General features: G+C 36.7%; 1 pseudogene; it reads left to right on the top strand.

Annotated features, from left to right (window-relative positions):
* Positions 1-14506: 14506 nt before the first annotated feature.
* On the top strand, positions 14507-55980 carry LOC143647698 (protein DBF4 homolog A-like; annotated as a pseudogene).
* The last annotated feature ends 16109 nt before the right edge of the window (positions 55981-72089 follow it).

Here is a 72089-nt window from a genome sequence, read left to right as displayed (position 1 = left end):
TCCAATAAACAATAATTTTCCACATAATCACCTCCAAAATTGCAGCTAGGTTTTAGTACTCCCACTTTTGGTATTTATATCTTAAGACTATTTTAATACTAATAACATCTTATGATGGTAGTGATTATTTTTCTTCAAACATGAGTAGAAATGACACCTCAACTAGAACAAAAGTTATTTATTCAGAGCTTGCTAGAGCGAAGGAGTTGGCCAACATCAACTGCATTTGGCAGACTCAAAAGCAGACAGAGCAGTGGGAAGCTTTTTGGTGTAAAAAGGGAAGATTTCAGGTATGTCCTGATTGGAGCCTATTGGCATGGGAAAGCTAGAGAAGGGCTAACTAGAAGTGCGACATCCTATGTGATTGGGTAAGGGAGCATATTTGGCTTTCTCCAGTTGATCCTAAATTGGAAAGGGGTGGGTAGAATTAGAGAAGCTGTTAGTTATCAATCAAGGCTTGGCTATCTGGGGTTGATTGTTACAGGGATTGTGGTTTGACTTCCTGGAATGTTGGCTATAGATAATAGCTAGCTTCCTGGACTGATTGCTGTAAGCAGAAGGCCAGACTTTTCTGGTCTGGTTACTGCTAATAGGAGGTCGGAGTTTTCCTGATCGTTGCCTATTTGTATAATCAGACTCTCACATGCTTTATGAGAGTTTGATCAATTGTGTATTTGGGGACTGAAACATTTCAAATAAAATTGCTTCTCCAAATTTCGTTGGGAATTAACTTAAAAAATTTGTTTCAAGATAGGAGTTTGCTGTAGGATACTTTTTAAGGAACCCATCAAATCGATATGTACTGAACAATGTGTTTACTGTAACAATTGGATTATCTGTTTCTCATTGACTTGTCCAACAGTAGAACACGCTGTTGTCTATGTATGGAAAAGGTAGAAATAATAGGGACACGGTGCCTCATCCCAGAGAGGTTTGGGTACCTAAATATCCACTTCTCTTAGAGTATGGATATGACTCTGAAAACCAGAGAATTTGCAATGTAGTGTTTGTTATAAAGGATTTTACATGGATATAGCAGACTATTTGAGGGAGAGGCTGGTGATGAGTAAATGTTTATGCATCTGTATATGTCCTTTGTCACCTTAGAAGTAATAAATTAAGCAGCAAGGCAATAAAGACATTTGTTTGGGGTCTTAGAATTGCAATTTAGGAAGCACAGATTCAGGTATCAATTCAAATCATGTCCAGTCTTGACATTTGCTGGCAAGGGTTTTTGAAGGAAAAGAAGATTATACAATTTGTTTGTGGTTGGTGTGTATTTGGGGGATTCTAATTCTCCTTCAAGTTAAACAGTTAACTGAGTTCTTTATCTTGTGGTTTCTCTGTGGTGCTGGTTTTGAAGATCACTGCTGCTTGAGGTTTTGCATACTTTGGCAGTTTGTGATATCTGGTTGAAACCTACCTAAGAATAACTTCCAGAATGACCTCCCGACTGCATTTTAAATCTCTTAACCATAGAAACTCTACTTTGTTTTATTTCTTTTAATACTGAGCAACAGTAGCTTTTTCTATTCCAAAACCACAGTCTCTAGAAAAACCTAGAGATCACTGGCATGAAATATGGTTTTGAGGATGCTTGTAGCACAGAACTAAAATAAATGCATGCACTTTTAACTGTGAAGTTGAATAATGTTTGGGCCAGTCTTAGTAAGTGCTGTCCTTACATGCAACTATCGATTTAATCATAGAGCTCATTCAAAAATATTTATCAAGCTGTTAGGTATATGATATAATGCTAGAGATATATTGGGGAAAAAAAGGGAAACAAGACCTGGTCCCTGACTGAATATAGCTTATAAACTAATTGGGGAGAAAGAGACAAATGGAGGAGAACTAAACTATGAAACTTCAGAAGAGAAAGATCACATCCCATGTGGGGAGCAGGAAAGGTGTCAGGGGTTTACTGCTTTTTTTTCTTCCCCTCTTATATTTATTTTTATTGAGATGTATTTTAGATAACAGTGAACATGCATATCTTAAGTGCTGCAGCTCAATGAGTTTTGACCAATGTATGACCCACTCTGTGTTACCCACACCTTAATCAAGATACAGAGCCCCGCCATCGCCCAGAAATTTCCCTTGTGTCATTTCCCAAATAGTCTATTAAAATAACGCATTAGACAAGATATCATTAAAGTGAGTTTATTTGAGCAGTTAACAATGAATCAGTGCAGAATCCGAACCATAGGTGGAAAGGAGCTCATGCAAAACAAGGAAGAGAGGAAGTTTAAATGGGGTGAATGCAGAAACTTAAAGCAAAAATATTTGATTGGTATTATAAAATTCCTTTTAGGGATTCGGTGACCATAGGGTTGGGTATGGCATCCAGTGGTCACAAGGCTCCCCTACATTCTATTTGTTCTTATATGATCTGGTGGTCTCCATTTGTTGTATTTATATACTCCAGGGATAACCACTATTTGGATTTCTTGCACCATTGATGAATTTTGCATAGTCTTGAGAGTCATCTAAGTGGAGTAATATCGGAAATGTTTTTTTGTGTCTCTTTTCTTTTGCTCAACATTCTGCTGAGATTCATCCATGTTGTTGTATATATCAATAATTCACTCCTGTTTTTATTCCTGAAGAGTATTCCATTCTATGAATATATCACAATTTGCTTTTATATTGTTTATGTGCATGCTTCCAGTTTTTGGCCGTAAGGAATAAAGATGATATAAGCATTCTCACACATTTTTGGGGGGTCCATATACATTTTTTTGCATGCTGTATGATAGAAGTCACATTTCATTTTCTTTCCATGTGACTATTCCATTATTGCAGAACCATTTGTTGAATATTTGGGGTGGGGGGAGAGGTGCATGGGCTGGGAACTGAACCCCGTCCTCTCACATGACAAGTGAGAATTATACCAGTCAACTACTCTTGCAGTCCCCTGTGTCCATGTTCTTTATATCTCTTGGGATTAATGGAATTGTTGGGTTATAGGGTAGATATTTGTCTAAATTTTTACTCTGAAATCTGTTCTATAACGTTCTTGTTACAATGTACTTTGAAACTTTTTGCTTTTCTGTATGTCATATTTCACACAAAAAATTTTTTTAAATTAGCATGTATTTCACAGATAAAGCCTTAGCCAATATAAAAATATATATGGCTAAGCTGAAGGAGACGGCATCCTTCATTCTACATAAGGAGAAAGAAGGAAGGCTTCCTGGAACAGGAAGCATCTGAGCTAATCTTAAATGGCTGTACCAAAATTCTCAAATTATAAGAACAAGATGGCAAAGTAGTTGTCACATGTATATAATCTAAATGAAATTACCTGAAGGAGAATGAGGCTGATAAACAACTTTGGGATCCTCAAAGTTGTATTTTTAACATGTTTATCTGAAAATTTCAATCCGTTAGTAAATGTGAACTATAAATGTAAATAATAAATATAAACTATTCTAGTACTTTTTCCATATTGCTCAAGTAAAAAAAAGATACTATTTGTTAAGATGTTTTGTTTTCAATTGACAGTATGTAATAAATATTTTCGAGAGATTTAATTCTATGACATACTTTAAAATGGCTAATAAGTATTTAATTGCATAAATATATCATAATTTATATGATATTTTTATATTAGATATTAAAGTCTTAGATATTTTAGTTGCCTCCCATTTCTCACCTATGAATAGCATTTCAATAAACATTTATTTAAGCAAAATCTCAAAATATTTATTGACAGATCCATCTTTTCTCCACTTTAATTCAAAATTTAATTTTACCATATATTAACTTCCTAAAATAAAAGTCTCTTTCTGGTTTTTATATTGCTTCGTTTGCCTTCCTGCTCTTCCTACACTTGCTCCACTCTATTTTAATTATTTTTCTATTACTAAATACTTAATAGGGTATAATATATTTTATTACTTCCCTTTTTCAAAAATTCTCTTGACCAATCTCTTGTATTTATTCTTCCAGGTAATATTTTTAAAACTTTTTATTGGTCTTGCAAAACATTTACAAATTAATTTGGAGAAAACCGAAATTTTTAAAACATTGATTCTTTTGAATCCTAACTCTAGTCACTCAACTTTATTGAAAATAACACTTGTATTTTATTTTTACAGATAATATCAGCTTTTGATTCAGATGTTATCCTGAAACATATTAAATAGAAATTAAATTTTGTCATTTCTTATATCTTGTATTAAGCTGACTATATGATTTTTCTCCCTCTGTATAGTATATGATAAGTCATAATAATGAAGTCCAATTTTGAATCATCTCTGCATTCCTGGACTAACCATATACTGTACTCCGTCATGGCTGACAGTTACTATTTTTTAGGTAATACTTGCTTTGTTTGCTGATGTTTTATTTGGAATTTCTGTTTCTAAATTTTTAAATTAAGATTTGTCTATAATTTCTTTGTTTCTGTTTTAAGATCATGTTTCTACTATCTCCAGAAAATGAGAAAAATAAGTGGGAAGTTTCCCTCTTTATTTATGGTCTATAATTGTGCTGTCCAGTACACATCTGGCAAGCAGTACTTAAATGTGGCTATTCTGAATTAAGATGCGCTGTAAGTATAATAAACACACTGAATTTCAAAGACTTAGTATGAAAAAAATGTAAATACCTCTGTGTTTTGATTAAATGTTAGAATAATGTTTTGGATATAATGGCTTTTATTAAATCTAATTATCAAAATTAATCTATATTTAACTATCCATTGTTAAAACAGATTTCTCTTGTTTTACTTATATGTGGCTTACATTACATTTCTATTGTATAGCTCTTCTTTGTAACAACCTAAGTAGGAGATGAATGATATAGCTCCTAAGAGTTTGAAAGGAATTTTCTGTAATAATTAAAACAGTGTGATGCAAGGGTGGGAAGAGACAGACAAATCAATGTATCAGTGTAGAAAGCTCAGAATTTGCCTTTTTTGGGTAATGAGTTTTTAATAAAAATTTCAATGTCTTTGCTATGTGTTTATGCACATTTTGAGTCAGTTTTCGATAATACATATTTTCCTAGAAACTGTTCATTTCATTCGGATTTTACAAGTTCTTAGTGTGGAGTTTTATATTCTTTAAGATTGCGATCCCTGGCAAGTACTTCTCAACTTGGTGGCAAGGGATAGAATGGGAGGGGTTGAGGGAAGGGGGGTGCTGGGTTTTCACCTCCCCAAGGGACATCCGGGAATGCATGGAGATATTTTTGGACACCAGAGCTGGGGGTGTTTGTGTGGCAGGCGTGGGGACAGCTACTGACCTTTAGTGGCTAGAGGCCAGGGAAGTTGTAAACATCCTACAAACACAGGACAGGCTTCCACAGCAGAGAATTATTGGGCCTAAAATGTCAATAGCATCCAGGTTGAGAAGTCGTGACCTACGTTAATATCTCCTTTCTCCTGCATGTTTTGAATTTAGATTGTGCCTCTTTTGTCTTTTATCCATTTAGCATTTCCAGAGGGCTGTCTATCCTTTTGGTCTTTTCAAAGAACTAACATTTGGATTTATTTATCATTTTTCTGTTTTCATATTTTATAATTAATTTAATTATAGTTTAATCACTATTAATTCCCCCTTTTCTACTTCTGAATTACTTTCATTTTACTGTTTTTTTTTTTCTTAGCTTTTAGGTTGTATGCTTTTGTTAAGCCAAAAAAAAGCTTTTTCCTAAGAGTACAATATTTGGCCTGATCCCACAAGACTTTTAAATATTTTATTGAAGTAAAATTAATAGATATCGAGTGCACGCATCCATGAAGTCTTACAAATGGAACACACTCATATAATCAACACCAACAGAATCAAGTCTGAATAACCAGTGCACAGTTAAGAAAGAGCATATAACAACTTCCCAGAATCTACCTACTGTCTTCATCTACTCACTCCCCTAGCAAAGGTTAACTGCTATCTTGGCTTTTAACAGCATAGGCAGATTTTGCCTGTCTAGTACTTTGAATAAATGCAATCATGTAATATATATATTCTTTTGTTTGACTTCTTTGGCTTGACAGTATTTGTGAGATTCAGCCATATTTTTGTGGGTAGCTATAGTTTATTCATTCTCATTGCTATATGGTATTCCATTCTGTGAACACACCACAATTCATCAATCCATTCTACTGTTAATGGACATTTGGGTAATTTCTAATTATAGAGTATAATAAACAGTGCTGCTATGAGTATGTTAGCTGATGTCTTTTGGTGAACATAAGGACATATTTTTGTTGGGAATAAATGTCTTCAGCTTTATTAGATACTGGCAGTTTTCCAGATTGTTGCTTCAATTTCACTCCTACCAGCAATGCAAGGGATATTTGGTTGTCTCACATTATCACCAAAACTGAGCACTGTGTGTATTTTTCCACCTGTCTGGTGGCATTTTCTCTTTACTTGCCATTGTAGATATGGGTGCTGAATGGGAGGGAGCATGGAGGAATAGATGGATAAGTAAGATGTTGGAGAAAATTCTATCCATGCCCATATCTGGGGATTTATGTGATTTCTTTCAAAGTTTGCTTTGGTCCTAATTAAACCTTTCAGATCTAGTAAAAGGAAAGAGGAAGGCAAGGAGATGGAAAGGAAGGAAAGAAGGAGGGATGAAAGGAAGGAAGAAAAGAATTGATTTGCTCTAGCGCAGTTTTTCACTGTCAAACTACAGGGCAATTACCTCTGGAGTGTAGGGTGTAAACTAAAGCCAGAGTCTACACCAGGAAGTTTTGTCCCTATGCCAAAGAGTTCTATTCCCTCTTTGTTAGCTGGGATAATGTCCCTCTTCTCTAACTGGCACAGCATATCTCTTTAGAGGCCAGCTGTGGCAATGCCCCACATTCTACTTGGCTTGCTCTATGATCCAAGAGTAAACTGGGAGAAAATTATGCAGAGTGAGCCCATCCATGTTAGCTCCAGATTTGCAACCCTCTTCCAATACTGCAGCCATTGTCCTAATTCCAATTCTTACTTCAGCCTCTGCTACTGGGTATTTGAGATCAGTTTGTGAATTGTGAGTTATCCAACAATTCTCTCAATCCAGTTTTGTTTGCAATACAATCTGCAAAAACTTCTTGATATTTTTCCAGAGTTTGGTTTCCTTCCCTGATTTTCAGAGCTGATACAAATTTTCCATATTTTTTACTTCCTTTGGTCTTTCCACTGGAATGTGGGAGAATAAGAAGTTACATACAAGGATTCAGCCCAATAGTCTGTCTCTTTAATTTTAAATTAGAATAAGTTATCAAACATTCCATAAAAATCAATTCAATGAGAGACATTGAAATATCTCTTAATTTTTTTTTGCAGTTTCCAAACTCTAGGCCACAGATTAGCAGCATCAGAAATAAATGGGGATAATTTTGTGAGTGGAAATTCTTAAGTCTTTTTCAGAGATTGTGATTCAGAAGGTATCGTGTGGAGCCAGGGAATATGCGCTTTAAGCCTCTTCCCCAGCAATATTTATGATTAGACAGACTTGGGATTCACTGCCCTAATCCAAATAGCCAAACCCATATGTCATATTACTCTATTTTTTATCTTATGTCTCTTCTCCCATCCCAATTCCTAAGGATAACAGAGTACATTTATCTATTTTTTCTTTTGTTGCTTGTGCTTTGGGTGTAAAGTTTAGGAAGCGATCTCCTATTACTAGGTCTCGAAGATGTTTTCCTACATTTTCTTCTAGAAGCTTATGGTGCTAGTTCTTATATTCAGGTGTTTGATCCACTTTGAGTTAATTTTTGTATAGGGTATAAAGTAAGGGTCCTCTCTCATTCTTTTGGTTATTGATATCCAATTTTCTCACTGCATGGGAATTTTTAAATAAAAATGTTCTATTTCATGAAAATGTTTTATCGGTGTTATTTAGAAGTGCCAGTGCTGGCCTTATTCTTTGGAGTAACAAGCACAGAAATGCCTGTTGCTTAGGTAATGCAATCTTTTTTGTTTTTTGATTTTGCTTTTGTTTTTGGTGGGATTGTTTGGCTACAGTGATTTAACTCAAATCTACTGATATTCATTAGAAATGTTCAGGCTTAGAATAGCAAAAGCACATATATTGAAAAAAAGTTTTTTTTTTTTAATTTATCTACTTATGAGTCTATTAAAGAAATGCACAATATGAGTTCTGGATAAATTTTTAAAAAGGCAAATAAAACACAGCATGATCTCTGAAATACAAGCATTTTTTTCATGGGAAGAGATTAGACTGGAGCATGCCAGAAGAAAATTGCCCTAGGGTTGTTGGAAGGAAAGTAATTTTAGCACTTTTTTTAACCTAGGAACTCTGCCCTCTGATATTCAAGCATCTGGCTCTCCTTCTCTTGACGGCCAAAGCTAGCAGCCAGCATCCCTTAAGAAGAGGGATTAGATGTAAAGTCCTGATAAATCCCACTCAGTTTGAGCCCTGTACCAATAACAGACAGATATTTGTTGTCCATCTGTCTTCAGATGAAATGGGGAGCTTTGGTGCTGGCACCACAATGAAATAGAGGGTTATGAGTCTATCTTTGACTTTACTTTTATTCAGATTTCAATCTAATGACACCACTGAGTGATGATATACACCACTCTGTACCCTGACATTGCCAAAATAAAATAGTAATAAAGCCCCTTTATAATTCTGAGATAACTGAAACTTGACACCCAAATCTAGATGGTCTGTGTGATTACATTGACAAACTGCAGATTTTCTGTTAGGTTTGCCATTCTCCTATGAACTTTCAGTCTCATGGTATCCAATCTCTAATTTTTTCAGCCTCTTATTCTGTCTGTAAGTGCAACTTGTAACTCAAAACAGAAAAGCATTTACAAGGCTTAGGACTTAAATGCCCACATTTCAGGATACAACAAATTAACAAGTAAATCTTCTGTGTAGATCATGACATCATCATCTAGATAAGAATTAAGAAAAACATTTATTAAATCTAATTATAGAAGGTGTGCATATAAGATAGGAAAAGAGGGATTTAGACATAAGCCCCAAAGAAAGGATAAATGCACAGACGTGACATAGGACAACTTTAAGAATAAGAGTTTTTCTAGTATTTCAAAGTCGTTAAATTCTAGAGCACAAAGCTAGTGCATATGCTCACACACATGCACACACACACATCCCTCTATCTCTCACTTGCTCACACACTTGCACACACACACATCCTCTCTATCTCTCACTTGCTCACACACTTGCACACACACACATCCCCTCTATCTCTTCCTGACTTGCTCACACACATGCACTCAATGGCCTTTGGCACTATATTAGCTTTGCATTGCTGCATAACGAATGATCACCGACTTAGTAGTTTAAGATAACATACATTTATTTTCTCATAGTTTCTTAGTTGGGTTCTCTGCTCAGGTCTTACATGTCTAAAATCAATGTTGCTGGCTGTGTCTGTATATGCAGACTCCATTAGGGAAACATCTTTATTTCCAAGCTCCCTTAGGATATTGGTGAAATTCATTTTCTTGAAATTGTATGACTGTGGTCCCCTTTTTCTTTTATTTATTAACCATACCAACATATAAACACAAACATTATTATCATATGATCATTCCATTCTACGTATATAATCAGTAACTCACAATATCATCACATAGTTGTATATTCATCATCATGATCATTTCTTAGAACTTTTGCATAAATTCAGAAAAAGAAAGAAAAAAAAACAGAAAAAAATTCATACATACCATACCCCTTACCTCTCCCTTTCACTGATCACTAGCATTTCAATCTACTATATTTATTTTAACATTTGTTCCCCCTACTGTTTATTTATTTTTGCTCCGTATGTTTTACTCGTTTGTCAATAAGGTAGATAAAAGGAGCATCGGGCACAAGGTTTTCACAATCACGTGGCCACATTGTGAAAGCTGTATGATTTGGTCTTCGTTTTCTTGCTAGCTCTTCACCAAGGTCCACTCTCAGCTCCTGCAGGCTGCTCTCCATAGCCTAGAAGGGTCCTCTACAGTTCTTCTCACACACATGGTACTTCTTCAAGAACAGCCTTAAGAGCAATTTATGAGGTCAGACCCACCCTGGATAATCTCCCTTTGGTTAACTCAAAGTCATCTGATTAGGGACCCTAATTACTACCTCAAAATTCCTTCACATTTGCCCTATACTGTGTTGTGATCACTAGGGTGATATACCATCATACTTTACAGAGTCTGTTTGCACTCAAGGAAAGGACTTAAAGCATGTACTCCACATGTGGTAGTTAGATTCAGTTGCCAACTTGGCCAGGTGAAGATGCCTAGATATATTACTGTGGACGTGAGTCGATGGCATGTGAACCTCATCTGTTGCTGATTACATCTGCAGTTGGCTAGGAGATGTGCCTGCTGCAATGAATGATGTTTGATTTAATTGGCTGGTGCTTAGATGAGCGAGAGCAATGTAGCACAGCTTGGCATACCTCATCCCAGCACTCACAGCTCAGCCCAGGCCTTTGGAGATGCAGAAAGGAATCACCCTGGGGAAAGTTGTTGGAACCCAGAGGCCCAGAGAGAAGGCCAGCAGAGATCGCCCTGTCCCTTCCCATGTAAGAAAGAACCTCAGTTGAAAGTCAGCTGCCTTTCCTCTGAAGAACTAACAAAATAAATCCCCTTTTATTAGAAGCCAATCCATCTCTGGTGTGTTGCATTCTGGCAGCTAGCAAACTAGAACACTATGGGATAGGGATTTTAGAGAACTGTCTTAGAATTTGTTTACTACAGGCAACTTATAATTATACCCTCTTTCACCCATATACCCTAACCATTCTACTCATGACCTGTTTTTTATTTTTACCAACTCCAGTCTGTTATTTCAGTCCTAACTCTTGGCCTTGAGCTCCTGGGTCACCACTTGAGATTCCTTACGAACAGGGCTGGTTGATTGCCTTAGGTGAAGCTCTTATTTAGCCTTATGTACTTGGTCAGTTTCTCCATAGAACAATGTCAACTCCAGGAATTGGCCTGGATACAAGAAGCTGGCTGATTGTTGAACACTTGCCTGCTAAGTGTCTCAGGTATGTGTAAAGTCTGTGATACTATGCAAGGGAGAAAGAAAAGAGAAATGAAAATTCCTCCAGAATCAGATGCATGTATAAACTTCCACATATCTGTTTATTGGGTAGCTGGAGTCTTTTAAGTGGTGAAGAGAATGAAGAGAAGAGAATCTTTTCTATCCTTTAAACTCACAACTGCAAGATTAGGAAAGTCCTTTGTAGATATCAAATATCCTTTGTCACGGTGCATGGGTGGTTCAGTGGTAGAATGCTCACCTTCCATGCAGGAGACCCAGGCTTGATTCCTGGACCATGCACTCCCCTCCCCCACAAAAAATATTCTTTGAGGTTGCTGGGTGAAGTGCCTTTCTGGTCAGCTGGCTCAAGGTGCTGTGCAGAACTAGGAAATGCATTTTCCTAGAATCCTATAAACTCAAAATATATTGCTCCATAGAAACAAGGTTTTAAATACTGTTTAGATTACCAGGTAAATGTACAAACTGTTTAACAAAGAAAACATGACTAGATCCCAAAGGTGCCGAACAGTTCCCAATGGCAGCATGTCTGAATTGCAAGTTTGCCATTTGTTCTCTTTGAAGACTTGGTTTAGGTACTCAACCAAACCATGCAGGTTTGACCTGTTTCAGATGGTGGAGAGGTGTTATCCTACTTTCTAAAATGATTTTCTTGGGTCAGGAGTTAATGACTGATCAAAGGAAATCAAGTTGGGTACGAAGAGCTAAAGCTTAAACTTCAGACACTTCTCTCAAAGCCTAAATAAGAAACTGAGTCTCATTTATGGCAGAGTGACTTGTCTCTCTCCAAACCTTTTTCATTTACTGAGAATATAAATATTTCTTTAGTTTTTGCTATGAGAACCTCCAGCAAGACCAAGCTGTCTCCTGGACTCTGAGGAGAGCAACATCTTGCCTTTGTTGTTTGCGATTATCTACTAGTCACTCTTACTACAAAGCACTTTCACGGGGAGTGTAAGGCAGGGAGTGAAAGTAGAAATGCACATTCAGTTTCTAGGGGAATCATTAGGCACTTTACAGAAGCAGGATTGTCTCAGCGCCATAGCTACAGAGTCAGAGATTCAGAATTTGGGGCCGTAAGAGAGAAAAATAATTTTGGAAGTTACATAGTACTAGACTGGACCAAGGCCTTTGAGGGAAAAGGGAAGGGGATGGAAGCATTTATCAGAGATGCACTTCACAAATATTCTAATTTTAAGATGTGTCTTCTATAGTAGATAATTGCCACCACTAGTTATAAATAGGCGATGACATTTCCATTTTGCAGATGAGAAAACTGAGGCCTGTGGAAATGCTCACAATTAGTAATGATGCAGTTGTAATTTAATCACAGATCTGTATGATTCTTAGAAGCTTCATTCTCTCCCCTCTTCTCTTTCACTCTACACTAATGGTTCTCAACAAAGGTCCATTTTGCCCCCCAGAGAGCTGTTAGTAAGTCTGGTGACATCTTTGGTTGTGACAACTGGGAGGGAAAATCCTAATGGAATCTAGTTGTGTAGAGACTAGTGATGATGTTAAATACTCTACAATACATAACACAGTCCCATAACAAAGAATTGTCTGGCCCCAAATCTCAATAATACCAAGGTTAACAAGCCATGCTTAGTGTCTCATCAACTCCCAAATATACAGCAAACACCCAGAGACGATTCCAACATTTATATCCTATCCCAGGTATTTATCCAGAACTTTGGACTTATTTATCCAACTGACCCCCAAAGTTATCTCTTTTGGTGCCTCATACATCTGCAAACTAAAAATATTTAGTTACCAAATATCTAATCATTATTTAGGTTCCAATTGTGGTGTAAGAAGCACGATTTTTGTTTACAGTATATTTCTTAGAACTAGTATACAAATAAGAATTATGCATGATGATTGGTTGGTATGCCATCAAAGACTCTTCTAATCTATACTCCTCCTCCATTTGTTTTTGATTTCTTGTAACTTATTTGTTAAGGAAGGCAAGCCCCTTGTCCTATCAATTTTGCTGATTGTAACCCATGTTTTTCTAGATTTTCCATATATTAGTTATTGGTCTGGAGGTTTGATTAGCTTCAGGTCCATTTTCTTTTAGCAAAACAAATTCATATATGGCATATGTTCTTCCATCAGGAGGTTCATAATATCTACTTTTCTCTCTTTTGTGATGTTATATTGCTGATCAATACCTCCCTCCATTAACACATACAGGTTGCAAAATGGTGATGTAGTTATTTCATTCCTTCCTCATTTATTCTTCCCCTCATCTAGTATTGGTTTCCTTTTGGTACAATCATATAGGAAAGGAAAGATAAATGGTTAATTCTTTCCCATTATTTAACCATTTTCAAAATAATGAGCTAGTTTCCTAGAATTCTTTAATCTCAACCAATTGGCTTTATTTCTTCTATTAAAATATCATTATAGATTTCTAGACTGAAACACATTCAATGTATTTCAATCTGTTGTAGTTAGTATCATTTTTGGCACCCAAATTGTCCCATCTTTGTCAAGTGGGAGCTTTGAACCAAGTCCAAACCCTTGAAAAAGCCCTTCATCCTCTGAATCTTGCCTACCTCTTGCTCTTGCAAACTCTGACTGTGTAGAATCGCTCGTAGTTTCCTAAACATGCTACAGTTTCTGCAGCTTAATGTTCTGCTGGGTGTATTTTCTTCATTATGTTCTCTCTGCCTGACTGTCTGTAGTACCCGACCCTGTCTGTCATCCTTGTCTCCTTAACTTTAAGTTCTATTTTAGGTCTCAGCTTGGATATCATTTCCCCTGAGAGATCTTCTCTGAATGAGGTAACTATGTGTGCTGGTTTCCCTGGGAAACATAGTTTTAGATTATGCCTGATGAAGATCAATTAGTGCCTGTTAATTATTACTTTTTAAAATTTGTATGCCTGTTAATTATTTTTAATGCACCCTTTCGCTCTCAAAAGCACTCCAGTTTGAATAATATGTTATGTTATGTAACCATTTTACCTGATTCCACAATCCAAGAACTGTGTTATATACTTCTCATATGGTTTCCGTAACACCTTATAGCTGCATGCAGCATTTTTAACATTCGATTATAATTTCCTACTTACTTGTGTGTCTCCTTCAGTAGATTGACATTCTATTTTTTTCCTTTTTTTATCCCAACTACCAATTATAGTGCTAGGTATGTGGTGGTCAGTGTATTGGTGGGGGTTCACTTAGAAAAATAGAACCACTAGGAGTGATAGATTATAAGGAGTTGATTATAGATCATTGACTGTATGCAATTGTGGGAACTGATTAAACAATCCATGAAAGTCTTTGCATCCAGATCTGGAGTCAGAGGCCAGGCAGACAGACATTCAGAGAAGAAATATGGAGGCAAAGCAATGAAGACTAAGAAGAAGATACTAGAACCCAAGAAGACAAGCAGAAACTCATAGGAGGGACTTGAACTTTTGCCAGTCTTTCCCATCTCCAGTATGGATGTTTCGGGTGATTTGTGATAGAAACTTGAGCCCTTTGTCATGGCGCTAAGCATTCACTTGGCCCAGAAGTTGGAGAAGCTGAAGGAGGATCTGAAAGAAGCCATCTGCACCATGGTGTCACGGTGAGGTGTAGAAGAGCACAATATGCATGAGTTCTAGTAATGCCAGGTAACCTGTAAAATTCTTCCAAGCATAAAAAAAAAAAAAGATGATGCTATTTCACCTCTCATATCTTACTCAAGATGTCACTTGTGGCCCTCATGAATCTGGAATTCTGGGAAGAGCTTAGCTAAATTCACATGATATAAATCCACTGCAAACAATCAACATTACTTGTTAAATAAATAAATGATACGAAGTCTAGCAACCTTACCACAGCTTCATGATCCTTCGTTTGGGTGGAAAGGGCCGTTTATGCCCTTCTATAATTTAGAATCTTCCCTGGTAGCTTTTGTGTGCCAGTCTTGCCTTATAGACTTTGAGGGTATCGAGAATTTTATTATAAAGCTGCTATTTTATTACTAAAACAATAGGGAAGAAGCAAACATTTTAGACACAATACTTCAAAGGTTAATGTGAATCATGAGAAATGGCTATATGATTAACTAATAACATAGCCCAAATATGGGAGAGTTTTGGGGAAGACACAGACACTGCTAGGGGCTATCACCTATCCTTTGCCTATCCAGGGCCTCATTTTCTATTGTGTACAGATGTTTCAGTCTGTTTCCATTCCACAGCCCTGGGGAGATGTCAGGTCTAATGAAAAGGCCCAACTATACCTTGAACCCAGAAATGGGGAACAAGCAGCCCCAGATGCTTATCAGGGCAGGAACTCTCAATGGCAGGGCCGCTCCCCCATGGGGTAGATAAACACTCCACAAGCAGCCCAGATTTATTTCTCTTCTCCAATGTGTAGTGGGGTGTATGGAGCTGCCATTCATGGAACTGCCTGGAGCAGCTGACCTTCTGGGGAGAAACACCACAATAGGTCCTCTTCCCCTGCTTCTCTGAACCCTTTGTGCTGTGTCAGTAATAAAGCGGCCATTTGCTAAAAGTCTGTGCTGTGCCTAAGCCTGTGTTCTCAAGATGCACCATACAGCAAGTTGCTCCACAGAAAGTATCAGTTCTTTATGCTTAGCATTTATCCTCAAACTACTATAACTACAGATTACCTTCTTCTTCTTTTTTTTTTTTTCTGTTTTTAATTAACCAGTCTGCCCCTCCTCCCTCTACTGTCCTCTTCTGTTTACAGACTGTCTTTTTATTCACTCAATATGAATCGAAGAGGGAGAAGTAGGAATTTTTGAACCACAAAATATACTGCGCCACTGAAACATTTTGTTCTCTAGATTTCCCAGGGACTAGTAGTTTGAAGTGGAACAAAAACACCATTAGTGTTGATTACTTATATTGAGGGACAATATACATTTCAGCACATTAACTCACAAAAGTGATTTATTGCCATAACATCTAAACAATGCTCTGTAACCAATGACTGCAGTCTTCAGATAAGTGATAATTTGCATGAATGTTGCTCAGTCCTTTCTCTCTGAGTCTCGTGAAGCAGCTCAGCTGTTACACAAAGGCCCCTGAACATAGGAGATTTTTCTTTTCTTTTTTTTTCTTCTTCTATTTGCCGGGGTCACTTCAGGGAACATTCCTAGGACTCTGGATCTGTCTTCCTTTCTTAAGATCCTCTACTTGGTCACTGTCAGAGGGTAGGCACAGTTGCAGGGAGGTAGAAATATATTCTCAGGCTTGACCGACTGACATCTTCAAAGACCCCTAAACATATTAGCTATTTGGCACAATGTCTGGAATGGAATTATTGGTTCAAACATTATTGGAATATAGGCAGATTTTATTAAATTTGGCCAATTTAAATCTCAGCCATCATTTTCCACATCTCACATCCGAAATGCGGAAAATTTCGGATTGCTAGTATTCTTCTTTTAACTGGTTTTGACTATGAAGAATGATTTTTTTTTTAAATCTTTCTAGCTGCTTCACTAGAATTGAAGAAGGAGAAGACATTGTGATAGGGTAAAAGAAACAAAGCCAGAAATGCAAAACGAATTCTCCTTGACTTTTCTGTTTTTAAATACAACATAAGGATGATAACCAACAATTTGTCCTCAACTATTTCCATATAGATTATATATGGGATGCTGTATGTGGAATTGACAGTTAAATGTGAGGAATTTGCATCCTCCCAAAGGAATGCAGATAGGAGAGAAATAAGCTAAAGTAACAGGAATTAGAAAATGGTAATAAATCATAAATGATAATCAGTGGCAAGTAGTTAACATGTTTCTAAAGATCCATAAAATCCTTGATTTCAACCAATATAGCAATGAGGGATACTGTATGAGGACCATCAACTCATGCTTCTTTGTATCACTTATTGTAGCCATTCAACTCTTTCTCCTCCCATCTCATTACTCTCATAGTTCATACAGAGAAATTAAAAGGGCTCTCTCCCTTGTTCTCATTTGGCCACTGAGAATGCTCATTTGAACCACTAGGGGGCTCTCTCTTCTTTGGAAAGGCAAACGAAATCTAAATTGCATAATAAACCGTCGAGATGGATTGATAGGAAATAGTCAAGCAGTATGGAAAACTATTGCAGTTTTCAAGATGTCTCAGTGTCTGCAGACAGGACTGTCTCTTTGTGGTGTCTGACCTCTCTAAAGTCCTGAAAGAGATGTGTCAAATAAGACTTTGGCACACAAACACACTTGGAAGTTCCAGTGGTCTTAAATGGTTGCTTAAAGGCAGAAGGGTAGAAGCTGAAATAAAAACAGGCCAGTCCATCAAAGCCAATCATTCACTGTAAACACCTCTTTAATTTGTAATTCCTCTTTTATGGTGGTTTTGAAGAACTGCACATTTTGCCATTTCAACCCTTTAGAAGTTTGGAAAAAAAAAATGAGAGCAAGGTAACAATTCTGGACTTGATTCGTACCAATAAGGTAATATAAAATATGAAATTGTGTTTGTAGGAGAATAATGCCCCCTCCAATATGTCCATATCCCAATCCTTGAATCTGTGAACAAGTCTCCTTACAAGGCAACTTGGGGAGATTATCCTTGATGATCTGGATAGGCAGTGCAATCACAAGGTCCTTATAAGTGAAGGTGAGTTAGCATCAGAGAGGACGTGATGAAGGAAACAAGTCAGAGTGATGTGCTGCTGGGCTTTGAAGATAAAGAAGAGGGCACAAACTGAGGAAAGCTGATGGCCTCTAGAAGCTGGAGAAGGCAAGAAAACAGATTCTTGGGCTAAAATAAGCCCAGTGAGGCATCTGTTGAACTTCTAATCTATAAAGTTGTAAGATAACAAATTCGTGGTGTTTTGTTGCCGCAGTGAAAGGTAACTAATACGTTCCTGGTGTAGCCACATCTCTGTCCCCTGGATATGGGAGGCCTCACTCCACACCTGCTTCCCGGGTGCAGGATGGCTTTTCTTGTCTCAGCTCCAGCACTGACCCTGTAGCACTGACCCTGAGATACAAAAATATCTTTAACTTCCTCCAGTTAAAATCTAGAGCTTAGAACATGAATCTGCAAACCTTGATCCACAGGCCAAGTCTGGTCCATTCTCTACTTTTATAAATCAAGTTTTATTATTTATTTACTAGAATACATTTATTTACATATCACCGTTGGCTTTCACACTGCAATGGCAGAATTGAGTAGTTGTGACTGAGACTGTATGGCCTACAAATCCTAAAACATCTGCTATCTGGCTTTTACAGAAGAATTTGCTGACCTCTGCCTTAGAGCACAAAACTATGGTCAATCTTCTGGTGGGGATAGCGATAGGGATAGGTGTGTAGAATTTCCTTTTTAATTTTTGTTCTATAGAAGTAATAGGAAAGGCAGAAATTAGGATCTCAGTAGATACAATTTATAAGTGAAGAATTGAGCTGAATGGTGACTCCAAAAATATTAAGTTCTAGTCTCTGGAACCGTAAATATTACCTTATTTGGTCTTTCAAGATGTTACTAAATTAAGGATCTTGAGATGAAGAAATAATCCTGGATTATAAGGGTGGGCCCTAAATGCCAACACAAGTGTTCTTAAGAAAGAGAGGTACAGGGAGATTTGACGTACATAGAGGAGAAGGTGATGTGAAGATGGTGGCAGAGATTGGAGTGATAGAGCCATAAGCCAAGGAATGTCAAGGAGTGCTGGCAGCCACCAGAAGCTAGAAGAGGCAAGGGAACAGATTCCCTCCAGAATCTCAGAAGGAAATGTGGTCCTGCATAAATATTGACTTCGGACTTCTGGCTTCTAGAACTGTGAGAGAATAAATTTATCTTGCTTTAAGTCACGTAGGCTGTGGTAATTTGTCACAATAGTACTAGGAATCAAATACAGGTGGAAAGACCATTTTGACAAGATAGCTCAACCTTTTAACCAGCCCATAGGATTGAAGCCAATAGAAATGTCATCTGCTTATGAATTCCAGACTCACTACTTTACATGATATCTGGCTTTGGTGGAAGAAATGCAGGGAAATGCTTAGAACATGCTTTGGGGACTTATAGACTTCATGGGTATTCAAATCATTTAACAGTGTGTAAATGATTTCACAGTAATGCAGTCAAAGTTCTTAGAGTAAATCATTTTGATTCCCACTTCTGTCTGGCATAGAGAAATAATCAGTACTTCAAAATGAGCCCTTGGCTGTCCTATCCATTGCCTCTATAACTGCTTACAGAGCATGCGGTGTGCCAGCTTACTTTCCTTCTTTCTATATTAACAAAGTTTTCAAAATCAATCTATATATGTATATACATATATATTACACTATATTATACTATATTACATTGTCTTATATTATATGTATATTTATATAGATACACAGATTTAAGATGTTTCCCCTTATTCCATGAATTTTACTACTAAATATTTAGGACTGCTTCACTGAAAAACATATATAACTTGGCCTATACTTAGAAATTGGTACATATTTGAACTCTTAGCAGCCTTAATATAAATTTCTTGCTTTAATATGTACTGCTCTTTCCTGAGGAAGAATCTCTTGGTAAGGTTACTAATATAAAATTACTCTTTTGATGTTTTGGCTATTTAATACTAAAATTTATGAAAGTAGTCATATAATTCATTTCACTGTATCAAATCAAAGGTAAATCCTAAAACTCACCAATAAGTCTTAAAAAAAAAACCCTTTTTCATGGGACAGCTTACACCGCTGAACACCACATCAAATTCTCCCAGCCTCACCTCTTTGTCCGGTCACAGAAGCAGGAACTAGTTCTCCCTTGGCTGGACAACTCCTCACAGGATAACCTAACAGGGCATTGGGCTCAGGTATGTCAGGTGTGCCCCTTACTTCCTGCCCTGGAGCATCTTTGATGCTCAGAAGAATACTGAGAAAGGGGGCAAATGCAGAACCCTGGTGCACCCAGTGTAAGTTCTACCTAAAAATGGTGAGAGGTAATGTCTATGGGACACCCTTTGCTTAATTTGCTAATTTACAGTTCTAAGGCTGAAAAAATGTCCCAGTTAAAACAAGTCTATAGAAATATCTGATCAAAGGCATCCAGGGAAGGTACCTTGAAACAAGAAGGCTGATGAAGTTCAGAGTTTCTCTCTCAAGTGGAAGGTCACGTGGCAAACACAGTCAGAGTTTCTCTCTCATCTGGAAGGGCACATGATGAACAAGGCGTCATCTGCTTGCTTCTTCTCCTGGCTTCCTGTTTCATGAAGCTCCCTAGGAGTCATGTTCCTTCTTCTTCTCCAAAGGTTGCTGGCTGGTGGACTCAGCTTCTCATGGCTATGTTGTTCTGCTCTGTTCTCTCTGAATCTCTTTCATTCTCCACAATGTTTCCTCTTTTATAGGACTCCAGAAACTTATTAAGACCTGCCCAAATGGGTGGGGACATGTTGTCACCTAATCCAGTTTAACAGCCACTCTTGATTCAATCACATCTCCAGGGAGATGATCTGATTACAATTTCAAACATACAGTATTGAATAGGGATTATTCTGCCTTTACGGAATGGGATTTAGATTAAAACATGGCTTTTCTAGGGGACATACATCTTTTCAAACTAGCACAGTTTGCTTCTGATATTCATTCCATTAGGCTTCTCAGAAAGTGGCTCTGATTGAGCAACCTTTTGTGGTGGCCAACTCAACAATGCATCTTTGTAATGACCTTCCCTTTTTCCCTGTTAACTAACCCTCTTCTGTCATATTTCTGATTAATCCATACCTGAAGCGTGTTTTATCTGGGACTTTGTTTTAGGGGAAACCCAGGCAAAGGCCAACAAAGTTTAAGACAGCCTATTTCTCTATGGTGACTCCAACAGAGTATGCGGTCAAACTTTTGGATTTTTGCTAATCTCATACATGTAGTTTCAACTGCATTTTCTTATTATAGATACAACTGAGTATGTTTTCTCAGTTATTTGTGAATTCTTTCTTCGTTATCTTTTATTCATATTTCTGCAGGGCTGTTAGTCTATTTCTTCTCATTTTTTGAGGTCTTTCGTTCTTTCTTTGGGGGGGGTTACATGTTCCAGGAATCAAACACGGGTCTCCCCATGAAAGGTGATCATTCTACCACTGAACCACCCATGCACCCTCAGAAGGTCACTTATATTGAAAATATTAACACTTCTTCTGTAAAAAAAGTTGGAAATTTTCCAGTTGGTCATTTAACTTCTACTTTGTTTTAGTGTTTCTTGCACTTTTTTGACAGTCACTTTATAATTAGGACCTTACAAAGTAATTATTGGAAAAGTAATTTGTATGCCAGATTTTACTAAGTAAAAATTAATTGTAAATTAACCTTCCCTAAATACTTCATGGAAGATTGTGCTGATTTGAAATATTGTATGGACCCTAGAAAAGCATGTTTTAATCCTAATTCCATTTTGTAAAGACAGGCATTTCTTCTAATCCCTATTCAGTATTGTATGTTTGAAACCGTAATTAGATCATCTCCCCGGAGATGTGATTTAATCAAGGGTGGTTGTTAAAATGGATCAGGTAGAGGCATGTCTCCACCCATTTGGGTGGGTCTTGATTAGTTTCTGAAGTCCTATAAAAGAGGAAACATTTTGGAGAATGAGAGAGTCAGAGAGAGCAGAGAATGTTGCATCACCACGAAACAGAGTCCATCAGCCAGTGCTTTGGAGATGAAGAAGGAAAATGCCTCCTGGGGAGCTTCATGAAACAGGAAGCCAGGAGAGAAAGTTAGCAGATGATGCCATGTTAACCATGTGCCCTTCTAGCTGAAAGAAAAGCCCTGACTGTGTTTGCCATGTGCCTTCTCACTTGAGAGAGAAACCCTGAACTTCATCAGCCTTCTTGAACCAAGGTATCTTTCCATGGATGCCTTAGATTGGACATTTCTATGGACTTATTTTAATTGGGACATCTTCTCAGCCTTGGAACTGTAAACTTGCAACTTATTAAACTCCCCTTTTAAAAGCTGTTCTGTTTCTGGTATATTGTATTCCTGCAGCTAGCAAACTAGAACAAAGATTTATAGTCAATGTGCTTAAAAATTCAGTTTTCAAATGACCTCCATTCTAGTACCTGGCAGTTCACATTTTATCTAATTGTCCAGATCTTTTTATAAAATATCTGTCAAAATTTTCCCCTTCCTTCTCTCCATCCCTCTTTTCTCTCTTATTTCCTTTCTCTCTCCTCTCTCTTCTTTCCTTACAGTTTTTTCCTTCTCTTTCATTCTTTCATGTGCCAAGTACTAGAGATACTATGATGAGCAGGAGAGGCAATCATTAATCAGTAAATGTTTGACACCAGTAAAATGGCAGCTGTAATTGTTGGATTTTTTCTAACCAAGGGGGTCCAAGAAAGACACCTTTGTAGAGTTGACAATTAAGTGAAGCTCTGAAGAAGCAGTAAAAATTAACTAGTCAAATCACAGAGAGGCAAGTCAAAGGCCTTGTGGAGAGGAGCATAGAAATACAAGAGTCTGAGCATGAGGGCCTGTGTGACTGAATCAGAGAGAGCAACCAGGGTAAGTTGAGCGATAAAGCTAGAGAGATGGGTAAGGAGATGCTGGAGAAGTCGCAGATTTACTCTGCAGCCATCTCTCAGCCCTCCTCCACCCCCACCTTTTTTGTGTGTGCAAATAGTTGACTGTGTTTTTATTCCTCAGCCTGGAGGTAATATTAGGTATAATGAACCTGAAACTGGGAAAAAGCAGCTCCGCCTGCTTATCTGGGCAGGAACTCTTGCCAAAGGTTGCTTGAGGTGTTTTTTCACAGTGGCAGGGCCTCCTGGGAGGTATAAATACCCGTGCCTCAGGAAGCACTGATATCCCTTGTGTCTGATGCAAGATGGGTCAAGTGGACTGCCAACCCCTCACACTGACCCGAGCAGCTGGCCTCCATGGGGTGCCACCTCTTTTGGACTTCTTGTGCTGTGTAAGTAATAAGGTGGACATTTGTGGAGAATCTCTGCTGTGTCTGAGCCTATGTTTCCTTGATGCTGTATAGTAACTTGCTCCACAGGGATGAACTTTGCAGTTTCTTGAGGGCAATGCTACAGAGATTTGTTTTTATCTTAACAGTAGGGGTAAGCCATGGAAAGATTTAAAGAAAAGTGAATGGGTACCATCAGACCTATATTTTGAAAACCATTCTGGAAGCTGTATGGAAAACACATTACAAGAGGGCTCAAGTGGGAAGAAGCCTGGATAGGAGGTGGGGGATATAGTGAGAGAGGGCAGTGGATCAGATTGGGTGGTGGCAGCAGGTGTACCTGCTGAACTTGACATTGGAGCATCTCATTTTTTAAATATCCACCCACATATGACAGTTCTTTTCAATAATAATCAAGTGTCACAAGCAGCTTATTAATTATAATAATGGCTAGAAAGAAAATGCAGTCAAGCAAACAATTTCTTTTATGGAACTTTAAAAAAATTAAAAATAAAATTAAATCAATACAAAATGGATAGGATGAAAGCTCATCTAGTCATTGAATTGTTTTTATAGCTACCTAGTAGTTTGAACTTATCAAATTTTAAGAAAATAGAAATTTCTCATAAAACTACAATTTGGGCAGTAACTAAGTGATGACACTGATGTAATGTTTTATTTTTTTAATTCATTGCTTATTTTTGAAACTATTACTAAGTTAAAAGAATAAATTTCAATTTTAAAGATACTATTCAATATATATGAACTAAAATTTGTATTTACCAGATGGAAAAATTCTATGTCATAATGCACACTCTATTTCACTGTTTTACTATAAACAGATAAAGCATTGTATTACGCTGTCTGAGCTGGGATCAAAAGTTTTAGGAATAAATGGGAATTTTTAAAAATCAAGCAACATCCCTCTAGAGATTGGGAAAGGATCAAAGGGGAAGGAAAAGTTATGACAGAGAAGAAAAGCTTTAACAAATGAGTATTGCTGCAGAATCATTATATTGATATTTCTATCAGCCTCCAGTGTCTTGGAGCAACTAGAAGGCAAAAACTAAAATTGTGGAACTGTAACCCATGCCAAATTCTGAGATCATAGTACAATGTATTTTGAAATTTATTGCTTTTTTGTATATATGTTATATTTCACAATATAAAATGTCTAAAAAATCAAGCCACATAAGACCTTTATATACTATCTTGCCATGTATAACTCCAACATATCAATAAATGTAGTGAATCGACAGCGTCACATATACAAATTATGATAATTAAATATTGCCATTATATTTACTAGTAAATACTCATTTATTCTGCGCAGTATTTATTGATGCTTTTTGAATGCTAGGCTCTGGGCTAGGGAGCTGTCTCTGTCCTTGTAGAACTTGTTGATGAGCTTTAATGGAGGTAGAGATGTCCCAGAAGCATTTAATCTTTTGCTGATCTATTCTTGGATGTATTTCTTGCTTTTCTCCTGCTCTGCTCTGTATCTCAGAGCATCTGAATTTTTAGACTGCATTTCCTGGACTCAACTATATTTTCACTGAGTTTGGCCAAAGAGAGGGGTGGCAGATGGAATTACGAACCCCGACAAAAGACATGTTCATAATCTTAATCTGCCTCCCTGTGGATGTGAACCCACTGTAATTAGGACCTTTTGAAGATGTTATTTTTAGTCCAACTGAATCAGGGTGGGTCTTCTCTGTATTACTGGCCTTATAAAGAGACGTTAGAGAAGGCCACAAAGAGAAGCCAGATGTTAGCAGAAACCGGAAGACATAGGAGACAGCAGTCATCATATGATGAGAAACAGAGATGCAAACCGAGGAATCCCAAGGATTACTAAAGGCCAGTATCAGAATGCTACAGACTTTGAGGAGAAAATATAGCTTTGTAGATGCCTTAAATTTTGACTCCTAGCCTTCAAAACCATAAGGCAATAAATTCCTATTGGTAAGTCAACACATTGAGGCATTTGTCATAGCATCCTGGCAAGTCAAGTGTATTAGTCAGGGTTCTCTAGAGAAACAGAACTAATAGGAGACATCTGTAAATATGAGATTTTTAAAGGTGTTTCAGGCAATCATGGAATGGAGGAGACCAAAATCTGTAAGGCAGGCTGTGAAGCTGGCAACTCTGATGAAAGGTCACAATGAACTCCACATGAGAGGCTCCTAGCTGAAGAAGCAGTGAAAATTCTCTTTTTTTCCTTAAAATTCTTCAACTGCTTGGACCAAATCCAATTGATTATATTATCTTGTTTGGGGGCGGGGGCGCACCCTTAATTGATTGGATGTAATCAGCCACAGCTGCAATCACTGACTGATGTTTCTGGCTTATCAGTTAGTGATGAAATAACCCTGCAACAGCAGTCAGGCCAGTGCTTGCCTGACCAGACAACTGGGCATCATCACCTGGCCAACTTGACACCAGAACCTAACCATCACACAAAGACAGGGGGCACTGAAGAGAGACTGGAAGTTGGAAGAATTGGAAAACCAAGGAATCTTTTTCCCTGCCCTACTCAGACAGCATTTTTGGAAATTGCTGCCTCTCTTCCAAGTCAAGCATTTGCTTGACAGAACCACCTTCTGGTTTCTGGTGTGCCAGAGACTAGCTCATGAGAGTAGATTCTGTGCATCACTACTAAACTCTGCATTTAGTGACAAATTGGTAGCTTGAAATCAGTAAAGGAAGGTGTTCTAGTCTGCCAAAATTGCCAGAATGCAACACATCAGAGATAGATTGGTTTTTAATAAAAGGGGATTTACTTAGTTAAAAATGTGTAGTTCTTCAAAGGAAAGGCAGCTAACTTTCATCTGAGGTTCTCTCTTACATGCGAAGGCACAGGGCAATCTCTTCTGGTCTTCTCTCCCACTTTCTGGGTTCCAACAGTTTTTCTGGGGTGATTCCTTTCTGTATCTCCAAAGGTCTGTGAGTGCTGAGATTAGGTATGCTGAGCTGCTTGGGCAGTGCTGCATTGAGCTCTTTTAAGTTTCCCATGAATTAAGTTAAATATCACTCATTGAGGAAGGCACTCCCCTTAGAGACTGCAGATGTAATCAGCCATAGATGAGTTTCACATGCTAATGATTCAGGTTCACAGCAACAGAACTATGCACCATCACCTGGCCAAGTTGAGACCTGAACCTAACTGCCACAGAAGGTTATTTACACCTGGAAATTGGCAAACAGAGTGTTTATGTTAAAAATTAACCAGTACATCTCTTATTCTGGTAATCCCACACCTTTGAGTTGTCCCTCAAACTCGAGATGATTTTGTTATTCTCTTACTTGCTTCAATTCTTTCTTCCTCTGTATAATGTATTCCCTTTAAAATTTTTCTTTCCTGAAATATCTAGAGTAGTTTCTGTTTTTATATTAGGATCCTGACTAATACAATAGGGAATCTAACTTGGACTTTGATAGTCAAAGAAAAAGCTTCATAAAAAAATAACCTACATTTTGAAAAGAAAATTGGCAGAACTCGGTTATAGGATTAGAAGATAAAGAAAAGACATGATTCAGTCCTGTGTTCAGATTTTTGGTTTGGGAACCTAGGTAGACAATGATGCCATTTATTAAGAGAGAAAGCAGAGGCAAAGGACCAGATTGGTGTAGGGGAGTGTCATACTTAAGTTCATGTGTCAACTTGGCCAGGTGGTGGTGTTTGGTCATCTGGTTGGGCAAGCACTGGCCTGTCTGTTGCTATGAGGACATTTCATGGACTTAAATCATGATTGCGTTGGCTGTATCTACAGCTGTCTGTGTTTGTAATCAGCCAAGGGGAGTGTCTTCTGCAATGAATGATGCTTAATCTAATCACCAGAGGCTGTTAAGGAGGATTCAGAAGAGACAGTCACTCTTCCTGATTCAGCCAGTGATTTTCTCCTATGGAGTTCATCCAGGCCTTTCATTGGAGTTGCCAGCTTCACAGCCTGCCCTGTTGATTTTGGACTGTTCCATTCCCTTGGTTGTCCAGCCAGCCTCTCCTGAGAGTTCATTGAAGAACTTCATCAAAGTTACCAGCTTGCAGCTTGCCCTAGGACCTTGGAGTCTACATTCCTACAGTTAGGTGAGGCACTTTTATAAATTTTATATCTATGGATATCGCCTGCTGATTCTATTTCTCTAGATAACCCTAACTAATATAGGGAGGAAATGCTGAGTTTGAGGTTCCTATTGGATATCCAAAGAACGCAGAAGGAATATCTTTCCCTCCTCTTTTTTCGGACTTCTCAGCTGACCTCTATCAGTGGCCTCAATAGATTATCTCAACTGTTTTCTGTGCCTTCAATGTGCTGCTCTAGGTTTTATTTATATATATTCAGTTATCCACATCATTAAAAATTTTCCTCCTTAAGTCCACATTTCCAATTAACTTCTGCTAGATCTCTCTATTCACTTGCATGAGCAATCTCATTTCCATATAAGTGGTTTCTCCTTCCTTCTCTGTCATTTCTTCTCAGATCTGGCTTCCAACCTCACTGCTCTGAAACAAATCTTGGCAAACATAACAATGACTTCCTTATTGCTGAATCCAATGGATTTTCAGCCCTGAAGTAGCCAGGGGTGATAAATTCTCATGAATGTCCAATACATAGAAAATATTCAGGAGATGGGCATGTTATTATTATGGTTGGACTGAATTAAATTTTGAATGTTATAGCTAAATTTAATTTTTTCCAAGAGGAATTATCTTTACAAATCATCCCTTTGTATGCTCACTTGATTTTTAATGAATTTTTGTTTCTAATTACCCATCATCAAAACAACATGTGAATTTAGTGGGGAAAAAAATCATTCACATCCATTACTTAGTTTCCTATAGAAGTACTAAAATTATAAATGTCATAAAAACCCATTTGACTGTAATTTTCATCTCTTGGCTAGTTGTTAGTTGCAATACATGGACAGAGCTTCAAACAATGAAAACTGCCTTACGGGAGTGATAGGTTAAAGTATTTTTCCCAAAGCCTTCTACTTTTACTTCTTGTACCCACAAATAGCTCATAATCTTTCTTTAGTAAGAAACAGAAATGAAGACTAAGGGTCATTTTCTAAGTGGCGTATTTGATTTACAATATAGCAGTTACAAAGAATTAGTATGTATTCATATTTCAATAGCTCACAGCATAAAAGGCACAACTGTAATGATGGACACACTCTTAAATCATATCTTTGCCTAAGTGTAAAAAGAACGTGCTTTAATAGAACCGTGTGACCTACACTTTCAGTCTCTTTCAGAGGAAGGAACAAAATCTACAAGTGAGGTGTGGTACCTTCTTTTTAAATTATTTTATTTTGCTTTTAAAAGAGCAGTTCTTTACGTGTGGACTCTTTATATAGAGAATGTTGAAAGCAAGCTTTGCCAGTGTGTGTTTGTGATCATGGGTACACAGATATAATCCTGATTACAACTGATAAAACTCATTCTCTGAGACAGAAAAACTACAAGGCAATCTTGACATTGTTAATGAACTTGTGTCCTCTGTAATACGACACCAGCGGCCGGACTCCACGAATGTGTCTAGGGTTCATTTAAGGGGAAACGTAAGGCAGTATTTTTAACTAGAAGACTATGATGAGTAATAAAGATGATTACAATGATCAGTCTCAGATCCCAAATGAAACTTTAAAGTTGATAAAATTCCATGATAGGAGGATTGCAGGTATGATTCCATACGAGCATTATAGAAATAAATTATCTATTAATTTAAATAAAGACATGCCATGTCTATCTGAAATGCTTACCCATAATCTCTCCTCCATTATGTGGAGAAGCATTAAAGGAAATAAAATATAGTGCACAATGTAATCTGCCATGATGCACTGACAACTTGAATAAGAAAGTTCAGAAGAAAGAAGCATTTTAATTTAACACGAGGCACATCGGTTCTTATAATATCTTCCCTTATATTATTCTCGTTGTTCTTTTGTGCCTTTTTTTCATGTAATTTACCTTGAATTCATTGAGCAAGAATTAGGCTACAGCTAATTTTGCAATACTAAATGCAAAAAAGTGACCAGTCAGATAAGCATAGGAAAGAAAGAAAAGAAAATCAGTGCACAACTAAAAATAGACACTGCAGAATAAACACATAGATTGTTTTGATGATCCCTTGGAAGATATAAAATTTTCATGCATTGCTGACTAATATTGGGCTTGATTTGATTATTTCTCCTTTTTAACACTGTTTTAGAGAATCTGCCATATCTGAGCTTTTCTGACACATGGCATTCATTCCATTATGGAATTTATGTGATTTAGGCTAAGAACAGAGCCTTATTCATGTAAATGTGTGTGGCAGGTTCTTTTGTAAGGAAAAATGAATAAACATCCAGAAATTTTGAACCATCCGGCCAAAGAATCTTGAGAATTCTGGAAGGACTGAGACCACACGGCAGGAGGGGATAGCTTCCTTGCCTTTATTATTTTCAAATAACTTGCAATTTGTGTAGCAGGCATTAGCAGCTTGAATCATCTTTCTTTTCTCGAATTAAGTCTGTGCAACGATTGATTGAATCCTTTCTCCCTCCAACCTTTTTTCTGTCCTTTCTTTCTTCTCTCTTTCTCTGGTTCTGACACTTAAATATATCCTCAAGGGTTTTTGTGGCGATGAAATGGGTTAATTTATCTATGATGCTCAAAATAATGCTTGTCATAAGACAAGAGCTCAAAGATATTACCTATTACTATTATTCACCAGTTTTGTTTTTGGTTTTTGGTTTGATGAGAAGTATATGTGTGTTTTCCTAAAGACATTAAATGAATATAGAAGCACGTAGAGTAAAATGTGAAAGCTCCCTTTCTCTGCCTTCATTGACACTCCGCTTTGCAGAGGTAGCTTAGCTGAGACACTACCCTTCACAGTTTGACATGTATAATTTATTTCTTGTCTAGATATTTATAGCCATTTATGTCAATTCCCACACCCAAACACATATATACACATGCATTTTAACATAATTGAGACCCTACCATTTATATTCTTTCAGCATCATCAAGATATCTTAGATATTTTTTCATGCTAATACATATAGTTTTATCACATACCTTTAAAATAATTAATCAAATGAGCATAGATTTATTAATTATAAGACATTGTGCTCAATGCTGGGCATTTGGTAATAATCAACAGGTAAAAATCCTCACCTGAGATGCTCGGAGGATTGTCTTGAGCTCTATTTTAGACATTATAAGCAACAGAAAGTTACACAGGATGGTGTCACTGTTCTTAAGATACTTGCATTCTTATAAAGAAGTTTTGGCCTAGGGGAAGAAATGGATTATTTTAAAACTGCAACTTGATATTTAATATCATGTCAAGAGGTGATAAAGTCCATGAAGAAAAACAAAGAGTACAGTATAGTGAGGGGTAATGTAAAGTCTGAATGGTCAGGAAAGACCTCTGTGAGGGTGATGTTTAAGCGAAGATTCTGGAGTGAATGAAACAGTAAGGAGACTATCTGGAGGAAGAATAATTCAAACACAGGCACAAGCAAGTGCAAAAAAGTGCCTGTGATTTTCAAAACAGAGTGAGCAAGAGAATGATAGGATGAGTTCAGAGAGGCAGGGGCCAGATTGCATAGGACTTGGATTATGGCAAGGAGGATGGCTTGCCTTTATGAACTTTATTCATTCCCTGCCTCTTTTGCTAAAGCATGGACATAGCAGAGTTCATTTAACCATTCTTTCCAAATGATGGAAATGTTTCAAGTGTTTTTCTTGTGAATATTACAACAGACAGCCTCAATCCATCTTTCTGCACATAGAAACATTTTTGCAAGTTGTACCCCTGCAGTGGAATAACTCTTTCAAAAGGGAAGGACAATATAAATGTCAATAGATACTTTTATATTACCTTCTAAAAAAGGGGTAAAAATTTACATTCCCACCAATGGGTATGGAAGTAACCATTTCCCTTTATTCTTTCCAACACTGGACATTGCCACTCTTTTTTTTTTTTGGCATGGGTAGGCTCTGGGAATCGAACCTAGGTCTCTGGCATGGCAGGTGAGAATTCTCCTACTGAGCCACTGTTGCACTGCCCACCACGCTTTTATTACTATTATTATTTTTCTTTTAACAATTTCATGGGTTAAAAATCTCTTCTTTGTTTTAGTTTGTGTTTTCATGATGACGTATGAGACCAAGTACCATTTCACAGATTTGTGATCCACTTAGATATTTTTTTCTTTTGTGAATAGCCTATTGAGCATCTTTTCATTCCTGACCTGTACAGGTTAAGGATTGGCTGCCTTTGAATCAATTGCCCACCCTTAGTACAATCACTTGTACTTAGAAGATTGGGGTTATATTGCACAAACCTTGGCTGCCTGAGGCTGTGTTTTCGTATGGTCTATAACTAAAGCTATGGCAATACAATTGCCCTGATTAATGTTCAGTACAATTAGAAGGTAAGTGAAATTAAGAATGTGACACAATATTTATTGTGACACACACTAGAAGTAAAGAACTGTATTTCAGATGTTATAAGTGACAGAAAGTTACACAAGACTGTCACTGTCCTCAAGATACTTGTAATCCTATAAGGAGAGACAACAAGTACAAAATTAATTCTAATTCAGAATGGCGTGAAAATTCTCCAAGAATGACACAAACTAAATGATAAAGTAGTACTGTGAGAAAGAGAAATCATACTCAACTGGGAATTTGGCTAATATTTTATGATCATATAGTGTTTGTCCTAGATTTTGAAGAAGTGCTTGTAGATGGGTGTATTGTTTTTGCAAAAACAATTTCACACTAATACACAGTATAAAAAATGTAAAAAGACAGAAGTAAAAATCAGCTATAACCCTGCCACTGAGAGAAAAGCACTTTATGTCTGAGTTAACCATTTTTAATATTTTGGGGAAGTTACCACTAGATGTGTGTGCGTACATATGCATGTGTTTGTGTTCACATGAACATGCATACACAATTTTACATGAATTCGGGCTTTCTGTGTGTAGGAACCTCATTAGTATTTCTTCCACCGACTCATTATAGGTGCTCATCATGTTTTTGTTGAACTAATGAATACTCTGTAACTTGCTCCTTCTATGATAATAAAGATAGATATGTCTGGCTAGTCATGTTTATTGACTGCATAGTATTTCATGGCATGTATACTTTACTTAACCTGGCCACCATGGATGAAATTTAGGTTTATTTACAGTTTTATTTTATTTTAAATAACAGCTGGTAAGAGCAATCTTGGGTTGAAGCTATTTTATGATTATGTGATTATTTCCCTAGAGGTAGTTTTTTTTTTTTTTTTTTTTTTGCACGGGCAGACACCGGGAACCAAACCCAGGTCTCCAGCATGGCAGGTGAGAATTCTGCCACGGAGCTACTGTCGCACCATCCTAGAGTTAGTTTTTTGGTATGAGTTTTCTATCTAAAGAAAAAAACCACATTTTAAAGGATCATGATGCATACAGTCAAACTGCTCCTCCGAATGGTTAGGTGAATTAAATTCTCATCAACAAGACAAGGTAACACATGCTTCCATAGCACTGCCCAAAACCCAGTTTTGTCTTTGTGATGTAAGCAGAGGTGAGAAATTCTAGTTGCTGTTGCTTGCTGTGCATGTGAACTTAGGGGAGCAAAGTAGGGGGGATGTGTTTTTAACAAATCTCATTTGAAATTAGATTTATTTGGTCTGGTATGAAGGACCAGAAGTCCTTCTTTTTATGCCTTTTAAGTATTTGGCAAATACACTTTATTAATTTTTATTCTTGAAAGCCAAAGATTGGTTCAAAATTCCTCAAACAAGAATCAGAAATAAACATCCAGATCCATAGTGTATCTTCTTGTATCACATAATGAACAGGAATTTGAATTCTTATCTCTTTACTGTTAAACTGTGAGACTGTGCTGAATTTAGGTTCTTAATACATTACTAAACTGCATTGTCATTCAGCCATTTATCACAATGTAGCTATAATCATGAGCCAATTTTCAGTTATTTTGGAAGAATTTTCAGCAAATGGCTCTGCCAGTTAGAAAGCTATTGTCTCTTAGCACCAAACCGTCTATACTTGGCTTTGTGTGCTGAGGCCAACTCTGCAAACCTCATTTCTGCTTTGCCAGCTGATTCCCTGTTAAGCTCTTCCAATAGGGGGCACAGGTAGGAGAAAGGCTGGAGGAGAAAGAAGGGATTTACTTCATTCTGTTTCTCCTTTTGGATTTCCCGTCTGCTTCTAGGTCCTATGATCATCACCTTAGCAAAGCTTCTTCACCCCAACAGCAGCAATTCTTCACTACGTAGCAGAGGCTGAGTTCAACACTTGTGGAACCAGTTTTCTTGTGCTATTTTAAATCTCTGGGATTCTGCTTACCCTTCCAATTTTTATTGTAGGATTCTGAGTTTCTGTTTACTTCATTTTTCCTTAATTTTTTTCTTTCTGCCCTTTGAAGTGGATAACTTCACTCATCAATTTTCAGTTTTACTTACTCTTTTTTCTGCCATATCCAATACGCTACTGAACCCATCTAAAGATGTTTTTATTTTGACAATTGCAATTTTCAGCTTTATAATGTCCAGTTTTTTAAAGTTTTTCTCTGTTGATATTGCTTATCCATTCATTCATCGATACCATATTTTTCTTCAATTCTTTAAGCGTATTTTATACTGATTCTTTAAATATATTTATAATAAATACAATGAAGTCAAAATTGTTAATCCAACATCTGGGGCCATTCAGAGTCTGTTTTATTGACTTCCTTATTCCTTGATTGTAGATTCATAATTTCCTTTCTCTTGAATTTTGTGTTAAAATCTGATTATTGTAGATAATACATTGTGGCAGCTCTAGGTTCATCATTTTTTTTTGCATGGGCAGGCACTAGGAATCAAAGCCAGGTCTCTGGCATGGCAGACAAGAACTCTGCCTGCTGAACCCCCATGACCCACCTTATCATATTCTTTTGAAGAGTGAGTTTTTTTTTCTATTAGGTTATTAAATTGCTTGGAATAAATCTGTAAATTTTATCCATCTAGCACCCCCAAGGAATAATATTGCCTATATTTCTGCTCTGTTCTTAAATCTTCACACTGGTGCCTATTTTTAGCCTGCCCCCTGTTGGTTTCCTCTGTGCTTTCCAAATTTTGCAGTCAGTCAAATATTTAAGCAGAGATGGGTGTATTCCACTCTGTTGTTTACTTGGTTCTAGGGAGTCTACTAATTTCCAGTTGCTCTGCCAAGTTTGTTTACAAGTTTTGGTATTTGGTGCATTCTGCCACCCTGGCTCCACATGGATAAAGAATGCATTTAATTAAAGAAAGCATCAGACTCACAATTCTCACTTCACATTGCTTTCTCCTTCAAGATTAGATTTCTTTCTATTTTTTGCTTGCTTTTACTCCGTGCCCCTGGGGTCTCCTAGTACAAGAATTGTTTTATCCATGATTTGGGCAGTTTAAGTTCTGAATTTGGGTATCACTCCTTTCTACATATTAATATTAGTCCCTTGTCCTGCTTGTCTCCTTATTAAGCATCATGGAGTTATATCCCTGGAAAAGATTTTAGAAAGAATTTAATTACTTCATTTTATGTTGGAAGCACTAGAAGCCTCATGAGGTGGAATGAGTTGTCCAGGGTCACAGAGCTAGTTAATGAGTTAGTCCTGGTAAATCACCTTGATACCCATCCCAGGAGCATTGCATGTTTCTCTTATAACTGGACACTGCTAAAGAAATCCAAGATACCATCCCAGCCCTCAGTATACTCATATTCCTTTTTTAGAGAGATTATAAATACACAATATATTTATGTAGTATTACTGTATTTCTTCAGACCACAGTTGCATAATGCCAGCAGATCCATCACTCTTGTGGCACTAGTAAGTGTTAGAAAGACTTCTGAACATTTTCAACATTGAAATTTTGACAAGTTAAAATATTTTTAAGAGCTTGGCTTTCTGTGGCTCTGTCTTTAAATCTTTTATGATAAAACATTGGATTACATTTTCAGATGTATAAGATATAAGGATTAATTTTTACGAAAGTTTCATTTCCTATTCCATATTTGCATCTTTGGATTTATTAATGGGAAAGGCACATCTCGTCTCTGAAAAATTTCAGTATATTGGGCAAGTCTTTTTTATATTTATGAAGAAGAGAACTTTGTTCTACTTAATTGTTTTATGTAGTCTACTTTTCGTAATGAAATAATATAAGCATATAGTTAAATTGTGATGCTAAAAACAAAATAAATCTGAAATGTTAAATTATATAGGAAGTAAATAAGGAAAAGATAGATAATATAATGTTATATGAATATTTAATTTTTATTAACTTACATATAATATACTTTTATTTCTTAAGATCAAATTTATATTCAAGGCCAGTTGCTACTTTTAAAGATATGCTCCATTTAATTTTTGCTTAATGACTTTAAATGGCTTATAATATGAACTGGCTTAGAATAATTAGCATATATAAAGACAATACTTTTAACACTCTAGGAGCAATTAAAGTTGTGTTATTTAATCAATTAGTTTATTTGAATAAAATTCTTTACAATTTTATTTTCCAACACAGTTGCAAAAATTTCTCCTCCCTTTTGGATAGATGGTAAGAGGCAGTTTGCCTTTGTCAACTCTTATTCATTCATAGAAATGCAACAAATCTTCCTTAACACCTTCCCTCTAAAAAAAACAGGGAAAGGCTGTTGAAACTAGAGAAAGCAGTGTATTGAGTCTTGTGGGTTTATTGAGGGGAAAGCTTTTTCTGTAAACAGGGCCAGAGATGAGAAAATAGGAGTTTTTGTTGGTGATCACTCTCAAATATAAATTTTCAGGAACAGAAAGTGAGTATTTTAGGCAGAAGTAATTTAGATGTAATTATTTTTTGACAGTTAAAAGCTAAAACGAAGGCAGGATAAGGGAAAAGGAAGTATATCTAGGCAAAGCTGAGCACCTATATTTGATATGGTCTTCATGAAAAGGGGCATAATTGAGATGATGTGGGTACTTGGCTGTCACATTGGTTTGGGAATGTGCTTCCTGTGTATCCACACTCCAAAGTAGATTTTACTTTCTGGAAGGGTAAAAAGTTAATTACATGAGGTCATTTGAGAAGCAGAAAAGCTCACAGAATGCTGCTAATATCACCACCACCTTCTGTACTAGCTTGCCTGACATTCTTACCATGACAGGAAATTTATGGTTTTAAAACATCCTCTCCCTATATTTTATATAGAGTAATATGTATTCCTATGTAAATATTAATATGGGAAGTGGATTTGTTTGTTATATTGACTGGAACTTAAATAAATGTGACACAAAATAGGTAAATTTTCATGATGCGTGAAATGCATCAAGGAAAGTCCAAGGGAAGATAAATCTAGATGACATGCTGTGGCTTGGGGGGTAAGTATTCCTGGAAGAGAGAAGAGGGAAGGCAGATACTGGATATGGACATTACAGTATTCATTTGAGCTGACAAAAAGGGAATATTTGGTTAAGGGTAAGTCACCTTGAAAAGCATGTTAGAGATCACTCTGTCAAAGTTAAGGAAATTACTATACATATATATTATACATATATGTATGTAGGTGTATCAATATAGTTATATGTGTGTATATGTATATATGTGTGTATATATACAATGTAAATGCACAGGATGTTTATATATATATATTTGGGTATATGCGTATGTACTTTATATCTCTGCTATAACAAATCTAATAGTATTCTGCTATAACAAATCTAACAGTATTCTCTCTTTAGTATTTTTAATTTATTTTGATATTATTGGGGTATGTCTTTATCTGTAAGAGTAAATGCATGGTCTTTGAATGTTTAATAACTCTTCTTCTCATGTAAATTTCTGACAACTATATTTTTATATATCTAAAAATGACAGACTGTTATGATCAGGCATTTTCCATACTTTAGTTATACTGATAGTAGTTGGACTTTAACTAGCATTTATATATATTACCAGTATCAATTTAGTGATAATAGTTTTGAAATCTTGATATTGAAGAATTATAAAATTAACATGTACGTCCTCAAATTTTTAAAATGGACTCCCTGCATCACACAGCCAGTCCCAAATGGAGACCAGGTAAGCAAGGCTATATTTAATCTCTACATACATCTTGCTTTCCTAAAAGAAAACTAATTCTTCATTGTGTTCTGCATATGAGACAGGAGAAGATGAGGTATGTATAAGAATTCACTTTGAAAAAATGCACTCAGTGTTGCATGTCCAAAAGTTCCCAAGAGATTAAGCAATCAGAAAGCCCTATATCATTTGCATTTTAATAGATAAAAATAAGAGTTGAGCATTTCTTTAAACTTAAACTACCATGAAAAAACTGCACACTTAATGGTACCGAAGTGATGAGGAGGGGGAGGTAAGGAAAAGGACCTGACAAAATTTAAGGACAATTTGTTTCCTTTACAGAATTGGATTTAGGCTGTTTAAGTAAAGGTGCCTAACTCTGCTAGAGACACATTTTCCTAATGAAAAGTACTGTAAATTCAGACCTTTCACATTTTCTATGAATAGATGCCATTACTCATTATCACATTTATTATTACTTGTAAAACAATGTGGTGACAGCAGGGGAAAAAGGACTAAAATAGAGTTAAAATAAATTTGGTACTAGCTTAGGTAATTAAAATGAAGCTTTTTTTTTTTTTTTTTTTTGCAAAAGCAAAAACAACCTCCATCATTTCTCCATCATACTTTTGGAAAATTGACACAAGGAAATGGTCCCTTCTAGAAAAGAATAGTCACCATAGTTCTTGTTCACCCTCCTCTAATTATGAATTGGAAATAATAAAGAACTTGGTTGCTTGGAAAAATTCTAAAACAGATAATGAGTTGTGTAAGTGATAATTACAGGTTCTTCCTTTTTTTAGAAACCCATTAACAGGTACCTCTCTGGTCATATAAAAAAATCTTCATAAATATTGTATTGTGCTATCACATTTACAAAATTTTTTTCCGATTATAGAGTCTAACTAATTTCACAGAAACTAGTTCTATTAGTTGGCTTTCAAATTTAATCAAGCAAAGATATCATTAGTTAATTCTGATCTGAAAAGCCAGAGAAACGTCTAACTTTATTATCTTTAGTTGAACCTCTTTTAATTGCACATAGGGGTTAGAAATTGGAACCAAAAGTTGCTCCTATGCCAATTCAAAGAACAGGATTCATTATTGGGAAGATTCAGTAGGTCTTTGAGTAAAATCTGGCTGTCTAACTAGAGAATAAAAAAGGGATTGACTAGACTTGTGACAATGACATAAAGGCTGTTTGTTGAATTCCTAATTAGTCTACTAGTAAGTAGAGGGAAATAACCTTAGATTACAGTTAGGGTTAAATAGCTACCTACTTTCAATATGCAAATCTTGACTGTGATTTTCTAGTTTCAAGCTGTAGTGAAATTAGGAAGAGAGTCTGCGGTACACAATTTTGAATGGTGAGGAGGATCTGGAGGTCAGGGAGATTGGTAAGTCTAGCTGGCTGGGTGTTGGAAGTTCTAACAGCTATTGACAAAGCCCATTCAAAGCACATGGAAAATTTAGGATATGATTCATGTATATAATTTGTCATTATCACCTCAAGATGATAAATTCGACCTGAGCCATTTCAAAAATTTGGAATTAATCTGTGGAGCAAATTATTTGGTGTGTTGTGGGAATACAGGCTCAGTTACATCAGAAATTCTCAACAAATGACCACTTTTTTACATATAAAACTTAAGGGGACACGGGCTGCAAGGGTAGTTCAGTGGTAGAATTCTCTCCTGCCATGCAGGAGACCCCGGTTCGAGTCCCCAAGAATAAATAAATAAATAAACAAATGGTGCTGCAATAGTCACATGGACAAAGAATGAAATGTGACCTGCACTATCTAGCAAACAAACAAACAAAAGAGCTTAAGAGGACAAAAGAAGCAGGGAAAGACATCCCATCATGGCTGGTTCCCCAAGCACATGACCCACTTCCATGTAGGAAGTGAGGGATGTTTGTGCTTCCTGATTATGGGGTCTTTATATACCTCAAGAGGGTGCGGTGGGGCTGCCACAGAGCAAAAAACGTGTTTAAGTAACCTTTGGGCAGAGTTCCCATTCTGAAAAGCAGCTGGGGCTGCTTATTCCCAGATTCAGGTTCAAGATGCGTTTAGGCCATTCCATTACATGTAATGAATGGAGCTGCAAAATGCAAATACATTGAAACATCTGCATGTAACAAATGAGAGGGGAAAAGGAGTGGGGGTAGGCGAGGGAGAGGATATGGCTACTGAGCGTTCTGTGACTTTCTTAGCAGAATTGGCCCCATAAACAGAAGACATTATAATTCTGTAGATTAGGTCAATTATCCATTTAGGGAAGTGATTGATAAAATCCTCCATCCAAGGCCCTCTTGGCATGTCCCATGAAGATAAATGTATATTTTCATTTTTTGGCCAGAAAACTGGAATTTACTCACTGTGGTGGCTTTCATTTATGTACTCCAGGATAACATGTTCTTAGTGTTAGTTTATTCCTTTGGGTGTGACCCCATTACAAATAGGAACTTTTAATGAGGCTACTTCAGGTAATGTGTGGCCCACCTGAATCAGAATGGGTCTTTGTCCTATTACTGGAAGCCTTATAGAGAAGGCCACACAGAGAAGCCACAGGGAAGCAAGAAGCTGGAAATCAATGGAACTCAGAGGAGGAAGATGAAGATACTGCCGTGTGATGGGAAAGCAAAGAAACCATAAAGATTGGCAGCCAGCCCAAAGATACTGATTCTGGGAGGAAGCAAGCCTTCTAGATTCTGAAATCTTGATCCAATACGTTCCTGTTGTAAAGCCAACCCATTGGATGGTATTTATTGTATTCATTTCAGCAGCCAAGAAACTAAAACATGCACTAATTTCTCAAAGACTACCTTAGTGTCCAAGGGCTGCTCTAACAAAGTGACATCAACTGGGTAGCTCAAAACAACAGCTCTGTCACATTGACAGTCAACATGTAGGGAAAAGTTCTTCCTTGTGTCTTCCACCTTCTGGTGTTTGCTGGTAATTCTTGGTATTCCCTGACTTGTAGCTGCATCTCCATCTGCCTTCACATGGCCTTCTCCCCTGCATCTGTCTGTCTCTGTGTCCAAATTCCTTCTTATTAGAACACAAGTCATACTGAACAGGGGCTCACCCCAATCCAGTTTGGCCTCATCTTGACTAAACATATATTTAGAGATCTTCTTTCCAAATAAAGTCATATTCACAGGACTGGAGGTTAGGCCTTGAACGTGTCTCTCTCTCTCTCTCTTTTTTTTTTTTGCAGGACGCAATTCAACCCATAACAGAACCTAAGTAATTACAAAAATGAACTTCAATAACTTCTTTGTTAATCACAATTAACAATCCAGAATTACTGAAGGAGGAAAATAGTAGGATCTGCCTGTGTCTTAAGCTTCTTCTTCTTCTTCTTATTTTGATCCTAAAAATATTTATCCCAATGACTAAAATGTAAGTGACATGGAATTTTAAAACTGAAAATAGTAAAAAAATAAAGGAAGATGCAGAACAACTGCACGTTAAGATTGTGCTTCTAAAGTCAAAGTCAGACGTGGGATTAAATCACAGAATTAGTCTCACAAGCCCACCTCATCTTCTATGACTTCCTTCTTGTAGGTGTCTTTGAACATCTTTTTAAAGAAAAGGACTTTTTTATTTTTACTAGAGCAGTTGTAGGCTTACTGTAAAATCATGCAGAGAGTACAGATTTCCAATATATCACCTTGACAACCTCCCCCCATTTTCCCCCATTATTTACATTTTGCATTGGTGTGATACCTTTGTTACAGTGATGAAATAACATTATTATAATGACACTTTTAATTATAATCTATAGTTTACATTAGAGTTCACCCTTTGTGTTCTATTTGTTCTACAGCTCTATTTTTCTCATTTTTTTATTCCGATAACATATATACAACCCCAAAATTCCCATTGTATCCACTTTCAATTGTACAATTCAATGACATTAATTATATTCACCATGTTGTGCCACCTTCATTATCATACACTATCAAAACTTTTCCATTATTCCAAACAGAAATCCATAGCAATGGGGCTTATTATTTTTTTTTCCCCAATCACCTAACACATTTCCTAAAAAGGTATAGGCACCTACTCATTTATTCATTCAACAAATATTTATTGAACATCTGTGTAAAGTTAATGAAATACAGTATTGTTCCAGAACAGAAATAGTTTATTCTTGCATGAAACTTATAGTCTAGTGAAGGAGATAGATTAATAAAATATTCATACCAATAAATTCCAATAAAATTATATCACTGTGCAAAATTATAATGTGTTAAACATTATAGATGGAAAGGGTTGTAGTGATATGAAAGCATAAAATATAGGGATTTAACCTTGCAAAAGGACTTAGGAAAGCCTTCTTTGAGGAGGAAGACAAAAGTGAAAGAAGGTGGCCCCTTGACTATGGTTACATTCTAATGAAATTGATGCAATTTGAAGGAAAAGGTTAAACACATGAGACAGGAGAGGACGGTTTTATTTAGATAAAAAGAGAATTAAAAAGAAGGACTGATGATTGCCTGAATATTTTAGAGTTTGACATGTCTGTGGGATATTCAAATGGAGGAATTAGATAGGTCTGTGGCTTAGTAAAGAAGTATCTACAGAATCATATTCATGGACTCTTTAGTCTATTAGTCATAATTAAAGACTTTGCAGTTAAAACCCTTGGAAGAATTTATAGCATGGTAGGCTGAATATTGGCCCCCCAAACAAGCCCACATCCCAATCCCTGGAAGCCATGAATATTATCTTATATGCAAAAGGAATGAGGCAGATGTGATTAAGTCAAGGATTTTGCGGTGAGGCAATTATCCTGGATTTTCTAGGTTGGCCTGATGCAATCATGGAATCCATACAAGCGCGATGCAGGAAGAGTCAATGGAGAGGAGCATGTGATAACTGAAGCAAAAAATGGAAGGTGGAGAAAGGGGCCACAAACCATGGAACACAAGTGGTCGCTAGAAACAGAACACAAGGAAACTGATTCTCATCTCCAGGAGGAACCAGCCCTGATAAAACTTAACTTTCGCCCCATAAAACTAATTTCAGACTTCTGATCTACAAAACTGGAAGAGAATAAATCTGTGCTGTTTTAGCCTCTGTGTCTTGTGTTAGATAGCTTTTTTTTTTTTTTTTGACATGAGCAGGCTCTGGATAGGTTTTTAAAATTGCATTACCTATTCTCTTGTTATTGTTGGTGAATACTTCCTGATTGAATTTTATTTTATTTTATTTTTTTGCTTGTTTTGTTAGAGTTTATGTAATGGAAATTATAAAATGTAGTTTGAATTCACCATCTTAACCTGGAAGCTTGTAAACAGTATTTCACTGGATACTTTTATTCTTTATTTAGGAAAGGAAGTCAATCTACCAAAATTATGTTTCATTTGGAGGATTAATTCTTTTTATGAAATTGAGTTTATTATAGCTACAGCTAGAACTAACTTGTACTTTTAATTCCCTTAAAGTGCCTCGATTGTGTAGTGATAGGAGCAATAAACATCAAATATAAATAAGTACTTGCATATGACATGCAATTTATAAATATTTTACATGTCCTGTGACCATATTTATTTATATACAGATAATACATAGTCAGACTGCTTCTACAGATAAAAATGCTGACCATATAAAGTTGTAATTCATAGGTATTACATGTCTCTTCTTTCTTGGTTTATATTCCTCTGCATCCTTTCCCGTAATTATTTCCTTAACTCATGGCTGTCAGCTCTACTTTAAGGAAAAAGCCAAGGAAATGTAGCTTTGGAGTTTGTGCCAGAAAGTTTCTTCTGCCTTGGAGAAAATGAAATTTCAACTGTATATTCCAGTTTTTATTAATCTTATTTTCTAAATTAAAAACTATTGTCTATTCTTGCTAAGCCTCACATAAGCATATATGAAATGAAAAGCTAAGCAAAGAGATTACAATCAAAATAATGTATGAAAAATAAATGCCCAAAAGTGTTAATTCAGATCCAAGACTAGATGCTACCCATATTTAACGAACTTGGGGTTGCCATATACTGCAATCCTTTTAGTTAATATATACTGAAACATATAGATGTCTCTACAAAAATTCAGTAAGACTCAAAATAGGATATCTGATAAAATCATAATACAACAAAACTATCGTGCAGGCACATAGACACACTCACACACACACACACACACACACACACACATACACACACAGTGAATTATATGCCCAGTGATAGGAAAAAGAAATAGACGTAGAAAAGTAACTCCAAACAGTAGTACTCCAAACAGGGTGGTCACATAATTGTGATACCTGTTCTGCTTATCTCTAGCACCAGACCATTTCCATGTATTCTAATATCTTTTCAGTTCTATAAAAGAATCACTAATATATATCTTTCATTTATTTATGTTGCTACAAGAAACAAAAGAACTGTAGTCAAGCCTGATTTTATTTCATTAAAATTATTTTAAATTTCACAAATATACATTAAAATTAAAGCATTTTTAAATAAAAATGTATGTCATTCTGTCCTTTCATTGTTGGGATTTGGAATTATTAATTTAAATAATCAAGAAGGCCAATAACTTCCAGGCATTATATTTTAGCCAATGGAAAATTACAAAGGATATATCAATGAAGAATCAATAAGCAATTCAGATGTATATTATCTTGAGATGAATTTTTTTACTGTTTTTCCATGAGGTCTGGCAGTCATTTGGGAAATTGTTATTCTTCAAATCTAAAGGTGTGCTCCTTCTTGCTTCTCTCCCTTGGGAAACAACTTATTGTACCTGAATATGTTGCCTACACTCTCTAAATTATGTCATGCATAAAGAGATGATATTTTTAAAGGTTTGAAATCTTTTGCCTTAATGTTAAAGAGTATTGTTAACTTTTGTCTGTGCCCAAGCTCTACTAGATTTGCGAACCATAGCTTATATAAGGCATGTTTCCATGTGATTCCTCCATGTCTCAGATGGGGCTGTAATATAATTGACATGATAACCTATCCAGGATTAGTCATAACCAATACCTCTGTAATCTCACTGAAATCTTTCTGCATGGTCAATCAACTTATTTAATGTTTATCAAAATAGAGTTGTAGAATATATTTTAACTTGGGCAATTTTAACTAGACAATTGATTTGATTTTTCCTTAACCTCTACCTTGTAAAGCTATAGTCCACCCCTACCAGCACAAAGCTGAAGATGTCTCATTGTATTGTAAGCCAATCTACTTCCAAATTTTTCTAAGTTAATTCTGAGTGGTAAAGGCACACAGTTTAAATAGGCAAAATAATTAAGTGTTGATTCATGACCAACATTATGTTCTGTTGAGGCCATAGAGTTGAAATGGCTAAGTTCCAAAGAAAGAAATGAAATGACTAGTTCAGGGGTTTCTATTTATTAATTGAATGACGCAATTGGATTAATATAAATGTATTAATTATATTAATCCAATTTAAATAATCAATGAAATCACCTAGTACATTATCTACTCCTAAGATGAATGACTAGGTATTATTTTCCATTTTGTTTGGCAAGATGTAGTTGGTAAGATTTCTTACAACTTCAGTGAGTGTTAGTTTACTTGATTTAACGGAACAGTCATATTATTTCAGGAAGCAGCTTCTACCGACCATCTCCTTAATAGGAATTAAATGGTTTTCCACAGTATATAAAAAATCTCCCAATTCGTCACTTTGAACATGATAGTTTTTATATTGTTATGAGGTATAATGCACATCAACCGCAACCATATAGATTAATAATTTTTAAAATATGTACATATCCATTTGTGTACAGATCTTTAAAAGTGTGTACACATACTTGAATGAGGTATATGGTATTTCAGTACTCCAGGAAAGATACTTATTTTGTAGTTCCTCTGAACTCCAGAGAATAATGGGTCATAATGGGTTTTGGCTAATTCATAGGCTATTGTGAAATCGAATGAGAAATTTAAATGTCATTGGAAAACTCTAAAATCCTGTCAAAAGATTAAGCCTGTGGTAGGGTAGTAATCGTTGTGAAAGATTTCCCCTCAACCAGAGATCATCCTTCCACACTTTTTCTTTCTGGTTCTATATGACCTTGCAAAGACCGATGGTTTAGCTCCCAGCAGATTAAATCTTTCAAAGCTAGTTTTAGGAAAAGCAAATTTGAAAATGATGCATGAGAAGTCAAAATTATTACTATAAGCATATTTCATTTACGTTTCATCTACACTTAAGTCCAAGTGGTTCGAATTCTTTAATTACTGCCTCTTTTCTTACCGAGTTGAATGTGTTTAGACGTTATATAAAACACCATTGCTGAGGCATGTGAAATGATCAGCATCCACTAATGACAAGCAACAGAACAGTGTGGTTAAACTCTACATGTTCAATTTAAAGTAAAAACAAAGCAAAACAAAGCTAGAAAAAGTAATTTTTGCTCGTGGGCCATGGTGGCTCAGCAGGCAGAGTTTTCGCCTGTCATGCCAGAGACCCAGGTTTGATTCCCCGTGCCTGCCCGTGCGAAAGAAAAAAGTAATTGTTGCTATTTTCTTTAGGGACTATTAGCATTTTACAACAGTATTTTTTTAGTTCCTTTTTTTGTCCCTAAGGTTAATTGTTAGTATTAACAATTTTATTTGAGATTCTGTAAAGAAAACATGAGTAACCAGAACAAATTAGTAGGTTTGAACCACAGATTTTTTAGTGATTGTTGGATTTAGCTGAATTATCAGTATTAATTTTCTTCCCATATATATTCAGTTCTTCATATGTAAACATATTCAAAACCCACAATTTATCTTTATTAGAAATGAAAGAAGTATTTTTATATAATGAATTACTATTTTTTTAATTAGAGAAGTTGTAGGTTTAGAGAACAGTCATGCGTGAACACAGGATTCCCATATATCACCCTGTTATTAATACCTTGCACTGGTGTGACACATTTGCTACAGTCGATGACAGCACATTTTCATAATTGTGCTATTATGAAATAATAGTTCATGGTTTAACTTAGGGATCACTGTGTGGTGTAGATCCATGGATTTTTTTAAAAAGTTATTTTTTTTTTCTTTTTTTTAATTTATTTTTATTTATTTATTTATTTATTTATTTATTTATTTTTTTATTAACGGAAAGAAAAAAAAAAGAAATTAACACAACATTTAGAAATCATACCATTCTACATATGCACTCAGTAATTCTTAACATCATCACATAGATGCATGATCATTGTTTCTTAGTACATTTGCATCGGTTTAGAGGAACTAGCAACACAACAGAAAAAGATATAAAATGTTAATATAAAGAAAAGAAATAAAAGTAGTAGTAATAGTAAAAAACAACAACAACAAACAAACCAACAAGCAAACAAAAACAAAAAAAACCCTATAGCTCAGATGCAGCTTCATTCAGTATTTTAACATGATTACTTTACAATTAGGTATTATTGTGCTGTCCATTTTTGAGTTTTTGTATCTAGTTCTGTTGCACAGTCTGTATCCCTTCAGCTTCAATTACCCATTGTCTTACCCTGTTTCTAACTCCTGCTGAACTCTGTTACCAATGATATATTTCAAGTTTATTCTCGAATGTCCGTTCACATCAGTGGGACCATACAGTATTTGTCCTTTAGTTTTTGGCTGGATTCACTCAGCATAATATTCTCTAGGTCCATCCATGTTATTACATGGTTCATAAGTTTATCTTGTCTTAAAGCTGCATAATATTCCATCGTATGTATATACCACAGTTTGTTTAGCCACTCTTCTGTTGATGGAGATTTTGGCTGTTTCCATCTCTTTGCAATTGTAAATAACGCTGCTATAAACATTGGTGTGCAAATGTCCGTTTGTGTCTTTGCCCTTAAGTCCTTTGAGTAGATACCTAGCAATGGTATTGCTGGGTCGTATGGCAATTCTATATTCAGCTTTTTGAGGAACCGCCAAACTGCCTTCCACAGTGGTTGCACCCTTTGACATTCCCACCAACAGTGAATAAGTGTGCCTCTTTCTCCGCATCCTCTCCAGCACTTGTCGTTTTCTGTTTTGTTGATAATGGCCATTCTGGTGGGTGTGAGATGATATCTCATTGTGGTTTTGATTTGCATTTCTCTAATGGCCAGGGACATTGAGCATCTCTTCATGTGCCTCTTGGCCATCCGTATTTCTTCTTCTGGTAGGTGTCTGTTTAAGTCTTTTTCCCATTTTGTAATTGGGTTGGCTGTCTTTTTGTTGTTGAGTTGAATAATCTCTTTATAAATTCTGGATACTAGACCTTTATCTGATATGTCGTTTCCAAATATTGTCTCCCATTGTGTAGGCTGTCTTTCTACTTTCTTGATGAAGTTCTCTGATGCACTAAAGTGTTTAATTTTGAGGAGCTCCCATTTATTTATTTCCTTCTTCAGTGTTCTTGCTTTAGGTTTAAGGTCCATAAAACCACCTCCAGTTGTAAGATCCATAAGATATCTCCCAACATTTTCCTCTAACTGTTTTATGGTCTTAGACCTAATGTTTAGATCTTTGATCCATTTTGAGTTAACTTTTGTATAGGGTGTGAGAGATGGGTCTTTCATTCTTTTGCATATGGATATCCAGTTCTCTAGGCACCATTTATTGAAGAGACTGTTCTGTCCCAGGTGAGTTGGCTTGACTGCCTTATCAAAGATCAAATGTCCATAGATGAGAGGGTCTATATCTGAGCACTCTATTCGATTCCATTGGTCGATATATCTATCTTTATGCCAATACCATGCTGTTTTGACCACTGTGGCTTCATAATATGCCTTAAAGTCAGGCAGCGCGAGACCTCCAGCTTCGTTTTTTTTCCTCAAGATGTTTTTAGCAATTTGGGGTACCCTGCCCTTCCAGATAAATTTGCTTATTGGTTTTTCTAATTCTGAAAAATAAGTTGTTGTGATTTTGATTGGTATTGCATTGAATCTGTAAATCAATTTAGGTAGGATTGACATCTTAACTATATTTAGTCTTCCAATCCATGAACACGGTATGCCCTTCCATCTATTTAGGTCTTCTGTGATTTCTTTTAACAGTTTTTTGTAGTTTTCTTTATATAGGTTTTTTGTCTCTTTGGTTAAATTTATTCCTAGGTATTTTATTCTTTTAGTTGCGATTGTAAATGGGATTCGTTTCTTGATTTCCGCCTCAGCTTGTTCATTACTAGTGTATAGAAAAGCTACAGATTTTTGAATGTTGATCTTGTAGCCTGCTACTTTGCTGTACTCATTTATTAGCTCTAGTAATTTTGTTGTGGGTTTTTCTGGGTTTTCTACATATAGTATCATATCGTCTGCAAACAGTGATAGTTTTACTTCTTCCTTTCCAATTTTGATGCCTTGTATTTCTTTTTCTTGCCTAATTGCTCTGGCTAGAACTTCCAACACAATGTTGGATAATAGTGGTGATAGTGGACATCCTTGTCTTGTTCCTGATCTTAGGGGGAAAGTTTTCAATTTTTCCCCATTGAGGATGATATTAGCTGTGGGTTTTTCATATATTCCCTCTATCATTTTAAGGAAGTTCCCTTGTATTCCTATCTTTTGAAGTGTTTTCAGCAGGAAAGGATGTTGAATCTTGTCAAATGCCTTCTCTGCATCAATTGAGATGATCATGTGATTTTTCTGCTTTGATTTGTTGATATGGTGTATTACATTAATTGATTTTCTTATGTTGAACCATCCTTGCATACCTGGGATGAATCCTACTTGGTCATGATGTATAATTCTTTTAATGTGTTGTTGGATACGGTTTGCTATAATTTTATTGAGGATTTTTGCATCTGTATTCATTAGAGAGATTGGTCTGTAGTTTTCTTTTTTTGTAATATCTTTGCCTGGTTTTGGTATGAGGGTGATGTTGGCTTCATAGAATGAATTAGGTAGTTTTCCCTCCACTTTGATTATGTTGAAGAGTTTGAGGAGAGTAGGTACTAATTCTTTCTGGAATGTTTGATAGAATTCACATGTGAAGCCGTCTGGTCCTGGACTTTTCTTTTTAGGGAGCTTTTGAATAACTAATTCAATCTCTTTACTTGTGATTGGTTTGTTGAGGTCGTCTATTTCTTCTTGAGTCAAAGTTGGTTGTTCATGTCTTTCCAGGAACCTGTCCATTTCTTCTAAATTGTTGTATTTATTAGCGTAAAGTTGTTCATAGTATCCTGTTATTACCTCCTTTATTTCTGTGAGGTCAGTAGTTATGTCTCCTCTTTCATTTCTAATCTTATTTATTTGCATCCTCTCTCTTCTTCTTTTTGTCAATCTTGCTAAGGGCCCATCAATCTTGTTGATTTTCTCATAGAACCAACTTCTGGTCTTATTGATTTTCTCTATTGTTTTCATGTTTTCAATTTCATTTATTTCTGCTCTAATCTTTGTTATTTCTTTCCTTTTGCTTGCTTTGGGATTAGTTTGCTGTTCTTTCTCCAGTTCTTCCAAGTGGACAGTTAATTCCTGCATTTTTGCCTTTTCTTCTTTTCTGATAAAGGCATTTAGGGCAATAAATTTCCCTCTTAGCACTGCCTTTGCTGCGTCCCATAAGTTTTGATATGTTGTGTCTTCATTTTCATTTGCCTCTAGGTATTTACTAATTTCTCTTGTAATTTCTTCTTTGACCCACTTGTTGTTTAAGAGTGTGTTGTTGAGCCTCCATGTATTTATGAATTTTCTGGCACTCCGCCTATTATTGATTTCCAACTTCATTCCTTTATGATCCGAGAAAGTGTTGTGTATGATTTCAATATTTTTAAATTTGTTAAGACTTGCTTTGTGACCCAGCATATGGTCTATCTTTGAGAATGATCCATGAGCACTTGAAAAAAAGGTGTATCCTGCTGTTGTGGGATGTAATGTCCTATAAATGTCTGTTAAGTCAAGTTCATTTATAGTAATATTCAGGTTCTCTATTTCTTTATTGATCCTCTGTGTAGATGTTCTGTCCATTGATGAGAGTGGTGAATTGAAGTCTCCAACTATTATGGTATATGTGTCTATTTCCCTTTTCAGTGTTTGCAGTGTATTCCTCACGTATTTTGGGGCATTCTGGTTCGGTGCGTAAATATTTATGATTGTTATGTCTTCTTGCTTAATTGTTCCTTTTAATAGTATATAGTGTCCTTCTTTGTCTCTTTTAACTGTTTTACATTTGAAGTCTAATTTGTTGGATATTAGTATAGCCACTCCTGCTCTTTTCTGGTTGTTGTTTGCATGAAATATCTTTTCCCAACCTTTCACTTTCAACCTATATTTATCTTTGGGTCTAAGATGTGTTTCCTGTAGACAGCATATAGAAGGATCCTGTTTTTTAATCCATTCTGCCAGTCTATGTCTTTTAATTGGGGAATTCAGTCCATTGACATTTAGAGTTATTACTGTTTGGATAATATTTTCCTCTACCATTTTGCCTTTTGTATTATATATATCATATCTGACTTTCCTTCTTTCTACACTTTTCTCCATGTCTCTCTCTTCTGTCTTTTTGTATCTGACTCTAGTGCTTCCTTTAGTATTTCTTGCAGAGCTGGTCTCTTGGTCACAAATTCTCTTAGTGACTTTTTGTCTGAGAATGTTTTAATTTCTCCCTCATTTTTGAAGGACAATTTTGCTGGATATAGGAGTCTTGGCTGGCAGTTTTTCTCTTTTAGTAACTTAAATATATCATCCCACTGTCTTCTAGCTTCCATGGTTTCTGCTGAGAAATCTACACATAGTCTTATTGGGTTTCCCTTGTATGTGACGGATTGTTTTTCTCTCGCTGCCTTCAAGAGCCTCTCTTTCTCTTTGACCTCTGACATTCTAACTAGTAAGTGTCTTGGGGAACGCCTATTTGTGTCTAATCTCTTTGGGGTGCGCTGCACTTCTTGGATCTGTAATTTTAGGTCTTTCATAAGAGTTGGGAAATTTTCAGTGATAATTTCTTCCATTAGTTTTTCTCCTCCTTTTCCCTTCTCTTCTCCTTCTGGGATACCCACTACACGTATATTTGTACGGTTCACATTGTCCTTGAGTTCCCTGACTTTGTTCAAATTTTTCCATTCTTTTCCGGATAGTTTCTGTTTCTTTTTGGAATTCAGATGTTTCATCCTCCAAATCACTAATTCTATCTTCTGTTTCTTTAAATCTGTCATTGTAGGTATCCATTGTTTTTTCCATCTTTTCTACTTTATCTTTCACTTCCATAAGTTCTGTGATTTGTTTTTTCAGTTTTTCTATTTCTTCTTTATGTTCAGCCCATGTCTTCTTCATGTCCTCCCTCAATTTATCGATTTCGTTTTTGAAGAGGTTTTCCATTTCTGTTCGTATATTCAGCATTAGTTGTTTCAGCTCCTGTATCTCATTTGAACTATTGGTTTCTTCATTTGACTGGGCCATATGTTCAATTTTCTGAGCGTGATCCGTTATCTTCTGCTGGCGTCTGGGCATTTAGTCAGATTTCCCCGGGTGTTCGACCCCACAGGTTGAAAGATTTTTCTGTGCAATCTCTTGGTTCTGTTTTTCTTATCCTGCCCAGTAGGTGGCGCTCTTGGCACACGTTTGTCTGTGGGTTCCACCAGTGAAAGTTGCTGTAGGTCCTTTAACTCTGGAAAATTCTCGCCGTAGGGGAGGTTCGGCAGCCGAAGCATCTTGGAAGAATGCCTGGGGTTCCGAATGCGGGGAGGGTCGCCGGCCGTCGCAGCACAGGAGAGCGTCCGGCCAAATTAGCTAGTCGGCCTGGGTCACCAAGCGTGGCGGGAGGGCGCCAGCTGTCGCAGCCCGGGAGAGTGCACTGTTCCCAGCCGACGGGGGAGTCACGTGTTTGGAAGGGATCCCCCGGTCACTGTTCTCCACAGTCTGGGGATTTCCGACCCAACTATCTCAGTTGTTCCGGGGGGCCTCGTGTGGTGGGGGCACCAGCCGCCGCGGCCTAAGGGGACCGCCTGTCCAATTCTACCAGCTGGCCTGGGAAGGTGGAAGGGAGGGACTCCGGTCGCTTGTCGTCCCACCCAGGAAAGCCCGTGCCCCTTGGTGATCTCACCGGAGCTGGTTCTCCCAGATAGTCAGCCGTTCCAGAATGGGGTACGCTGTCCCTTTGATCTCCCTCGTGGCTCCGGGAGCTGCTCTGTATTATCTCCACTCCCCCAGTAGCTGTTCTGGAGGAGGAAAGGTGAGGGCGGCAAGGCTGTCGAGGCTGGTGGCGGAGGAGCACGGTGAAGGCGGGGGAAGAGGGCACTGTGGTGGTTGGAGAGCAGCCGGAGCAGGAGGGGGAGGAGAGGGGAGAAGGAGGTCGGGCGGCTCGGCTGCTGCGGGGCGTGGGCGCCGCGCGGCGGGCCGGCGGAGAAAGAGAGCGGGGAAGGAGGTCGGGCGGCTCGGCTGCTGGGGGGCGTGGGTGCCGTGCGGCGTTAAAAAGTTATTTTATAAATGTATCTTTTACTATGACCTATTATTTTCCTCTCTATAAGGAAAATTATCCCTTCGTTCTCAACACAGCTTTTATCTGCTGAGTGGCTTTAGCTAATATTCCCTAAGAAAGTCACAAATATTTCTCCAGAGAGTTGCAGGAAATTTCAAGGGTGGAACTGCTGCATCTACAACTCATCCTCGGAGCAGGTTGTTCAATGTTATTAGATTGGTTGATTCAACTTTCCTTGTTGTTAAGTTCCTGAATTGAGCTAATATTGACTTTGAGTACCCTAAGCCATCTAAAATAATTTATACACTTGGAAAAGGATTATTATTGTGGCAATATTAGTCGCAAGATAGTTTTGAAACAAGACAGTCTATTGCTCTGGAGTTATCTTTGATAACTCAAGTGAAAAGAATAATATTTCCTGAAAAAATGTAGATAAGAATTTAGTGTATATGAGAGTGAGGGGATTAGCAGCATTAGTTTGAGTGGCATATCCAAGATGTTTGAAACCTTCTCCTCAGAGTTCTCTTAATACCCTTCAGTCCTGACCTGAACACGCAGTCCTTGGCCTTCTCCAAGAATGTAGTCTGCTAATCTTCACTGAACCCTTCCCAGTTACTGTCAAGAGAAATATCCACAAAGTAGACTGATGTTCCAATTATTTAAACATCTCCAAAATAATTTTGAAATTCAGTCCTCTTATAATAATTAAAAATGTTAAAATAGATTGGAATGCCATGGGTGAAATGTCAATCATTGGCATGGCCTTTTAGGCTAAAGAAAAATCCTGACGAGTTTGGGAAGCATAATAAAACATTAATGGGTGAAATGTACAATGACTGAGTATAGTATTAAAAGTGTATGGATGAGGGGCAGGCCATGGTGGCTGAGCAAGGAGTGATCTTGCCTGCCATGTTAGAGACCTGGGTTCGATTCCTGGTGCCTGCCCATGCCAAAAAAACAAAAGTGTATGGGTGAGAGAGAGCCAGCCAGCCTGTCAGCAGGCCTGGAGGAGCTGTGCTCTTGCGGCCCCCGGGAGTGACACCCTCTCCAGACCCAAGATGTAGGTGCCAGGCCACTACTGCAAACTCTGGAGCCATGAGGATCCACAGCAAAGAACATTTCCAGGGTGGACTCCAAGTCCAAAGTGAAAACAAAACAAAACAAAACAGACCATCTTTGAAGTCTCTGAAACTGATAAACAGGAAAATCCAAATATAAGCTACTTTGAAGAAAAGCATTTTACCTTGGCTTACACTCTGTCACAATATCTGAAAAACTGCAAAAGGCCATGAAACGTCTTGGAGGGCAAGTTGAAAAATTTCTCAGCAAAGATGTCAGTTATCATATTTCAAGTAAAAAACCAGCTACATTTGCACAAACCATAGGTAGAATTTCTCCTATACCATGTCCAGAATCTGTGTATACTGCAGAAACCACTTCACCTCATCCCAGCCATAATGGAAGTTCATTAAGTCTCCAGACTCAGTGTGTTTATGCAGAGGAAAATTATTAGTTCAAAATGCTACCAAATTCCCTGTGCCTGCATGTCCACACACACACACACACACACACACACACGCACACACACACACACACAATTGCTACCGAGACTCTTGGGGATAGCACACCTTCAGTAATATGGACAAAGAATTGGAATGTGATCCTTTTTGTCTTTCACTTTTCCACCACTAATTCATCTTATATTCCTTCCACATACACACCAACCTTCCCCTTACCGCTTAGGTAGATGCCCAGTTTCCAATCATAATTTTCTAAGGATAGTGCTGCCAGTTTAACTTTCATACGTCACTGCCTTCTTATTAAAAGATTAAATGAGTTAATGAAATAATTCACCATTTTAAACCCACAACAACCTTTATACAGCAGGGGCAATCTGGGTCCTTGGGGTCCCAGCCACATAGCACCAAGAACCATCTTGGTGGATTCACTGATCTGTCTCTTACAAACAATATCTATACACTCTAATTCCAACTGTCACTTCCCCATTAGAAAAATAAAGCTGTCAAGGACCATGATTTTACTCCTTCAAATAATGTAGTATCAAATACCTTATCATAGGCGAAAAGGTATGATAGGTAGATCATACCAATATGGAGTAAAAATTCTCCATATTGATGACATTCGGTACTACATTGAACAAAAGGAAAAAAAGGGTTATATTTACTCAAGAAATCAAGCACTTCTTTAAGAGATGCAGGGAAAAGAGTTGGTATTCAAAAATTAAGAACAGGTAGTCTGAAAAAGTCTTTTGTAAAGTATTAGATAAGAACCCACTTTTTAGACCATTTTGTCTTCACTTGATCAACACGCCTTTTCTAAATTATTTTACTCAGAACCCCTCAGTCCATTTGATGTGTATAAACCATCTACGATCCAAGAGCAAACTCAGGTTAATAAGAATTCAAACAGATAATCATGGTAGAACCCCAATTCAACTCCATTTAAAATAGAAGATGTAAAAAAAGAATATTGTGAAGCTTTTTGCAAAAATATAAGATCTCAAAACTCATCTGCTAAGTGAGCAACACAGAAACTTTGCATAGAATAACCAGTAGCCAGTTGTTGATGATATTGTATCTGTTAGTTTTTCATTTTGTGGACTAGGAAAAGGACATGGCTAAAAAGAAAACAATAAAATACAGCATGGTATCCCTTTCTTCTGTTACTGCAAAGAAGAGTAAGCAAGATAACACCTAAAATTGCCATGTTTCTGAGAAGGACGTCGGGGAAAATAAAGTTGTGCAGATGATCAAGCAAAATTTCCTGTATAAAGAAACCCAGGAATCTGAACAAAACTTATGTTTATTTCTGAACTCATCCCTTGCTCTTCAACTGAACTGAGAAGACTTGATGAAAAAAAAACAGATATTTTATATCAAATCCAGCTGAAAATGACATAAAACAGAATTTTACATAGCTACCATCACATAAAAATAAACAAGGATGTATTCTTGATGTCTCTAAACATAAATGGTTTATAAATGAAAGTGACTTAGAAGAACTAAAGGTGGATCTCTGCATCTATACAATTTTTCCAACCTCAATAAGAATAATAGTGCATTGCAATGAAACAAAAGGAAGATACTGTGCTTTTTTTTGCAGCAAAGAAACTGAAGGAAAAGGAACTTACTTCAGCATTTGATCATGATTCTGGTCTGATAACAACAAACAGTTCACAAGAGTACTTAACAATTCAGGCAAACAGTCCATCCAATAGAACTTTCATGGGACCAAATGAACGTGACATCTAGAATATGGATAGTTTGCTTTCTGGTAAAATCCATCAGAAAGTGAAAATAGCATTAGATGTAAATAAAAGAAAATCTGGAAGAAATGTAGAATAAGATAAGAAAATAATTGAGTTTCTTACTGTACAAGAAGAAAATAGAATCTATAGTTCACTGGTATAATCTTTACTGGATTTATTTCGAACTAGTGAAGAAAAATCAGGAATTTTTGGGTTTTATAAGCTATGCCAAGAACAAAAGCATGTGTGATATTATAGATATTTGGGAAGAAGAAAATGCAAATAATCTGCTATCAAAGTTTTTTCTTCTTCCATTTCTAAATTTACTAGCTTGTAGTCTTTAAAAAAAATGTATACTTTTCAGAAGTGTTAAGGATCATTGTTTTGGTTTGTTAAAGCTGCTGGAATGCAATATAGCAGAAATGGAATGGCTTTTATAATGGGAATTTATTAAGTTACATGTTTACAGTTCTAAGGCTATAAAAATCTCCAAACTAAGGCATCCAGACAAAGACACCTTGACTCAAGAAAGGTCAGTGAATGTCATCCGAGAAGGCATATGGCTGGTGTCTGCTGGTCAGGTTCTGTTGCTTTCAGTTTCTGTTGCCAGTAGTTTCCTCTCTATGTGTCTGTGGGCCTTAACTTAGAACCTCTGGGACACGACTCTGGGTTCTGGCTTGCTTAGGATCTCACGGCCAGGCACATGATGATGTCTGCTGGGCTCTGCATCCCCAAACATCTGTGTCTGGACATCTGTTCTCCCTGTGGGCACTCCAAGCATCTCCAAATGTCTGCCTCTCTGTCAGCTCTGGAGCAATTGTTCCCTAAGCATCTCTTTCAGGTCTGAGCTTCCTCCAAAATGTTTCTTCTTTTAACAGACTCCAGTAAACTAATCAAGACCCACCATGAATGGGCAGAATCATATCTCCATCTAATCAAAAGGTCATGCCACATCTCCATGGAAATAATATAATCAAAATGGCATACCCACAGTTGGGTCTGTCACATCTCCACAGAAACAATCCAATTAAAGTTTCCAACTTACAATATTCAATCAGGATTAAAGGAGGTGGCTTACTGGGGGTACATAACACTTTCAAAACAGCACAATCATATTCAAAATTTTAAAAATGTGTATAAATGTTCTTAGAATTTTTGCCAACTTTGTTTACAAAACCAAATGTAAATATTAACAATAAAGGTGATGTTTGCACTGGTTTTTTTTTTTTTTACAAAATTGAATACCAATTTTTTTAAAAGGGTATGAATAAGAGGATAGATGAAATAAAATTGGTGAGACTTTGACACAGGGATTCATTAAATGATTCTCTGTACTTGTACATATGCTTGAAAATTTTCATTGTGAAATGTAAGGAAGTCAATGATTCTGATTTGAATACCAGCACATTTGGGTTCTGGACACAATACAAAAAAAATCATTTCACAGGACATAAATTATTTAAGTATATTGTGCTCTTTAAATTTTAAAAATAGGGAGGTAACAGGGGTGAAAAATGCCTTTCTTATGACCACAGAGAGCTGGGTCGAGAGAGCTCTATTTTTCAATGTTAGTCAATCTTCAATGTGTCAGCCCAATTAGTGAGCCCTGATCAGTCTAATGTGAATAAGGCAGATTGCAGTTCAGAAAGGAAAGTAGTCACACAAACAGACAATTGTAAAACAACTGTCACAGCAAATTTTAGGAGGAAATTTTAGGAGGAAATGAGGGTTAGAGATGGAGAGGTAGGCAGGGAATATTTGCATACCCTTTTAAGGGGCTTGAGCTTCATTCCATAGATGGTGGAGAACCACTGAAGGGTTTTAAGGAGGGACGGCTGGGTGGAGGATAGATTTGAGCAGATAACACTTTGGAGTCAGGGAAGGCTGAAGACTGTGGCAGTCAACCAAGCAAGAAGTGATGAGGACTTGAACAAGAACCAGACCTTGTGAGGATAGGAAGAAAAGTGGTTTTCAGACTAAGGCAGCTTTGTAGCAATAGAACAGTCCAATAGAAAGCATACCTTTCCCTCATTCTCTTCTCTCTTCCTCTCTTCTCCAGTCTTCTCTTTTTTCTTTTTTTTTCATGTTCCTTCCTTTTTTCTTTCTTTTGTTAGCTTTGTGCAAAGACTTAATTAACAAAATTTTGAAATAGATAAAATATGATCGTGGCACAGAGTTCAGAATACAAAAGGAGTATAATAAAATATCTTTCTCTCTCTCTCTCTCTCCATTCTTGGCTCCTCAGCTGCCTGATTCCCACCCCCCTCAAAGGAGCCAGCCATGGTTCCGAGATTCTTGTGTGTTGCTTCAGAGATATTCTGTGCTTTTACAATTGTACATACACATTTGCAAAGACTTTTAAAAATAACTTGTGTGGAGACTTTGTGTACATACTTGACAAGTTAATTAGCATGTTAGCTGCACTAGATTAAAATTTTATTAATTAATTTGATGGGTCATTTGATTATATAGTTCTAAAAGCAAATGTAGACCTTCCTTTTGCAGAGAGCAATGAGCTCACCAAGGATATTCACATGAATAATCTTTGAAAGATGAAAATTGTTAAATTAAACTATCTGAGCCCTTCTCTTTCTAGAAGAGATGAGACTATTAATCTAATGTCTATACAGAGTCATGATTAATCTTAAAAAATCTTCAGTAAGTGTGCTTTTAGCCTATAAAATACCTGCCCATATCACAACATACTACCCAACTGAAAAGGTCTCTATCTTAACTAAAAAATGAGTAAGATTATAATAAACTAGTTTTAATTTTTTTAAAATCAGAGAAAAATCCTTAACCTCTCTTCAGTGAAATGTTGTGGCATTTCCATGTAGAAAAAAATTCTGGCTTCTATTTTCCCCTTATGTACACTGCAGCAAAACTCTTACTGCAATAATTCCTGGAAGAGCAGAATATATGATGCTTTCATAAATAAATATTAGTGCATTAGTCTTCTTTCAGCTGGAGCCAGATTTTCCTGGCTGCTTATTTCCCCAGGTGGCCAGAATAACACAGTCCCTGATATAAAAATTTGGTTGCTTCGGATACATATCTGATCAGAAGCAATGCTCTCACTTGCATAATGTTTTTTATATTTTCTTTGGTGAAATATGTTGTAGTAATTATTTAATAGGCTTGGTAAAATAATCTCACACCTGATTAAAACTACCACATCTTAATTTGCAGTCATATTTTACTTACAAGGAAGTTAAACTTAATAGTCCCTTGCTCAAAAAATAAATCCTATAAATGCATAAAAATTTAGATTAAAAATAGTGATTATTTTATGTTTAAATTCTGGCATTTTCTTCAAATGATTTCCATGCCTGAATACTTAGAAGCACACTGAGAGAACTGAAGACTATAGTTTCCTGAAAATATTAACCACAATTTTGTAGAATTATGCTTTTCCCCCATTATAAAACTAGCCAGTGTACTACAGCATGCCATAATTCTAATATTTGAAGCAGAAGCACTCAAATTTGCTGAATATAGAAGTAATGTATTTTTACAAAAATCTGTTTGCTTTTAATATGTTGGATGTGAAATGATTTCATTGCACTACACATGCTAAGTTGAATTATTTAATGACAATGCTTACGCTGCACCAGTCCTCCCAGATGTGTTTATCCAATTTGTTCGCAATGGTATCCCTTAGAACATAGTTGGTGCTTAATAAATATTTTTACAATGGTCAAATACAGCATATTTGTATTAGAATATTTTCTTGATCACACATGGTACATCTTTTTTTCAAACTTTGATTTTTAGTTTGTTGTTATGAAAGGAACACTATGTAGGGTAGGATAAAAAATAAGATTATAATTTTTTACATAATTGTCTCATTATATTCTAGGGGCATGAAGTCTAGTGTAGAAAAATGTTGATAATTTAATAGCTCCAGTTTTTCTGCCCTTCTTTTCCTTAGTTCATGGTTACTATAAATATGGAAAAGCTGTGAACTTTGCCATCTCTGCATCCATGGTAGAATGGATTCTGAAAAAAAAAGTAAAAAGTGGTAGAACTAGAGAGTCAGAGATAAGAGACAGAGCTGGAGAATTTTGTTTATGATGATAAGATTGACTTTAAGGGGTCTTTTAATACAAGATGCCCCACTCTACCTCAGTCCTAATGAAAGAGATGCTTTAAATTGGATGATAGTTAAGTGATTCAGAGGATGAAAGAAAAGGGAAGGAACCCAAACCATCACAACTGTACACATTAGGAGACATGTTCCGGGTCAGAGGAAGGCTTGTGGAACAGGGTAGAGAGCAAGCAAGCAAAATGACGTTAAAAATGACTAGGAATGAAAAGGGGTGGCCATTTCCTCAGTGAGGAAGCACATACTAAAGTGTTAAAATGTTAACAGGGCATTTCAGGGTTTCCACCTTGAGGTGGAGTCATTAAGCCTTGAGGTATGTTAGTAAATCACCTTAGCCTCTTTTAATTGTCAGAAGAAAATCAGATTACCTCAAATTTGGTCTGAATCAATAAAGTGTTGTTACATTTATTGTCCACATCATTGGTTTAGTCTTTAAATCTGTAATAGTTGACATTCCTTAGGGAATCAAAGGTCTACTGTTTAAAATAGAAGAGAAAGAATGCTCTTGCTCCTAAGGAAATCTTGCTGAACATTCGACTATCAGGATGTTGATTGCTAGTAAGAATCATGCTTGCTTAGAATGGATTGAGAGAAAATGGGATGTAAATATTACATGTGACTATAAATCAATGACCCAGCATATCTCTTAGTACTTCTTTCTTTTTCATTCTGGCATTACTTATGCTTTCTTGTCCTGGAGACCTAGAGAAAATATTACCATAAGAAGACAGTATAATATAAACGTAAGAAGCATAAAGGGTGATTTCTACTTGCAAGAGAGAGGCATCGATTTTCATTTGCATCCTAGTTTAATTTTCCTTCTAGAAAACGAAAGTCCCTACATATTATTATTAGTGAACCTTTAGAAATATTTTTGGATGATGACCCCTAAACCAGCACGTCTCAAGTATTCTTCTAGGCTGGTCTGGTGACCGCCCCAAACTGTTACTGGTTTGAAACAAGATAAGTACAAAAACTGAGAATAAGTATTTAGAAATGTTTGTAGTCATTTGTGCTGTTTTAAAAGGATTTATGTACCCTAGAAAAGTCATGTTTTAATCCTGATCTAATCTTGAGGGAACAACTATTGCTTTAATCCCTATTCAATAATGTAGGTTGGAATCTTTGGATAATGTTATTTCTATGGAGATGAAATTTGACCAATTGTGGATACTAACCTTAGATTAGAGGGAGATATGACTCTATCCATTTCAGATGAGTCTTGGTTAGTTTACTGGAAGACTTAAAAGAGGCAGCATATTGGAAGAAACTTCAGAATGTTCCAGTTAAGACAGAAACCCTGAATATCATTGGCCCATCCACTTGAGAAAGAAGCTGTGAACTCATCGGCCTCCTTGAACCAAAGTATCTTTCCCTGGATGCCTTAGATTGAACATTTCTGTAGCCTTGCGTTAGTTGGGACATTTTCATGGTCTTAGAACTGTGGACTTACAACTTAATAAACTCCCCCTGTTACAAACAGTTCTGTTCCAGCAGCTAGCAAAGTAGAATACCATTTGACAGTATATATTTTTGTTGACTGAAATTAAGACTTGTTTTTCATATGTCTTTTTTTTTTTTTGCAAACATTTTATTTTACTGTTTACATAAGTACCAGTCTTTAATAGACTAGGAATTTAAGCAAAAAAAAAAAAAATCTTTTGCCATGAGGAATTTGATAGATACTGGACAAAACTTTGAAAAAAGTGCTAATATCACACTTTCAGACTTTCCTTGGCATACTCCTAAATATCTAGGACTTAGAGTGCTATATATTTTTTCCTTTGTGTTTTCTCTGCTATTCTTAAAAATAAATCTACCTTAAATTTGGAATATCGTCACATATTTTGGAAGAACTTTTTAAAAATTTAGAATTGAAATCTAGCCTGTTTGGAACATTTCACTTTTGTAACAAAAAAAATTTACAGGTGATTGATGGTGGAGATAATCATAGAAGAGCAGTGACAATCTGGACTGGCTCATAGCAAACTACTTGGTTATAGATTAGGCAACTGACAAATATCAAGTAACTATGTCAGGTAAAAAAGCTCCACGTGCTGAGTCAGAGTGAATACCCTGTCAAGAGAAGCTGAAAAATTAAAGTCATTTTAATGAGTTGAAGTTGGATATATGGGCACTTCAGCGGAAGGAGCATTTCAATAGTCTATAGTCATATGATAGGGGGTGGGAAAATAAGTGCAGTTTAAACAATTCTGTGCCACCCTCAGTATGCAGAGATCAACTTCTGAATCCCAAAACCTCTGCCCAGCCACCCTCGGTCAAAAGAGACCAGTTAATAAACCATCAGACACTAAGATACAGTTTTTGAAAATCTTTAAGAATCTACACCCTACTTGCCATCTTTGTTAACTTTCGACATTCTCCTTCCAGTTAAATTTCCCTTTTTCCTATTTTTTTTGCTAATTTTTTTCCTTGACCCCAATTATCCATATCTCACTTCACTTTCTCAGTGGGCTGCTGAACTCCCATGCCAGGGTTTCATCCTCAAGGTCTTCATTAAACACTCTCCTTGCCTTGGCAGAAGCCTGGCTCGCTGCCGTGTGGCTTTGCATCCAGGGCTTTGTTATTCTACATCCCACATACCTCAACTATTCTTCTCTCCTTGTTTCTGCTAACTAATGCTGCCAGAATGCTAAATACCAGAAATGGATGGCTTTTACAAAAGGGATTTATCGGGTTACAGATTTACAGTTCTAAGGCCATGAAAATGTCCAAATTAAGGCATCCAGAGAAAGAGACCTTAACTTTGAAGAAAGGCTCCATCAGCTGGGAAGGCATGTGGCTGGCATCTGCTAGTCCCTGTTTTGGATTCATTGCTTTTGGCTTCTAATTCCACTGGCTTTCTCTCTAAGTATCTATGGGTATCACTTAGCTTCTCTGGGGCAAATTCTAAATTTCATCACTTAGCTTAGCATCTTCTAGTAGGACACCTCTCCTTGGAAACAACCTAATCAAAAAGTCCCCCCCAACAATAGGTTCAACCTCATAATATTGGATTAGAAGAACATGGCTTTTGTGGGGTACATAACAGTTTCAAACCAGCACATTCCCCAGTGCTGGTTCCAGAGCGTTATTGTGTTAGCCTGTATACAAATATAAAAATATAAAAATCTCTGCCACTTTGAGATTATATTGCCCTTGAGTATCCACAGTTATTGTTGTCTACCAACCTTCTGGACATTGCCCCTTGTCCCTTGAACAATTTAGCACCTGTGCTGGTTGGAAATGATGTATGTACCCTAGAAAAGCCATGTTTAATTCTAATCCCATTTTGTAAAGGCAGCCATTTCTTCTAATCTCTATTCAATGCTGTATGTTTGAAACTGTAATTAGATCATCTCCCTGGAGATGTGATTTAATCAAGAGTGGTTATTAATCTGGATTAGGTGATGACATGTCTCCATCCATTTGGGTAGGTGTTGATTTGTTTCTGAAGTCCTATAAAAGAGATTCAGAGAGAGCAGAGAATGCTGCAGCACCATGCCTTGCTTTAACTGGGACATTTTCACAGCTTCAGAACTATAAACATGCACCTTAATAAATTCTCCCTTTTAAAAGCCATTTTGTTTCTGATGTATCACATTCCAGGAGCTTGCAAACTAGAACATACTTGTCATATTTTTTGTAATTTTTAGTATATTTCCTATTTTTATATTTTAATTCCCCACTTACTTGTGAAGTCCATTAGGGCAAGATTTTTTTTTACTACAATGTTCCTGCACATAGTAAGTTCCAGTTGTTGTTTGTTCACTTCACGAATGCAGGAAGAAAAGAATAGGAGGATGCAGGCTGAATACAGATAATAGAAGCAAGGAACTTAGGAGATCAAAACCAGATATGTAAGCCAAGGTCAGGAACTTTGGAAATTGTCATAAAAGATAGGAGCTGTATCTCTTCTATTGAGGCTATCAGGTTGTAACTGGATCAAGACAAAAAGACATAAACGTTAGAGCCTTTAACTGCTTGTCTGCATGTGGCCACATCTTATTCATTTGGTTTTGTCCCAGTAAATTCTGTTTGCCTGCACTCCAAGGGTCTTCACAGTGTCCATGTGTGTAGATCTTTGAAATGTTATCTCTATCATTATCATTGAGCATTCGCTGTGAAACCCTGGTCACTACTGACTGTTTAGCTAGTAGGCCTCGTCCCCACCCTGTGGAAACAATACTTAGTCAAATGCAAAGCACACAGAGTCAATTGAGCAAATATGAAATAAAAAGACTAACTTGTATTGAATGAATGTACAGAAGGCAATTTCATTGTGCCATATGGCAGATGAGAAGAAATCACAGATGTTACATGATTTAACTACCACCCGTCAAAGTTACATGACTTGTCTCAAAAGTGTCACATAACTCACAAGAATATACACCAGCCTTCTCATATTTTTTATGCTCCCTTCCTTTCGCACCACCATTTTTGGAAATTCCACACATGTCAAAGTAAGTCAAAATAACTTACATAAACTAACTTGGGGGATCCCGTCCAGGTCATCAAAATGTACACAGGACATTCTAAACCTCAAAACAGACTCAAATTTGTTATCCCTCCTCATCACTACACAGTTAAATTGTTAAATTATTGAGAGGGCAATCCAGTGGTTTGCAACTGTAGAACTAATGAAAGTATCTATAGAATGGTTATATATATTTTTTTCTATTATGGACACAATAAATGTAGATATCAAGGCATTATATGTAGATATCAAGCAGTGAATTAAACATTCCCTTGTCTCCACTTCACCATGAAAAATACCTTCTTTTTTATTTTTTAGGAGGGAAATATCCTTTGTTTCTTCTGACTAAATTTCATTTACTCTTTAACTAATCTTTCATTTTGTAAAAAGAAAAAATTAGTAGGGTACTTGTATTTTTCCTATTATAAATGCTGTAAAATGTAATGATACTATTCAATTAGAATATTCAGGAAATAAATGTAGAATATTATTATGGGATGCATTACATAAAATCCGTCTTAGCTTTATAGCCATAGTTACCTTAATATTTTGTTTTCTAGAAATTACAGAATCTTATTATAATTAAACTTTACCAATGAATGGATAAAAGAACTCAGAATAATTATAACGTATTTCAGTTTTTTAAAGCTGCTAGAATGCAATATACCAGAAATGGGTTGTTTTTTTCAATGGGGATTTAATAGTTTACAAATTTACAGTCATAAGATCATAAAAGTGTCCAAATTAAGGAATCACAGGTAAGATACCTTCTCTGCGGAGAGGCCAGTGGCATCTGGGGTTCCTCTGTCACATGAGAAGGCACATGGAGATACCTGCTGGCCCTTCTCTCCTGGTTCTGGTTCCAATGGCTGACTCCATTTCTTTCTTTCTTAGCTTGCTCCCAGGGGATTTTATTTCTGAGCTCTCTCTCTCAGTGAACTCTCTTAAAGGACTCCAGTAAAGGGTTAAGAGTCCCTTGAATGGGCTGGGTCCCATCTCCATGGTAACAACCTAATTAAAAGTTCCCACCCAACAATAGGTCTGCCTTCACAGGTATGGATTAAGATAACATGGCTTTTTATGGGGTACATATCAGCTTCAAACCAACACACTGAGTATTTATTAGTCAGCCATGTGGGTAAAGTGAAAAATTTAAGATTCACTTAGTTGTCAGAGAGCACTGATAAACCAAAAATTGCATAAGAATACATTAGCTTCGATTTAGGTGCCTAGTGCCTTAATTCTAGTGCGCTGGGGTACGCTGTGGTAGGCAGTCAAAAAATAGCCCTTCTGGAGCATGGGCTTCTAATGAATAGAACAGCAGGTGTGAATGGATTGTTACTTCTGAGATTAGGTTACAAAGAAGACGGTGCCTCCATCTTGGTTCTCTCTCTGTCTCTGTCTCTCTCAGCCCCTACTCTGAGGGAAACAAGCTGTCTCCCTGTGAGTAGGCCCGTAGAAAGTCACATGACAAAGATCTGATGTCTCCAGACAATGGACAATGAGGATATGCAGCCTGCCAAAAACCACAGGGACTAGCTTGGGAGTGGATCCTCTACTAGATGACATGGTTGTCGTTCTGGCCTACAGCTGGTCTGCAGTATCCTGGGGACCCAGAGCCAGAGGCAACCAGCAAAGCCATGCCTGGATTCTTGACCTGTTCAAACTGTGAACTAATAAATGTTTCTTGTTTAAAGCTGTTACATTTGGGTATAATTTGTCCTCAGTAATAGATAACTAATATATGCCCAAATGTCTAAAACAAAATGTTTTGCAAATTTCCATACACTTTTACGTAAGATGACATATTAGAATTCTCCTTGCCGTAGTTTCTGTCCTCCTCTCTTGTCCCAAATCTTAAACTATTCGAGTGGTCTAGCCTGTCACGTTTTGATGACACATAACTTCAGCCTGACTTGATTGACACATTTTTCTAGTCTTTTCTCCCTTCTTTTCACTGTTCTTATAATTATATAAATTATAATTTATATAATTATAAACTACGGGAGTGTTAGATTAAGCAGTGTAGTTAATGAGGACAATTACTTTTGGTGGCTAGGTTCTCAGATATCTCAATAAACAATAGAGTAATCCTCTGACTTTTGTTGACTCTAACTTCAAAATATTTATAGGACCTGACTCTTTCTTATCATTTCAGAATCATCATCATTGCTTGCCAGAATTATGCCAATAGCCTTCTAAATGGTCTTCATCGCTATACACTTGCCTTCCTATTTCTATTCTCAACATAGAATCTAGAGTGAGCCTATCAAAACACGGATCAGACCATGTCTCTCTTCCATTCAAAACCTTGCAATGGACTCCCCCTTTCACTCAGAGTAAAACAGATTAGAGTGTCCCTAAAGAGTCCCTTATCCCCACCCCTTTAATCCTGATCTTGAGCTTCTTTCCAACATCCCACTTCACTCTACAGATCTCCCATTGCAGATCTCCCATTTTCCAGAGACATTCCCACTTTAGGGCTTTTGCATTAGCTATTCCCTCTTCCTGAAAAGTTCTTCACCCAGATACACTCTTGGCTAACTTACCACCTCCTTCAAGGCTTTGCTTGCAATTTTACCTTCTCCGAGAGGCCTACATTAACCCGTACCTAATATTGTAACCCTTCAACCCTTTCCTTCACCTTTAGAATCACCATCACCTTGTACCATAATGAATAACTCCTGCATTATTTATTGTTTTTATGATTTGTTGTCTGTCTCCATCCACTGGGCTGCAAGTTCTGTAAGAAGAGGGATCTTTGACGTTTTGATCACTGTTGAGCTTCAAGCACTAGCCTATTGACAGGTATACAGTAGGCACTCAATAAAAATTCCTTGGATTGAACTGTGAACTGCATTGCATTGATTTATCCTTCTGGCCCTAGATATGTGAGAAGTGGTAACAAAGTATTAATGAGAAATAAATAAGTAGAAATGATGAAATAGTTATAGCCAGCAAATAAGGGAAAACAAGCTAGCAGCAGAATTCATGTTTTCCCTCAAAACAAATAACCTGATGAAGCATATTAACAAACAGGGACATGATTTATTCATTACCATTTGAAACATCTTGACTGTTAAAATTAAATTGTTTTGTAGATGCTTGATACACTCTGGGACCTTTTCAATTTCTTCACGATTCTTCCTTTGTTCATTTTTCTTGTTTTCCTTAAGGACTATAGGCAAGTAAGCAATATCCTGCTCCTTTGGCAAATAATTGATCACTTGCCCTCTTGAACTCCTTCATGGATAGTGTGTCTCTTCAGGTTTACTTAGCATCCTGAGTGGGGTGATGGAATTAGAGAGTGATTTCTTACTGGAAACCATGCAAAAAAAAGATTAAATGCTTCTTACTTTGGCCACAGTGCAAGATGAAACAGATGACCAGCAAAAGGCACTTTCCAACAACCCTTTTAAAAAATATGTTTCACCGATCTTCATTGTCCCAGGGAACACAGCACTTTTCAACTTACCTTCATTGTTCCTGCTCATATCAGCGTTAATATAAAATCACATATTAGAAATGGATTTCTAACACCACTGACACCTGGAAATATTGTCTTCTGACTTTTAATTGAAAAAGATTACTGTGACTTTTTGAAATGAATATACCCCACAAAAGCATGTTCTTAAGACTAATCCGTTTCCGAGGGCCCACCCCCATGGTGTGGTAGGATCTTTTGGTGAGAGTAGGATCTAAACATGAGATGGGACCTATCTCATTCAGGCTGGGCCTTAATCCTCTTACAGGAGTCCTTCACTGGGGAAGAAAAGACAGAGAGAGGAAACACAGATAACAGAGAGAAAATTCAAAGAAACAGAGACAGTGACACACAGAGAAGCTCAGAAAGAAAGTCACAGCCAGAGCAGTCAGCAGCTGAAAGCAGTGAGACCTGGGACAGAAGGGCCAGCAGACACTGCCACATGCTTCATCATGTGACCCAGGAGCTGAGGGTCACTGGGGTCTTCAGGGAGAAAGAATCACCTGCTGATGCCTTGACGTGGACATTTTCACAATCTTAGACCCATAAGCTTGTAAGTTAATAAATCCCCTTAATAACAGCCACAACCTTTTTCTGGGATATTGCATTTCATCATCTTTAGCAAACTAAAACAGACTAAAAATAAAATTCTTCCCACTTAATCCTGGGTGAAACATTATTAAAACATCACAGATCAAATCCTCTGTAAAACAGCTAAATAACGAAAGTTTGATTTGGTAAAAAAAAATCTCCCAAACCTAGCTTGTGTTGTAATGATTGTAAGCAACATCGACTACACTGAAATTCAAGACCAGAGGTCAGCAAACTTGCTGCCTGCTTTCATAAATAAAATTTTATTGGAACACAGTCACGTCTATTCACTTATATATCATCTATAGATGCTTTTGTGCTATAACTGCAGAGTTGAAGAGTTGTGACAGAGATTGCACGGCCTTCAAGGTCTAAAAATTTACTCTCTGGTCCTTTATGAAAAATTTTGCTAGACCTCTGGGCTAGACCATAAAAAATTGTGGCTGTTCCTTGTATCTTATTATATTGAAGTTAACCTCCATGTTCAGTTATATCGTTTAAGAGGGAAAGAGAACTTGGAGAAATCTCAAATATTCTGGGTCTGAGTCATTAGTAGGGATTGATCAGGAAAAGACAGCAAGAACTATTGGTGCACATTTCCTCTCACGCTGGCTATACCCGAATTCTGGCATTATCCTTCAATCCCCTGGTAACAGATGTGGAGAGCCTGAAGTATCTGAGTTTTCCTGAGATACTTACCTATAATAGGAATATTTACTTTTCTCATGACCTTATGGCTTTACCTTTTTTCCCTGAATTGAAATTCTCTTTAAATTACAGTTGGGAAAACTTGTCCACTGTTTTTGGCCTGGAAGTGTCCAATACCTGTAGCTATTTTGCCCTCAATTTCTGGCTGCTGGCCTTGATTTTCAAGCCTTGAACTTCAGTAACAGTTTCCAGCTCCTTATCCTTAGATTCCCACCTCAGGCGGCCTTTCCCATTTAACTTCCCGACCAAACAACATTCAGGGAATGATAAGTGACTTAGCAGCATTTTAATATCTTACCCAGGATGCTGAAGAAAATTAATGGGATCTAGAATTAGTTTTAAGGAGTTAAGGAAAACTGAAAATTAAGGCTACTACATTCTTAAGTTCCACAACCATACCCCACATGGAGAAAGGGGTTTGGTTGTTCTGTATGCCCACGAGAAGACAGATGCAAAAAAAAAACTTGGTAAGTGTGAAGATTGAGATAAAACAGTTGGAGAAAATTTGCCAAGAATCACAAAATTTCCAGATGGAAAAATTCCATAAATAAGATAGATCCCTATCTCTTGGGATATTTAGGTAAATGTGGTAATCTAAATTACAGGACAATGTCGATGATCTGTAAAGAGCTCCTAGAACTCTATGATAGAAGTAATAGCTCTTCTATCAGTACTGAGAAATAGTCAGAGGCACAGAAGCTGAAAAGTCATATTAAAAGAAATGTGTATCATGAAAAATTACGGTTTTAAAAGCATGACATATTACTCTTTAAGAGATTCCTTGCTTTCCTGGTTATATATTTATTTTTCATTTTTAGCTAGTCAAAGTTACTCTTCTCTTTTAAGCAATTTGTTCTTTAGGTGGCACTGAGAAGGGCCCTCTTTACTCCAAAATAATGAAAATAATTTCCTTTATTTTCTTCAAGCATGTTTATGGTTTTATTTTTACATTCTAGTGTTTAGATTAGTGTTTACATTGTTGTGCTTGTTATGAGGTAGAAATCTAATGTTTCTTTTTCAAGAATTTAGCAGGATTTTTTTTAACCCCCTTTATTGAATACTTCATTCTTCACTGATTTTAAATAATTTCTTTAGAGTATCTCTGATTCGTGAACTCTTCACTGACCTGCTGGTCTATAGGAAACTTCATATGCCTAGAAACCACAGTCTTCATTATGAAATAGTAGATTTTACTGTCTGGTATGACTGGTGTTCTATAATTCATCTTTTTGTTCAAAAGAATCCTGGCTATTTTCCTATCTATATTCTTTGCCAAAAAAAATTATAATAAATGCAACCAATTTTACAAAATACACTTGCATATTATGTGTACAGATTGTAGGCAGTGCTTATAAATGCTCTGAAAAAACTGTTGCAGGCAAATATCAAACTGGTAATTTTGTCACACTCCAGGAGTGGGGAGGGATGTTGGGTCATGGCGTGGACAAGGTGTGAACACTGGTAAGTGGGAGTGATTCTCTGACTCAGATTAAGGTATCACGAAAGGAATTTTAAGAGCAGTCATTTGTATAGTATTTTGAGGACACAGAGAGATTTGCAATATAAAGAAGGAAAGGAGAACAGCTGAAGTAGAAGAAAAAAATCGTACACAAGGGGAAATGCTTTCAGGGGACTGCTGGCTATTCAGTTTGGCTTTCCGTCTGCAGAATGACTAAATCTTTGGTTGAATGTTTGGGCAAGAGTCACGTTAGAAAGGGCTATTATAACAAAATTAGGAACTTGAACTTTTTGTAAAAGTCTGGATGGATTACTGAAAACTGTAAAGATAAGATTGTCATGTTCAGGTTTTCATCTTTAAAATGTCACTCTGATATCCATGTGCATGTTTGAAGTGAATGAGGTTAGAGTCTAGGACATCAAAGAGAAGGCTGTAGGGAGGAGCCATGTGTAGTTCATCTAAACTTTGGTCCTCATAATATATAGCTTCCTTGTGATGTCGCTGTCAATAAACCTAAGTTTTTCAGTCAATAATACTTAATTACAATACAAGCCTTTATTAGAATTTCAGGAATAGCATTAAAATTCTTTTTGTTTCCCCATGTTTCCGTCTCCTTCCAAGCCTTGAGCTACCTCTCAAAGACTTTCTTTTATATGCAATTCAAGTGTGGACTCCAGGATATTATCACTCCTTCCTTTGCTTTCCTGTATCTATTCTTTCACTCCACTAGCTTTTCTTACCCCTGAGCCAGTTTCTGCTTCTCAATCTCAACATTTTCTATCTATTATCTCTATCTGCACAGGAGATGGTTTTATGTAAATATTGCAAAAGGAATACTTTGCAATTATTCATACTTAGTCATTTTTTATCTTTGTTAAACAGGAGAAATGGGGTCAGAACCTACTTTAACATTGACATCATAAGGCAGAGAGGAAGGGATGGATGTGAAAATGATTTTGGACATAAAATGACAGATATTGGGCCTTAGATGCATGATGACAGAAATTCAGATACTGAGAGGAAAAGAGTAGGAGTTGTCTAGAAATAACTTCCAGGTTTCTGACTTGAGTGCCAGGATAATTGGAGTACCATTGACTTAACAAGGGCATGCCATAAAAGAAGAAGAGTTAGGAGATGGATAATTAATTCAGCCTTCTAAATGTTGGTTTTGATGTATTTTAGTTTACCCAAGCGGAGCTCCCCAGAGACAGCTGGATAAATGAGAATGGGCATTAGGAGAGTTGACTTAAGATTCACCATTGTAAAGGTGGTAGTTGAACAAGAGACTATGGTACTCAGGCCTGAGGCCAGAATGCTAGGTCACATTACTGTTTAAGAATGAGGCAGAAGAAAGGAGCTCCCAGAAGTGTGTGTAAGAGACAGAACAGGGAGGTAGAAGGAAAACGAACTTCCAAGAAAGGCAAATGCTTTATGTAGCAAGTGTCATGTATATCAGAAAAGCTGAGAAATATATAAGCAGAGAATTGGAAGTCGTCAGAAACAGGCTCAAAAAGTGTCTTTTACATTTGGCCGTATTACCAGCCATTTTTGTAGAGTTGGGGACCAGAGGTTAATTGGGGGCAGGGGTATAGACTACTCTTCCAGAACCCTTGGCTATAACAGAATGAC

The sequence above is a fragment of the Tamandua tetradactyla genome, chromosome 10 (genome assembly GCF_023851605.1).
Source record: "Tamandua tetradactyla isolate mTamTet1 chromosome 10, mTamTet1.pri, whole genome shotgun sequence".
Classification (NCBI taxonomy): Eukaryota; Metazoa; Chordata; class Mammalia; order Pilosa; family Myrmecophagidae; genus Tamandua; species Tamandua tetradactyla.
The sequence above is the reverse complement of the archived record's forward strand: the minus strand, read 5'-3'. Positions and strand labels throughout refer to the sequence as shown.